General features: G+C 55.2%; 1 protein-coding gene across 6 annotated transcripts; it reads left to right on the top strand.

The window, feature by feature from the left end:
- Window positions 1-13,980: 13,980 nt before the first annotated feature.
- SLX9 (SLX9 ribosome biogenesis factor) lies at window positions 13,981-64,371 on the top strand. 6 transcript variants are annotated; one of them, XR_012493356.1, is made up of 8 exons: window positions 13,990-14,226; window positions 22,084-22,192; window positions 35,169-35,237; window positions 43,676-43,826; window positions 48,422-48,490; window positions 49,730-49,950; window positions 50,627-52,176; window positions 64,021-64,371. XR_012493356.1 is itself a non-coding variant. In XM_074323781.1 (6 exons), exons 1-6 carry the CDS (start codon window positions 14,089-14,091, stop codon window positions 49,851-49,853), a joined length of 657 nt encoding a protein of 218 aa, XP_074179882.1. In that variant the 5' UTR covers window positions 13,986-14,088; the 3' UTR covers window positions 49,854-50,001. The 6 variants fall into 6 exon arrangements, 4 of the variants coding, with proteins under 4 accessions (XP_074179916.1, XP_074179882.1, XP_074179801.1 ...); XR_012493355.1 differs by lacking the exons at window positions 50,627-52,176; window positions 64,021-64,371 and adding an exon at window positions 50,433-50,581; XM_074323781.1 differs by lacking the exons at window positions 50,627-52,176; window positions 64,021-64,371 and having other exon boundaries at window positions 13,986-14,226; window positions 48,425-48,490; window positions 49,730-50,001.
- The last annotated feature ends 1,554 nt before the right edge of the window (window positions 64,372-65,925 follow it).

Genomic DNA, 65,925 nt, shown 5'->3' with positions numbered 1-65,925 from the left:
AGAGAGCCACTCACCCACACGCCGAGGAGGTGGTTGTGCCCTGCAGGGAGCGGGGAACCACCGGGTAGGAGACCTGGCTGCAGACCCAGCACCCAGAGGGGAGAGTGCACCCACCAGAGAAGAAGCAAACTGGGGTGGGCATTGGGCATGAACTCTCATTCATGGAGACAAAAAGGAGCAGAAGGACAAAGCCTGGAGAGCCAATCAGAGTGGGATGAGGGATCAGCTCGGGGCACAAGGCCGTGGGGAGAGGGACACACATCTACACACGTGGATGCCCAACATCCATGTGACCACAGGTGTCCAGGGCGGAGAAGAGTGATGAGAGCGGAGATACGCAGACAACAGAAGAGATGTTTCGGACCGAGAGCAGGCCAGATGGAGCCTCTGCGTGGGGTTAGGCAGGAGGAAAATGGTCCTGTAGCTGGGTTCATGCTGATGCTTTCCCAGAACAAAGGATGGCAATGGAGTTATACATGGAGAGGGAGAGGAAAAGGGAGAGGGGAGGGGGAAGAGAGAGAGATGGAGGCAGAGAGAGGGAGAGAGGGAGGGGGAGAGAGAGATGGAGGAAGAAAGAGAGAGAGGGAGGGAGAGAGGGAGAGAGACAAAACACAGGTCACATACTAGATACAGAAATCTAAGAGCCACACCAACCAATCACATTCATGGACAGCATGACATTACTGTTACTTTTGTGGGTGTGACAAAGGTCTTATGATCATCTTAGAGTCCCCATCCTTTAGTTACATGTTCAAATAGGACACATGACTTGATGTCTCTGCTTTGCTTCCACACAGTTGGGTGGGGAGGGATGGCAGACAGTGCGCAGGGGTGCAAATAAGAGAAGTGGCCGTGAGTGATCATTGGCTGAAGACAATGTTGGGGCCACTTGGATTCTTTAAACTACTCTGTCTATTTTTGTATATACGTGAAATTTTCTGTAGTAAAAAAAAATTTTTTTAACTTTGAAAAGTAAAAAGTTGTTTAATGGGTATAAAGTTTCAGATTTGCAAGATGAAAAAGTTCTAGCGATTGGTTGTACAGCAATGTGAATATACTAATAATATTGAACGGTACACATAAAATGGTAAAGATGGCTACATTTATTTTATGAGTGTTTCATCACAATTAAAAAGAAAAAAGAGGTGTAAAAAATGCTGTCTATCAGGTGACCTGCTAAAAGAGATGCTGCAGCTGGGGGAGGAGCTTCAGGGACAAGATCTCATTCTGAAGAGGAGTCTGGGAATAACCCTCCCCACACACACACCACCACCCCTGTAGAAATTCCATTTGCAGTCACTTTCATGGAGTCCTTCTGGAACATCAGGACGTCACCTGCATTTCATCAGGTATAACTGGGGACGCCCTGCGCCGGCCTGACACTGAGCTGGAGGTTCAGAAGCCACAGAGCCTGAGCCCTCTAAACATTAGGGAGGGTTCCAGTCAGCAGGAACATAAGCAAAATGAGAGGGGTCCCCCAGAGTGACATCCAGGTGTAGGGGTGCAGGGGGCAGCCAGGGGAACTTAGAACTGAGGAAGAGATGCGAGAGGCAGGCTGTTTTCATTTCCTTGCTGTCCTGAACGCTGGCTGGGCACCCCCAGCCCCGCTTCCCATCCAGCCAGGTCCCTACAGCAGGAAGCCCGATAGCCGGGAAGGTGGGCTCCTTTGTGATGGTTTGAGGTAAGAAGTGTTTCTGATGTAGAATGTTTTCTTTGTGCCAGGATTGTGTCTCGTGAAACCAAAGAATGGAAACACAGACCAAGGAGAGGTGAGGATTTTTATCTTTTAAAAGAGGATAGTTTAGGGCCGGCCCAGTGGCTCAGGTGGTTGGAGCTCTGTGCTTCTAAGGCCAAAGGCTGCCGTTGGATTCCCACATGGGCCAGTGTGCTCTCAGCCACAAAGTTGCCGGTTCTATTCAAGGGATGGTGGGATGTGCCCCCTGCAACTAAGATTGAACACAGCATCTTGAGCTGAGCGGCTCAGTTGGTTGGAGTGTGGGCTCTCAACCACAAGGTTGCCGGTTCAACTCCCGCAAGGGATGGTAGGCTGCGCCCCCTGCAACTAACAATGGCAACTGGACCTGGAGCTGAGCTGCGCCCTCCACAACTATGATTGAAAGGACAACTTGACTTGGAAAAAATCTTGGAAGTACACACTGTTCCCCAATAAAGTCCTGTTCCCCTTCCCCCAATAAAATCTTAAAAAAAAAAAAAAAAGAGGATAGTTTATTGAAAGCAAAGGGTCAGAGCTCCCACATGGGAGGGGGTCCCGAATGGGGGTGCCCAGTGACTGAGGCAAAAGCTCTTACTTTTATACCTTCCCTTGCCTGCTTGGGGAAGGGGGCTGGAGCCTTCTAATGGAATTCATCTGTCAGGCTTGTCCTGCTTGCCCATCCTGAAGGGATTAACGAACCAACCCATCCCTAGCTATCAGATCTGCTCCTTTGTCGGCCAAAAGGGATTTATGAGATAATTTATTAACCTCAAGGCGCATTCTCATATCTTTGTCCTGGAGTGAAGGAGACATTCCAGAACCTGGATTTTCAGGATATGGCTGTCTTTTGCTTATTCCACCAGGAATATTTCCTGTCTGCCTAACAACATGTTAACTAAACTGTCTTATTTCCAGCATGGAAAATGTGAGGCAAGGGGATCCAGGCTCACTTGACAGAGATTCCCGGGTGGGGCTGCAGCATTTCAGCCTCACTGGGATGAAGGGTGGAGAGTCGGGGTGGGAGGCTGAGCAAGGCGGGAATACCTGGCCCAGCCATTATTAGAGGGGCCTGGGGTCCAGTCCCCCCCCCCCAGACATTCAGAGGAAGCACAGCCCAGCACTTATCACCCCAAAAGCAGGAAGCAACCTCACCCCAGGTGACATGAGGGTGTTCCCGTGGAGGCCAGGCTGCTGAGGGCTCTTTCCAGCTTTCAGCTTCTCCCTCTTATACCTTCACTCTCTGGCCTCTGCCAGCTGCCCCCAAGCTGGCCTGTAAACTCTCCCCCAACCCAACAACCTACCTTCTTCTGACCTTCCCCCATCTTTACTTTTTAAAAAACATTTGCTCCTACTTGTGACTTCCTCCTTCTGCAATGTTAATTCAGCTGTGGCTCCCTTTGTGGGAGGCAGGGGCTGGGAGGAGCTGTCAGAGGCAGCTGTGGGGGTGACAGGGGGGCGGCAGGCACACTCTCCTGGGGGTGGGGGAACAGAGCAGGAAACTGCCTGTCTGTGCTCAGTTCTTTCTCACCCCATCCCCTAGCAATCCACAGAAACAGGCAGAAAGCTGCCCAGCCTGGGTGATGGAGACCCCTAAGTGGAACCCAGGCCAGAGAGAACAGATGCCTGGGGTTCCCAGCCAGAAAGTCCTGAACACTGGCCCGAGCGCCCCAGGCCCTCCTCCCACTCAGCCCCACTCCACGCAGCTTCTTAGTTGCCTTCCTCTTTCAGGCTTCCTCCCTCCGAGGGAGGGAGCTGAAGAGGTGGCATTCCTGCTTCCCTGACACACCCACAGAGGGGAGGCCAGGGGCAGGGGTGGGGGTACGGGTAGGGGCCTGGCCTTTGACCTGAGCTGGGTCCCCCACCCTCATCAGAATGCAGAGGTTAACTGACAGGCTTGACCATGAGGAAAGTCACATTGAAAAGTGTGTTACAGACTGGGGACAGAAGACATGGCTTCAAGTTCAAAGGAGATTCGTAAGCAAAAAAGTTAAGCAAATATCAACTCTGGGGGAAAACCAGAAAGTTGTAGAAGGAAGATGTACTCAGAGTATGTGCTTTCTGCTTAGCAATGCAGAACACTCACACAGTAAATGAGGAGAGACCTGAGCAGAATCCAACCACCACACACGCTCTCTTGCTCGAGAGAGGAAAGGGGTGGGTGGGATGTGGGGAGCTGTGCCTCAGTTTCCAGAACAGGAGGTGGGAGCTGCCTTCCCACCCCTCTAGTCCATTCCCGCCATGCACCACGAAGGCCAGGCTGAGCTGTGGGGCCACCTAACCATCACCCAGGTCTTGGTCACTCCTCTCTCTCCTGGAACTTATCAAATTGCCATGTTCTGCTCAGTCAGTGGTCTCCACCAATGTGGACCATGGGCCATCTTTGGGGATGAGAGCCCTCCGAAGTCTGAGCAGGTTGGTCCTTTCAGACCCTGGGCTAAGGAACTAGGTTTCCACTGGTGCTTTCTAGGCCCCTCTCACCCCAGGGGCCTGGCTGGGGGGAGGCTCACGGTCGAGATGGATCTGGCACTTGGGGCCCAAGGGCACACTGAGGACACTGGGTCCCTCTCCTTCTCTGGACCTCAGTTTCCCTCATCCCTCATCCCACTCTGTGTTGTGCAAAGGGCCTGGCACACGGCAGGTGCCGAGAAATGAAAGACGTGAGTAATAAAAGAATGAGACGCAGTCCCATGATCACGAGCCTGTGGAAAAATCACAGCAGGTTTTTTGTTTTGAGGGGAAGGTCTATACGTGGACTTACAGAGAAATTTCTTCTCATTGAATTTTCTGCTTTACCTTTTAACTTTGAACCTGGGGGAGCACTCTAATTTTTCTGCTCTGGGTTCCTTGCCTATTGTAGATAGGAATCAAATTCTTCCCCCTTCCTTCTGGAAACAGTGCTGCTGAGACCCTGGCCTTCTCTGAGTGTGCAGAGCAGGAAGCAGGAAGGATGCTGCAGGGTGAGGCCAGGCCCCCTGGTGGGCAGCACGTGCCCTGCGCATCCCAGGAGAAGGTGGGTTTCTGGCAGATTGAGAGTTAGCAGGATTTTCTCACACGGCTCCCAGCCTCTGTGCCTGGCAAGATCTGCAGAGAACGCCCACTTCACCCTCCCTCCCACCTGGCCCGCTTGCCTCAGCCAAACCCAATCTACCAGGCTCATTCCTGAACACAGCTGTGGTGCTGTCCCCACCCACTCCCTGCTGCCCCCTCTGCCCCTCCTGAAGGGTGCAGCCCAAACGGCTGTCTTCCTGGGCCCAGAGGGTGGATGGGGCTGAGACCCTGTGCTGTGTGCTGGGTGGTCACCAGGAGGACATAATCCTTTCCACATTTCAGCAACAATGAAAACCCCAAGTTCAACAGGCTGCCTGACTCAGGGAAACAACCCACAGGTGCAGAGAGGGGCTGGCCCCATGCTCTGCCCAGATCCTGGGCACTGCTGGCATCTCGGGGCAACGGGATCAAAGGGGTTTTAACATTGAAAATAGTTTTCATTAGTTTCCAAATCGCTTACAATCGCTGCATATTAACTTCATGATAAGCAAACGATGTTACTATAAATCGAGTTAATCAGACACAAAACCAAACCAAAGGGACCCAAACCCCAGAACACCGCCCTGTGCAGAGCAGGGAGAGGGCTGCCGGGACAGAAAAGAAACGCAGCTGACGGATGGGCGGGGGCTCAGAGGCCGCCCCCGGAGCGCGGAGGCCAGATCACCTTCGGGGACAGTCCACGAGGGCTGCGCCCATCACGCCGCTTCGGACAGAGCGTGTTTGGGGAACTCGCAGCTTTCGCAACCTCCTTCCCAGGCCCCTACCCCGCTCCAACCACTTCCCCCAACCGCCCCCGCGACTCCCGACTCCCGGGTGAGTCCGACACCTCACTTCACCCCAAGAGTTTCCAAATTTGGAAACTCCACAGTCCCCAGTCGTTCGCGTGCGTCCGATTCCTGTCGCGTTCCTGGGTGCGAACATGGGGACCGGCCACCTGCCGCAGAGGCGCTCAGAGTGGGCGCCTGCCGCGCTATCCCAGGGGCCAAGGCGGCCACGTCTGCGCGGAATTTCTGGAAATTCGCCCAGTTACGGAGATGCTCAGACGACAAAAGACCCCGTAGAGACCCAAACCGGTCGTTTAAAACCTCAGACGTCCCTGAACCAAAGCCAAAGGCCGCAGTCACCGGGCGGAGGCGACCACAGCCCAGCGAGCCAGGCCCCACCCCCGGGCCCAGGGTCGCCAGGACCCAGACGCCTCCATCCCCCCGGGCAACTGAGAGGCACAGGCCACCGGCTTCCGTCGCGGGCATCTGCTCACCTGCTCCCCGACTGGGTCCGGGAGAAGCTTCCGGCGTGGCCTAGACGCCCCTCGCGGAACCAGGCCTGGGGCAAATCCGTGGGGCTGGGCGCCTGCCTCAGTCTCCCTACCCAGAGCGGGTGGATGGAGCCACTGCGCGCTGAGGTTCCCGCAGGTCTCAGCGGTACGCCTTGGAGCTGCCGCCTCCTTTCCACAGCCGATTCGTTCTGGAAGCGCGGGAGGGTCTCCCAGAGGAGAGGGGGTGCCGCTTCCCTCCCCGTGGTCCCTGGGGCAGGGAGCGTGCAGGAAGCGCTCGGGGAGAGTCTGGACGTCACCCCTGCCCGGCTCAGGCACCCGAAGGCCTGTGCGCTGCACGGTGTTCCACGCTGACACCCGACACCCAATCCTGATACCCGAAGTCCCCGCCTTTGCTCCTGACCTACACCCGGGTCCTGGAACCTGCTGAGCGCGTGCTGCCTCTAGATGCTCCTGCCATTTCACCTGTGGACCCTCAAAGATCCGGGAGGCATCCCCCTTGTGGAGACCGGGAAACTGGCTCAGAAGTTGCCCAGGTAAAATCCAAATATTTATAAACTGGTCATATGGGAAGAATTCTCACTTTTACTTAGGTAAGTTTGAAGCTGGCTTTCACTTCAATATGTGTTCTCATGGAATGTACTCCCCCAGCAGAAAAATTACCAGGGCTGTAAATCAGAAACCACACAGTACTGGTTAACCAACAAGACTGCATGGCTGCCACTTAACCTGCTGTGAGAAAGATGTGGCAGAATGGCATGTATCAATTTTCATCCCATTTCAAAAGTCAATATTTAAATAAAGGGTATCCAAAGCCAAGACTTCATGTTGAGTGATTCAATTTTTTTCTATAGCTGCGTGGCTGCATGTACATTGTGAGTGCTTTCCTCGCTATGCTTTCCCTGTGTGCCAATGAGCTTGCTTCCCAGTGTCCGTTGTTTCCAGTTATGCAAATGTCCCATCGTGGCATCATGGGGCTGTTACTTTAAACCCTGTTCAGAGCTGTTGAGTGAGGAAAGATGTAATTATCAGGTGAGTCCTGTGCACGATGTAAACGTGAGAACACACACACAACTTACTCTTTCAGTCTAGATCAAACTATATTTTCTTTGAAACATATTCGCCAGGAAGAACACTTCTTGTGTGTGCCACCAAATAAATTCAGAAAAAAAGAAAAAAATTCAGCTCCACAAAATTTGAAACGCTTTAATCAAAGTTACAAATTCCCCATATTTTCTCCAATTTCTTTCAATGTTTTTAAACATGGAAACAACTAGCCTGAAGGGGGAATAAAAGCTTATCACTTCAATTTGAAACATCTTATATAAGCCCGGCCAGAAAAATCAATGGGTTTGTTTGCATTTATGCTCTCAAATACCTAGATATTTTTTTTGGTCATACAGAGCTCACCTCAGATTTCTCCAGCGACAAGATATACCACGCACACTTAACCTTGGTGGAGTGCCTACTATGTGACTGGCTTTTAACACATGCTAGCTCAACCAATCCTCCCAGAGGAAGGCCTGAGAAAGTATGCGTTCATTACCCCATTTAAAAATAAGGAATAGAAAGCCAGAGAGGTTTTGACTTGACTAAAGGCATGCAGAGCTCTGATTCTAATCTAGTCTGTCTGACTGCAAAAGCACGTTTCTCTTTGGCTCTTCTCTATTATCAAATTTTTAAAAAATGGGCAGAGAAGGGTTTAATGGATTGTCCCCTTGTGTAAGCAAATACAATCTCATTTGAATTTCAGTCTCACCAAATAGTGTCCTAGGCACGTTTTCTTCTGTTTCTCCTAACTTGAGCTATTAAACAGGTGTTTGATTTCCAAGTGATCAATCAACAATAACCAATGACAGGCAGTACTGAGCAAGTTAAAATGAGCTCTCTGCAATTCAGCAGATAAAACTAACTGATCGATACAAGACACTCTACAGGGTATTCTCATATCAACTCCAGAAAGTAAATAACACATGTGGAGGAATGCACCTGAATATTCTGAAGTCTCCTTAGGTTGTTGAAGGTAAACAAATGGGTATCTGGCCAGTGTACTTGCTAAAACACGCCTCTGCATGGAAACTCTGTACTGGGAAAGCCGGATGTGAGGTTCCAGTTTACCTGCTGTGGACGATGTATGTGATTGAGGCAACAAGCCAGGGAGTGGCCGGAGGGGACTTCTTAAATGAGCTGGAAGTTGGCATGGGCTTGAGAGGTTAGCATCAGGGTAAGGCAGAGGCAAGGGTCCTTCAAGAAGAGATGATAGCTAAGTGAGGATCAAGGCCTGGGATAGACCCGCAGCTTTTTTTTTTTTTTTTTTTTTGTGGTGGGGGGGAAGGGGAACAGTGTGTACTTCCAGGCCTTTTTTCCAAGCTGTTGTCCTTTCAGTCTTAGTTGTGGAGGGCGCAGCTCAGCTCCAGGTCCAGTTGCCGTTGCTAGTTGCAGGGGGCACAGCCCACCATCCCTTGTGGGAGTCAAACCGGCAACCTTGTGGTTGAGAGCCCACGCTCCAACCAACTGAGCCATCCGGGAGCTCAGTGGCAGCTCAGCTCAAGGTGCCGTGTTTAATCTTAGTTGCAGGGGGCGCTGCCCACCATCCCTTGCGGGACTCGAGGAATCGAACTGGCAACCTTGTGGTTGAGAGCCCACTGGCCCATGTGGGAATCGACCCGGCAGCCTTCGGAGTTAGGAGCATGGAGCTCTAACCGCCTGAGCCACCGGGCTGGCCCGCAACTTTTAAATACACTTACCAAAACACCAAGGACATCAGGATGAAAGTCTCACTTCAAAGGTAATGGTTAAACGGAGTGGTTAAAGGGTGTGCCAGCCACACAGCTACGACCAGGGCTTGAAGATAAGTCTACTCACCGGCTCTCACAGTCACTGTGTTTCCACTCTAACAGTGGTTTCCATCCACTGTCTAACAGGGAGGCGGGACTCAGGAAACCTGTGGGGAGTCAGGGCAGGGGTGTTCAAACATGGCCGTCCTGCTTTTATCTCTTCTATATATTGGACTTCAGATAAGATTTATTGGAAGAAAAGAGTCTCTTTGTGTTAAAGAAACACTTCTCAAGGCTTTGTTAGTGATTGACACTGTTGAGTTCTGTGCTATGTGACACAGACATAAATATCAAAGGACAAAAAGCCTTTGCCCTCAACTAATGAACTTATTCATTCAACAGTATGGAGCGTGTGCCTGTGTGCCAGGTACTTAGCTATGCATCGGAGATTGAATGGTGAGCAAAAGCTGCAGGTTTGGCCTGGGGTTGGGGGGTGCTAAACCAGGACATTAATCAAAGAATGCCACAAAGAAATACAAAACCCAACTACGATATGTGGCATGAGGGAAAGTTGCAAGATGCAAGGAGAATGGATGAGCAGGAAACATCAACATAAGGTGTCACTGTGTTAGTAGAGGTGAAGTAACTATGTGAACCAACAACTATGACAGCTGTAAGTGCTCAGTACGTGAGCACAGGTTTATGGTAACAGATGAGGCTGTGATGGACTCTGCCAGAGGGGCAAGGACACCTCACAGTGAAGGTGACCTTGATGCTTCATCTAGGAAGGGGCCATAGGACACGTTCTCACAGGAAAAGGGGGGAAGGAAGGATACCTCGGACAGAGGCGTTGTATGTGCAAAAGGGTAGAATTTAAAACAACGACAAGTCGTCCTCAAGAATAGGGTAAAAGGTTGTTGTCCAGAAAAAAGAAATGGAGTTACAAACATACGCAAGGGCCAAATCAGACAAGGCCTTCCGCGCTATACTATCAGTTGAGCTCTAACCAGCAGAGCCTGCCATGGTGGTGATGTGGTTTCTGAAGGCTGTAGTCAGCAGTGTGACATGATCACACTGCATTCCAGAGGACTCACACAGGAAGCCTAGTAGAAGACAGTAGAAGACACAGGAAACAAGAACACTAGTGAGAAAGCGACCATCAGAAGCTGCTACGACTTACAAACAAAAGACAACTAGGACTGTGGATTTCTTAGGTTTCCTAGCACATGACATGCAAAAGGCGAGTGAAATGAATGAATTAAATGAATGGGAAATAATGTTGGCGTGCTAGTGTAGGGCAAGTATGCAAAGAATCACGAAAGACAAGAAAAATGTTATGACCTGATGCTATAGGAAATGGGAAGTCACTGAAAGTTTTTGATCGGAGGAGGAGGAGGAGGGGTTGTTCCCACCTTGCTCAAGTCACCTCCAAGCCAGTCCGGCTCCCCTGGGTCCCCGAATGGGCCTCCCCTCCAGAAATGAGGTCGGACTCAAGCAAAGCAGGGGTTGGGGGGAGGAGACGGTGGGGAGAAGGGCTGATAGAGCTCATTCCTGGGGCCCCGGAAGGCTCACTGGGAGCAGGGTTCAGGGGGCTGGGCGCTGCACTGGGAGGCTGGTGGCCAACCCCCGTGACCAGACCAGGAAGGAAGGCCTGACACTGGGCACACAGATACCTGCAGGATGAGGGCCTTAAACCAGGGCCACACAGGGCTGGAGCTCCAGGTTGTCACTGGCCGTCCTGGGAGAAGCAGCTCTGCTGCTCTGCTCGCAGGTCTCTTTCCGCTTCGACACACATCCTAGGGGTTTGGGAACCCGGAAAGCTGGGCCTGCCGCTTCACTAGGAAGTCCTGGCAGAGCGCCCCAGGACCTGGCAGAGAGCCACGCGTGGCGGAGGTGTTTGCACATATCGGAAGCCATCCTTCCACATCTGTGCGGGACCCCAGACCCGGGTGCGTGGATATCTTTCTGCAGCTCCTGAGTGACCATACCCTGTGGGGGCCGGAGGGCCTCTGTCGTGCAGGGTGTCATGCGGGGTCTCTGGTCCTGCTCCACACATAAGAACGCAGGACATGGTGAGGCCAAAAAGGAACACCCACGGAGCCATAGATAGGGGAGTCATACCACTATATTCTCACTGGCAGCTGGGTTGGAGACACAGGAAGCAGGAGCCACACGATCCACAACCCACCGTCCACTTCTCTCTGCCAACCAACCAACCTCACTTGCTAGCTGCAATCTGCCATGCTAACTGCAACCCGCGCTTGCTAGCTCAGCCACCATCTACTTGCTAGCCCCCATTTGCTGCTAGCGTAGCCACGGCAGTTATATTAGTGGCCAATGGCTCACTGGTTACAGCTGACGGCCAACTAGCCACAGCTGATGGCCACCAATCACAGTTGATGGCCATTTAGTACCTGAGCCAGCACCTTTCCATGTGAGGCCGAGAGCCTGGAAACTGCGCTCCTGGCGCTGTTCCCATAGGCTGGGAGTCCCGGACAAGTGCCTCACACTGGGATCCTCCGGCGTCTGCACCAGCCTTCTTCCCAGCAAAGCAGAGCAGGGAAGTGTGAGTCCTGGTTGGCCCATGAGCGCCCTCCGGTGACAAAACATTGAGTCAGAGAAAAAACAAAGAATTACCTCACGCTGCCCCAGCTGGGCCTGTGGGGGTGGAGGGACCACTGAGCCATGAGGTCCCATGGGGAGGCAGACAGCACAGGGGACAGACCGAAATGCGGATGAGAGACAGGAAGGGCAGAGCAGCTGAGGGAGAGGGTCTCCGGGGAGGTCAAAGCCAGGGGTTCCTTTCCAGGGAGATCATGGCCTGGGGACCCCTCTGGGGAGACAGGGGTGCTGCAAGCAGAGGGCGTGTCCATTCCGGCCCAGCGAGAGGGCAGGGAGTCCGGAAGGAGGCCAGGGCAGGAGCTTGGTGGAGTGGGATTTGGCTGGTGGGGCATGGGAGGGGCTGTTGGGGTGGATGTGCCAGGGAGCTAGGGGAGATGGCACCTCAGTTTTGGAGGAGCTACGTGGGGGACAGTTGCTTTTCCTGAGGGGGACTACCTTGCTGGGGCACTGGGGGTAGACGGGAACAAGAATTCCTTTCGAGATTCCCAGGAAACTTTCAGGAGGAGGAGAGAACCGGGGCTGCAGATGGAGGTCAGAGTAGCAGCGTGTGGCAGAGAGCGCCATGGACAGGGCACAGAGGGAATGAGAGGACAGGCAGAGAGAGAATGGGCCCGGGACTTTCCTAAAGTTGTGACAGATCCATTTTGGAGCAGTTGCACAGTCTTTTCCTTTTATTGAGACAGTATCGACTGCACAGAAAGGCAGAAATAACCCCTGGAACTGAGGCTGTCCCACAGGCCTCTGGAGCTGTCCAGGAGCCGACGTCACTGGCTGGAGCAGGCAGGGGACCGTGTCCTCTGGCCAGGAGCCCAGCCGGGGTCTCTCTGCCGCGACGGCTCAGGTAATGAGACTGGTTGGACGCTGAGGACACAGTGTGTGAAGATCAGCGGTGTCAGGCCAAGGAGCAGCTTCTGGGATGCTCCCTGGTATCCTTGCAGGGGGTGCCAGGGGGACAGTTCTCGATACTGGCTGAGTTTGTCTCTGTGCCTGTCTCTGTGTCCGGACTCTCTCTGCATGACTTTTATCAGCAGGGATTCCCTCTGTGTTCTGGTTGTGTCATGGCTCAGCTGTAGACCTGCGCTGCTTCCTCGGGTTGGACCAGGCTTCTCTCGTGTCTGACGACACAGCCTTAAAGAAGTCCTAGGTGCCACCGGATGGCTGGGGTCACAACTGGGCAGTGGGCACAGCCTTCTCCACACTTCGGAAAGCCCACCTGCTGGGCTGACGCCCTCTCCACCCAGAGGTCCAGTCAGTCCAGCTCCCAGTCAGTCAAGAGATTCAGCCACAGGAGGCTGGCTCTCCTTCAACCATCTGGTCTGGCAGGTGCTGGGCAGGTGCTGACAGGGGGAGGCTCCTACAGAGTGGGGTCCCCTGCCTGGGTGCTGCCTTCTGGAGTTCTTCCAGGGACATTTCTCTCTGGCCTCGCCTGGATCTACGCTCTGACATTGCCCGTGTGTTCCGGTGTCTCCAGGGGGCTTCATCATCTACAAACGTCCCTGTCCATGTTGGACATTCTGGAACTGGACAAGCCAGCTCCTGCAACCCTGAACAGACCTGGAACACCCCGAGTAGGGTATTGACTTGCTGCAGCGGTTGGGGGGGGCACACTCCAGGCTGAACACCCGTTTGTCCTTCCTGAGAAGTGGCACCAGCTCTGTGTGGGGCTGGCCGCTTCTCTCCGAGGCCCGCTTCCTGTGGGTTGCTTTCCGCTTGGCTCCTGGACAGGCTGAGTCCTGCGTGCTGGCACCCAGGGCCTCCCTGGGATGAGGGAGGGGGAGGTGTGTCCACTGTCCTGGCTGAGCCTGGACTCCTGTGGCCCCAACAGAACAATGTGCTCCTTGGGGTGGGAGTCACACTCACCCCAGCGCGTTTTCCCCAATGAGCCCCTCAGGGCTGGACACACGGGAGCCTGCGGGCAAACTGCGGTGATCAGAAGCGCAGGCCACTGAGGTGCTGGTTCTGCAGCTTCCCAGCAGGTGACCCGGCAGGGCAAGTCATCCCCCCCGCGTTGTTTCCCAATGAAACGGGCGAGTTACACCCAAATTCAAGGAATTGTTTTGAGGAGTAAATGAAATACTGTAAAAAATACATGGACACAAAGTAAAGGTTCAGTCACAGTTAATGAAACCAATGCACTCGCTCAGCCAGGGGTCGTTGGGAATCCGCTTAGGCTCAACCACACTGGGCCTCAGCTCCCCCCTTGTGGACGGGACACCACCTCTCATAACATGCAGCCCCCCCCCCCCCCCCAGTCCTCTGATTCTTTTCTCCCCCAGAGCCTGTATGAAAGACTCCAGTGTCATGTGCGAACACAATCGTGTGTTTTCAACAAGCTTGGTCCCATCCAGGGCCATGTTCATCGTCTCCCGAGTACAAGGAGGCTGCCTCGATTCCAGCAATTAGCCCGCACCCGGAACGGTTCCCGGGGCGGGGCCCGAAACACAGCCCCGCCCCTCTGCTGCTGTACTCGCCTGCGGCTCCGCCCCTGGGGCCCGCCGCTCCCGAGCGCCTGCGCAGCCTTCGCGGGAGGCTCCCGGAACCCGGCTACCTGGGCTCTAGTTTCTGCCCGGCCCGGAGAGCGCTGGACCGGCATCCGGCAGCCCCGACGCGTGTGCCCCGCTGCTTCCGGCCAGCGGCGGATCTCAGCCCAGAAGATGGGGAAAGTGAGGGGGCTGCGAACCCGCGTGCACCAGGCTGCCGTGAGGCCAGCGGGGGCCGCCGCGCCCCTCCCCGCGCCTGCAGCCCAGGCGGCGGCCCCTCCGCAGACCTCGGCCGGCGGAGTCAGGGGGAAGGTAAGTCAGGGTTCGCGGGCGGTCCCGGGCGGCTGCAGTGAGTGTGTATGGCCGGGGGGCGGCCGGAGTGGGGCGGGGTCGGCGGGGGTGGGGGCGGGGGCGGGACGCCGCGTGGGGCCGCCTCCGGGGTCCTCGTGGGCTCCCGGCCCCTCCTGTGGGCGACCCCGCCCCCCACCCCCGCCCGTGTTTTTGCACCGTCTGCCGCCTTCGCAGTCAGCGAGGGGTGGTGGCCGTGGGGCTCAGCTCACGTCGCGACGGCCGCGGAGGGGTTGACCTGCACCGCGCCTCTCGCTGGGCGCGAGACAACCTGACACCTCGCACCGCAACGTCCGTTAATGCCCCCGGATGTGCAGACGTTCCGTTTAGGGCTTAGGTGAGCTCCCGGGGAAGGAACGAGAGCCCCAGGTTTGCCGGAGAAGTGAAGAGCGAACGGAAAAGCCCTCTGCCACGTGGCAGCCGCCCCGCCCCGCCCCGCCCCGCTCCGCTTTGTCCGCTCTGGACGTGTCACGCGGGAGGGTGTCTTTGTGCTCGGCTCCGTGGGCTCCGCACGACGTCCTCGACGTTCATCCGGGCGCTGTCTCACACCAGTGTGAGTGTGTCGTTCCTTCTGTGGCAGAAGAGCCTTCTGCGCTGTGGATAGACCACCTTGCTCATCCGGCGCCTGACCCTTGAGCTGCCCTGGGAGCATTTGGTGGTGGAAGCCTTGAGCGGCGCGTGTAACCAAGGGCCAAGCGCAGGGGCATCAGACAAGACCTCGCTGGCCTGCGGGGACCGTGCCTCGTGCTGTGGATGCCCACGCCCGCAGCTGTGGTGACTGAGCACTTGGTACGTGCCGGGCGCTTTACGTCTTCCCAAAGCCCTAACCCTCATTGTGCATCTTCCCAAAGCCCTAACCCTCATTGTGCATCTTCCCAAAGCCCTAACCCTCATTGTGCAGGTGAAAAAGCTGAGACTTTAAATAAGTTACCGAGGACCCTCAGCTGCTGATGGAGCTTGAACCCAGGGTCTGGCTCCAGTGTTCTGGCTTTTATAAAAGTGATTGAGGTACAAGTAACACGCCATAAAATCCACCCATTCAAAGTGTAGGATTGACTGGGTTTTTTATTAATAGTGTATTTGCAGAGTTGTGTGACCATCACTACAAATTTCAGAACATTGCTGTCACCCCAGAAAATAACCCCGCTCTTATCAGTCATTCAAGTAACCACGTATCTACCTTCTGTTTCAATGGATTTGCCTGTTCTGGACATTACCTGTAGATGGAATAATTCAGTGTGTGGCCTTTTCTGTCTATGTTCTTGCACTCAGCATGTTTCTGTGGTTCTGCCCTGCAGCATTATTTTTGTAGCACTCATTTCTTTGTTGTCTTCATTCTTTTTATGGCTGAAAACCATTCCGTTGTGTGGGTATAGCATACACACCACACCACACCACACTTTGTGTATCCATTCATAAGCTGGTGGATGGGTGGTTTCATTCTAATTTTTGGCTGTTGTGAATAATGCTGCTGTGAACATTCATGTACACATTGTTCTGTGGAGTGGAATTGTGGCTGGTACGGAGCACTAGGTTTAACTTTTGGAGGAATTGCCTATTTCCCACAGTGGCTGCACCATTTTACATTGCCGTCCGCAGCACGTGAGGGTTCCAATGCCTTCACGTCCTCACCAACTCCTGTTATGGTCTGTCTTTCTGGTTAAGCCGTCCTAGTGGGTGTGAGGTGGTATTCCATTGTTTTGGTTTGCATTTCCCTAAGGGCTAATGATATGGAGTACCTTTCATGAGCTTGTTGGTTCTTTGGGTGTCTTCTTTAGAGAAATGTCTGTTCAGGTCCTTTGCCCTTTTAAAAATTGTATTGTTTGTCTTTTTGTTGAGTTTTAACAGTTCTTTATGTATCCCGGATGGTCAGCCCTTATCAGGTATATATGGTTTGCAAACATAGTTTTGAATTCTGTGGGTTGTCTTTTTACTTTCTTGATACTGTCCTTGGAAGCAAAGGTTTTCATTTCGATGAGGTCCAGTTTATCTTGTTTTCTTTTGCGTGTGCTTTTTGGTGCTGTGAAAAGCCAAGGTTTAGTTGAAAAGCACAGAGGGGCTTGAGCAGGGTTTGGTCGTGGAGAGAATCTTTGTGAGTGGATGTCCTTCAGGTTTGATGTAATGCTTAAGCTATACATCAGTATTTGGGTCTGAATTCCAGTGAAAGATAGAGTCTGTATAGCTCCATTCCCTGTCATCCCTTGTGCTGTATGTGGGCTGTGCCGATATGTCACAGCCCAAAATGAAGACGTTATAATTATTCTTCCCCCACCCTTCTTCTGTCCCCCGTCCCCGCCCCCCCCTGCCCCCCCCCGTTCAAGCTGTTGTTTCTTAGTCTAGTTATGTAGGGCGCAGCTCCTTGGTATTACATTTTTGTGGATTTGAATTACTCTGGTATTATTTGCTTTCAGTCTAAAAAACTTCCTAGTATTTCTTAGAAGGCAGATCTGTTGACAATGCATTCTCAGCTTTGGTCTATCTGGGACTGTAATTATTTTACCTTCATTTTTGTTTTTGTAAATTCCCGTCCCCCATTTCTTCTGCCTCCCCCCCCCACTCTGGTTCAAGCCATTGTTTCTCAGTCTAGTTGTGTAGGGCACAGCTCCCTGGCCCATGCTGGTATTATGAGCCTTGCGCTCCCCCGCTGCAACAGTCGGTCGCCAGTCGGCTGCTCACAGCAGCTCACTGCAGCTCTCGCTGGCTACTAGCCGTTCACAATGGCTGCTGGTCACCCATGGCAGCACACGGCAGCCCACGGCAGCACAGGGCGGCTCACGCCAACCTCCGGCTTCTCAGGGCAGCCCAGCTCCAGGGAGAGCTGTTGTTCACAGTCTTAGCTGTAGAGGGCGCAGCTCACTGGCCCATGTGGGAATCGAACTGGCGACCTTTGGGCTTAGGCGCACGGTGCTGCAACCACCTGAGCCACCGGGCCGCCGGGCCGCCCCATATTTTACCTTCATTTTTGAAAGATCGTTTTCTGGATTTAAGATTCCTGGTTGACTTCAGTCTTTCAACTTTGCATGTCATCCCACTCCTCGTCCCCATTGTTTCTGAGGAGGAGTCAGCTGTTAATCTTATTGGGGTTCCCTCGAGTGTGGAGTCATTTTCTTTTACTGCTTTCAAGGTTTTCTCTTTGCCTTGAAGCATTGGACTACTATGATGTGTCTCGATGCAGATCTCTTTGTGTTTATTCTGTTTGGAGCTTTTTGGTCCTACTTGGCGTACACTGAGTTTCTTGGATGTGTAGCTTAGTGTTTTCCATCAAATTTGGCAAGTTTTCAGCCATTACTTCTATGAATATTGATGAGGCAGAAAAAGAGTCAATAACAGTGAGCCCCAGGGGAACTGCCCAGGCCTGCATCGCCTCCGCAGGGACCGCCCAGACTCAGCCCCTAGGGATAAATTTTTCTGTCGAAACATCCTTAGAAAAAGGAGATCAAACCCCAAGCAGAAATACCTAGTTTTCAAAGCCTGTGCAGAGTGCTGAGGCCTGTCCTCAGCCTCATTGTAACACGATTAGAATAAAGTAAACATTATGGCTTGCCCCACCCCTCTGTGGGTTTTTCTGTATGCATTCTGGATGAGAACATGGGCAGAAAGAACCTAGTTATAGGGGTGGCCGGTTAGCTCAGCTGGTCAGAGCGCGGTGCTGTTAACAACAAGGTTGCTGGTTCCATCCCCATACAGGCCACTGTGAGCTGCGCCCTCCACAACTAGATTGAAACAACTACTTGACTCGGAGCTGATGGGTCCTGGAAAACACACTTAAAATAAATAAAAGTTAAGAAAAAAACACTAGTTATATAACCAACATATGTCAATTAGATGACCTCAGTATATACGTCAAATGTCCTGAGTTTAGACGTCACATCCTGTAAGGAAATTTGCCTACCCTTTCCTATATAAGAAAAAGCTAACCTAAAGTTAGGTGCCGCTGTCGACTGTGAGACTCTGCCCCTGGCAACCCCCCTGCCAGTGTTTCTCTCCTTACATCCCAGGGCAGCAGTCTTTAGGCACTGCCACGGACATTCCCTCTGCCCGGCCTTTCCTTGCTCTCCCACTTTTCTGAGTCTCGTGAAATCTTTCACATTCTGTGAACAACCACAGGTAATTCTGAGCCAGTACAAATATGTTTTTTCACCATATTCTCTCTCTCTCTCTCTCTCCCCCCTCCCCCCTCCCTGCCCCCCTCTCCCTCCCTCCCTCCCTCCCTCTCTCCTTCCGGTACTTCCGTTACATATGTTGGTGTGCTTAATGGCACTCGATGGTGCCATTCATTTTTCCATGTTGACCTTAAAAATAAAGCCATTATTTTACTGGCAAAAATGGGTTTATCAGAAATAGCAAATAATTGTAATTTGGAACACGCAAGCCATAGCAAAAGCTTCAGGCAAGTCCAGCAAAGGAGAGGACTTTATTTTATGGAGAAAAAGAAGGGAGTTAGAGGGGTTGTTCTGAAGGAAAGGCCATTGAGGAAAAGGGCGAGTTGCAGGAGGTGACATTTCCTCACTGGCCGAGATGCTGGGGTGGTATGTTTTTGAAGGAGATGCAGTGGCCATCGTTGGTGATTCTTTCCTGTGGAAGAGTCTTCTGTTGGGGGCTGTAATTGACCGTTTCTCCTGTAAGTGATGTCATGTGGGTACCGGGTATGATCCGCTCTGGCCTGGCCACTCCATTTCTGTGAGGTTTTCCTTTGTTAATTTTTACATCTGCAAGGCTGTTCTGTAAACTTATTTCTGTTCATTTTTCTGTCATGTTCTGTTCCTTTTTTCTTGTCTTCAGATGGCATCATCTCTGTCAATCTTTGTTTAACTTTACTGATTTCCTCTGCCAGCTCAAATCAAGTTTTGAACCTCTCCAGTGAAATTATTCATTTTGATCACTGTACTTTTTGGCCACGGAATTTTTTTATGTTTAACCGTTTCTCTCTGTTTCCTGATAGTCTCTCTTTGATGAGACTCTAGTGTCCCTTCCTGTAGTTCGGTAAACATGGTCTCTCTTAGTTTTGCAGCGACATCTACAATGGCTGCTTTGAAGTCTTGAGTAAGTCCGACGTGCACCCTCAGAAGCAGCTGCTACTGCTTACGTCATGCTTCCCTGTTTCTCTGCACGTGCCACCCTGCTGTTGTGGGAAATGGACATTGCGGGCAGTGCACTGGAGCACCCCGGGGGTGTTGGCCTGGGCAGCGTCCTACTTGTGTATTTGCCTGGCTCTGAACTGACCGCGTGGAGTCTACTGGACTCGCCCGCCAGCATGCGGCCACTGCCCTCCTTGCTCGTATCCTGGCATCCTTTTTTTGCTTGTTTTTATTTTTTTCCCTGGCTTCCTGGATCAGTACAAGTCACTTATTGGTCAGGTTGTGCATAAGCCCCCTTGGCCATAGGTTTTGGCCCTTTTCCTCTGGATACGTGTGAGGCCGGAGGCTGCCATCACCTTCAGGGCTTTCCATTTTTGACCCAGCGTCATCAGGGGCTGGCAGCGTGAGATTCCCTTTCATTGCTCAGAGCCTCTCGGCCACCAGACTGCCATGGACGGTCCTGGAGGTGCTCCTGGGCCCGACTGGTGACTGGTCCCTTAGCCAGTGCCCGGAGCTTGTGCATATGCCCCATGCCAGGGCCTCTCACCCTGCATTGTGTTTGCTGGGGGCATGCTTCCCGGGGTGCCCGTCCAGTGTTGGTGGTTCCTGAGGGGGTGCAGCCTGCCCCTTGGGGCTGACTGAGCCCCGTCCTGTGCAGGGTAGCTGGCTGCTGCTGGTACGTGGGGCCGGGAGCCCCGCTGTCTGCACAGAGCCCCAGTGTTCCCACACCCTCAGGCAGGGGCTTCCATTCTGTCCTGATGAAATCAGCCCCCCTCAGAGCCTGTCCCTCTCCTGGGCGGGACCTCTGCATCCACACTAGAGAAGGGGCAGGGACAACTGCGTCTCCCTGGTAACCTCTCTTTACAAGTGGAGCTGGGGTGGTGGCCCTGGTCTCCTTGGCTTGTGAGTAGCTGCCCCCGCAGAGCTGGGTAAGGTCGGTCAGGACCCAGCATCGTTGACCGACCTGCCTGGAATAGAGCTTCTGCCCAACAAGTGGGGGTGGTTGGGGCAGGGGCAGGGGGCCCTGGCTCTCTGGCGTCACCTTGGAATACAGTCTGTGCAGCTTGGTGGGGTTGGAACTTGCTGAAGTCTGCCCCCTGCCCCCCGCCTGCTGTGAAACCATAGCTGTGGACTGGGAGCTGGGGGAATAAAGCTCCTGGGGTACTTTCTGTAAAAAAAGGGGTGGGGTGGGGGGACAGGTCGTGGCTCATATGCCACAGATGGTTTCTGTTCTTGATGAGACTTACGATTTTCTCCAGTTCAAAGGTGGTTGGGGCGATGGTCTGCCACACCCCCCACTCTGCGCTTCTCTACATGGGTTTCCCCCCGAGCCCCAGCTTTTGTTCCCTCTGCTGGCCAGGTCAGGCGGAATTCCCACGACGGACAAAATCCTGCCGGACTGCAGGCTGCAGCTAAAATGATAATGCAACAACTCGCCATGAGTGCGAGTCAGCAGACAGTAAGCGTCAGGATTAGACGCCGTGAAGTCAGAAAATAGAATGACTGGCGAGAGACTACAGTCCGGACGCCTGAGCTATGGAAGGCGCGCAGGAACCGAACAGGAGAGAGGAACAGAAGGAAGCCTTACCAAGGCGAGGCCAGTTTGGCGGGCAGAGCATTATTTAGATAGGCATTCTGGAAGAAAAGTGTGGTGAACTTCAACGTGGAGCAGATGCTTAAACAGAGTTCCGCTTTCTAGTCGCGTAATGATGTTGTAGTCTGTGAAAGACACTCAGTGTGACGGCAACACCTTTTATACTGAGCGCCAAAATGTGTCCTAATCCGCTAGGAAGTAGCACTGCAGACAGGTCTAGGTGACAGACATGTGTGACCCGGGACCCCCTGCCGAGAGGTCTCAGCTGAGATGCCCTGCCCCCACCCCCGGTGAGTTTTCTGGGGTTGATTACTGACCGCCTTGGAAGTCCGGGGAGCCAGGCAGGCCTTCTCTGTCGGCCCCGGTGCACACACTGAACCTGGCACCTTCTTGGCGCTCAGGCTTGTTTCTGAGTCACCCCAGTGTTGCCCGTGGGTGTGTGACTCCCCCGGGGGTGGAGGCTGCGTCCTGGAGCTTGTGATGGGCAGAGTGACGAGGAGTGTGTGTGTTTTTTGTGGGGGGAGGGGGAGCAGGACTTTATTGGGGAACAGTGTGTACTTCCAGGACTTTTTTCCAAGTCAAGTTGTTGTCCTTTCAGTCTTAGCTGTGGAGGGCGCAGCTCAGCTCTAGGTCCAGTTGCCGTTGCTAGTTGCAGGGGGCGCAGCCCACCATCCCTTGCGGGAGTCAAACCGGCAACCTTGTGGTTGGGAGCCCACTGGCCCACGTGGGAATCAAACTGGCAGCCTTCGGAGTTAGGAGCATGGAGCTCCAACCGTCCGAGCCACTGGGCCGGCCCACGAGGAGTGTTTCTAAACCTTGACATGGGGATGAGTGCGGTGGGGAACACACTGCTAGGGTGGCAGACGGGGTGTGAGGGGGGAGAGTGCCGCAGAAAGAGGAAGAAGGGGCCATGTTTGGGAGGAAATCCTGAATCTGGCCTCGGGTGGTCCTTAGGCCCTGAGCCGGCAGCTCTGGCATCTGAGCCCCGAGTGGCCTCGGGCTCCCTTCTGGGGAGCCCAGGGAGTTTCCCTGGGTCCTCCCCTGTGGACAGGCCGGGCCAGTCCCTTGCTGAGGTGTCTCCCTGCCATGTGACAGCTCTGAGGAAGCCACAGAGCGAGGCTTATGTGGTCTGCTTTCTTTCCTTTTCAGGAGTGGGCTTTGGTGAACACTGACCTCTTTGCCAGGACCGAGATAGACCCCAGCACCTTGGTACAGAAGCTGGACCTGGACACGCGGGGCATCCCTTCCCTCAGGAGAGGTGAGTGCGCGAGGCCCACCTCACGGCTCGGCGTTTGCAGTGCTGCTGCCAGGCTGGCCTTTGCTCGCTCGTGCGCTCAGCCCAGAGCATGTCAGTTAACCTGCGCATTTGTAAGAGGTTTTTAGCAATGGAAAAACTTAAAGTTTTACTAAGATAGGAAGAATGGTATAAAGAAATCTCCCGTGCCCATCGCTCACCTTCAGTGCGTGCGCACACACACACACACACACACACACACACACACACTGCATTATTTTGAAGCAAACGGTGTTTCACTCATGAATTCTTTTTTTCCACTTTATTTCTTTCAGTTATAGTTGATATTCAGTATTATTTTATATTAATTTCAGGTGTACAGCCTAGTGGTTAGACACTTACATACGTTTTCTCCCCCCTTCTTCCCCCCCCCACTCCGGTTCAAGCCGCTGTCTCTCAGTCTAGTTGTGTAGGACACAGCTCCCTGGCCCAGGCTGGTGTTATGAGCCTTGCGCTCCCCCGGCTAAGGCAGTCGGTCGTCAGTTGGCCGTTCACAGCAGCTCACGGCAGCTCTCGCCGGCTGCTGGCTACTCACGCTGGCCACCCGCCGCTCCTGGCAGTACACTGCAGCTCACAGCAGCTCACACCTACCTCCGGCTGCTCACCACAGCCCAACTCCAGGGAGAACCATTGTTCACAATCTTAGCTGTAGAGGGCGCAGCTCACTGACCCATGTGGGAATTGAATCAGCGGCCTCAGTGTTAGGAGCACCGCGCTCCAACCATCTGAGCCACCAGGCCGGCCCCAATTTATTTTTTATTTTTTAAAATAAATTTTATTGGGGAATATTGGAGGACAGTGTGTTTCTCCAGGGCCCATCAGCTCCAAGTCATTGTCCTTCAATCTAGTTGTGGAGGGTGCAGCTCAGCTCCAAGTCCAGTTGCTGTTTTCAGTCTTTAGTTGCAGGGGCTCAGCCCACCATCCCATGTGGAAATTGAACCGGCAACCTTGTTGTTGAGAGCCTGCACTCTAACCAACTGAGCCATCTGGCCGCCCCTCTGGAAGTTCAGTGGCAGCTCGTTGTCTTCAATCTAGTTGTGAAGGGGGCAGCTCACTGGCCCATGTGGGAATCGAACCAGCAACCGTGTTGTTCAGGGCTTACACCCTAATCACCTGAGCCATCCAGCTGCCCTAGACACTTACATAATTTGAAGCGATCCCCCTGACTGGTCTAGTACCCACCTGGCACCACACATAGTTATTACTGTCTTATTGACTATATTCCTTGTGTTTTACTTTACATCCCCACGACTATGTTGTAACTACCAATGTGTACTATTTAATCCCTTTACCTTTTTCACCCTGCCCCCAACCCCCTCCCATCTAGTTACCATTAGTTTGTTCTTTGTATCTATGAGTCTGTTTATATTTTGTTGTTTATTTTGTTTAAATTTCACATGTAAGTGAGATCAGATGGTATTTGTCTTTGTCTGTCTGACTTATTTCACTTAGCACAATACCCTCGAGGTCTAACGTATTGATTCTTTTTTTAAAGATTTTGTTGGGGAAGGGGAACAGGACTTTATTAGGGAACAGTGTGTAATTCCAGGACTTTTCCAAGTCAAGTTGTTGTCCCTTCAATGTTAGTTGTGGAGGGCGCAGCTCAGCTCCAGGTCCAGGTCCAGTTGCTGTTGTTAGTTGCAGGGGGCACAGCCCACCATCCCTTGCAGGAGTCGAACCGGCAACCTTGTGGTTGAGAGGACGCGCTCCAACCGCCTGAGCCACCGGGCCAGCCCCTAATTCATGGATTCTTTAGTACATAGTGGTACCTCGATTTTCGAACATCTCTATTGACGAACATTTCGGTTTACAAACGCCATAAATTTTATGGATCTGTGGTATCATTAGATAGTAAAATTCATGCTAAATTTGCAGTTTTAGGGGTTGATTTTAAAGGTCTGGAATGGATTAATCCATTCTGCATTACTTTCTGTGGTGAAACTGTGCCTCGGTTTTCAAATGTTTCAGAACTCAAACGGTCTTCTGGAATGAATTACGTTTGAAAACCAAGGTACCCCTGTATATTTCTAAAGGCTCTTAAAAAGAAGCATACCTACAGTGCTACTGTCACACCTAAACAAATCAACGGTAATTTATCATCAAATTAACATACAATACAGAATTGTACACCTGAAATCTATGTAATTTTACTAACAATTGTCACCCCAATAAATTTAAAAAAAAAATTAAAAAAAAAATTAACACACAGTGTGCTCACCTCCTCACGATTGCCTCCAAGTTTCTTTGTAAAAATCAGGGCCCATGCAGAACAAGGCCCCTCAGAGCGGTGCAGCTGCTTCCGACCCACTTCCTCCTGTGTTTGTGATGTGGGGAGGCATTTGCCGACTGCACTCTCCCCTCTCCCCACCCCAGATTTTGCCGGTTGCCTTTTGATTCTTCAACAGGTTTCTCTGACCCAGCCCAGTTCTTGGCGGGAGCTTCGGCCTGGATGTGGAGTGAGCCCCAGGCCTGGGAAGGTGTATGAGCTCTGCTGTCCCAAGAGAAGCCTGGATACTGCCCGCGTGTGAGCTGGCATTTAAAAGAGGGCTGTGCCGCCCTGTTGGGAGTGCTCAGGCCCCGGGCAGGGCTGTCTGCGCCAGTCTCTTTGGAATATACTCTATGTTACCTGCACGTGGTTCCAGTGGTTTACTCCTACTGTACGTTTTCACCTGTCAAGTTGTAAGCAGCTGTCCTTTTTGGCTTACTGCTTTAATAGTCAGCCTTTGTTCCCAGGGTTCTCTAGTGAATTGATGTAAACACTTTTCTTAATTATTTTGTTGTTGGAAAATTAAGCAGCACCCAGGCTTTTAGCACCATTTTTCCAGGTTTCCATCTCCAGTTTGTAAACAGCTCTTAGCATTGTAAGATGTGATTGTTTCAGGCACCACTTACATCAGTCGTCTTCTGTGGGGTTGTGTTGTTACTTCCTTGCTGTGGCTCTTTGTTATGTCACTGGGGAGGTGGCTCTGAATCTCCTTGCCATTTCTGTGCATTGAAACCGCAAGGAGCAAACTGTTCCCCCCACCCTCTGAGGCTCTTGGCTAGCACCCTGCAATTCAGACCCACAAGAAACAGATCAGCAAGAGAAAAGCAGTGTATTAGTGCATGTAGTGCACGTCACGTGGCAGAAACGGGGTGGTGAGAACTTGGCCTCTTGCATCTTAGCAAAGAACAGTACACTTGGAGGCTTCCAGGGCACACACCATGGGCAGGTGGGCACACACCCTGGGCAGGAGGGCACGCAGGGACCAGTGGGGGCAGGTGCTGGCGCCAGCCTTCCTGCGCTGCCTGGGATGGATTCCTGGGAGTTCTCACTTCTCAGGAAGTTGCTTTGGTGACCAGCATGATCCAAGATCCAACATTTGTCTGCATGTCCAGTGAGTCTCGTACTGTTTGTCTGTTTGAGGCAGTTCCGATTGCCTCCCTCAACCTTGAATGAGCGCTTTACGTGTCATAGAGGTTAGCTCTTTGTCCTTTCCTACAAAAGTCCTCTGGGACCTTTTTCATATTGCTGAGGATGTTATTCCTGCAGAGAGCTGACAAATGCTGCTTCCGACAGTTTCCCACGGTGGCTCTTCCCGTCCCTCCGGCCGCCCGTCATCCCCGGCCTTGCTCTCCTTCCCGCCGCCCCTGCTGGTTGTGGGGCTGAGTTGCCTCTGGACATGGGACAGGCTGTGCCGTGGGCCAGGTCGGCATGCTGCCCCGCCTGCTGTTGGCGCATCCACCCAGGAACGAGAAGCCATCTGTGCTGCAGCCAGTGTCCCTGAAGGGACAGGACATAGTTGGCAGTCATGGGGCTTGTGTCAGAGCCCGGGTGCTGTGCTTTGTTGCTACTGGCTTCTGGGTATCTGTTTCACTTCCCAGGACCCTTAATTCCTCATGCATCAGGTGCGCGTGCCATCTGCCGGGCAGGTAGGTGTGCCACCTAGCCTGCCTGGGAGTCCTCCTGGGCTCCTTGAGCGTGCTGGCCAGTGGCACTCCCGTGTCAGTGAGGGCTGGCTCACTTTGTTCCCTGTCACTGACGGCCCCTGCGGGGAGGGTGGCAGGTCCCACTGCAGCGTCCAGCCCCTCCCTGGCTGAGCTCAGAGCAGTGAGGCCCCACCTGGGAATGGGAGGGACATCAGGGCCCCGCTCTGGCGCCATTTCCATGACCCACCTGCAAGGGACAGGTGCTGAGGCTGTGCACCCACCTCGGGGTGGCCCGGGCCAGCACCAGCGTCACTGGGCCCCATTGCAGACCTGCTCGCCCGTTGTCCCCGCCCTCCAGGGCCTTCTGATGCTCCCATGTTAGGACCCTGGCCCAGAGCCCTGTGGGTCCTGCCTGGCAGCTACGGGACCACAAAAGCCCCAGCGCCTCGTCTCCGTGCAACGACCCAGGAGCCTGTATGGGCCCTGGGTTCTGAGCTGTGCCCCACCAAGGCCTCCCTGGTCTCCTGGAGGCCCTGATGGCGCCCCGAGGTGGCCAGACACCCCTGAGTTCCCGGAGCAGGGTCTGTCTCAGCCTCTCCCTGCCCACGCCTTCCTCTTTTCCAGCACCTCTTCCTCCGCCCTGCCTCCTGATTGGCCAGTGCCTGGGTTCCACAAGGGGACAATGGGCCTCACAGTCCCCAGGCCCCAGGCAGGTGCAGGTCATATGGAAAGCGGCGTGCAGTTCCGTGACCTGCTGGGTGTGAAGATGTGAAGGCGGGCCGCCTGTCTGCCTCATGCACTGTCCTCCCGCACTCCTAACACAAATAGAGCTGCTGCCCTGCCCAGCAGCAGGGCTGCACCGGAGGGGGGCTGAGCCCGCTTCGGGGGGTGCCTGGCCTGCTCATGGACCCTTGGCCCGAGTGGACACATGTCCGCTGTGTGTCCCCCATGTGCCCCCTCTAGGGTGGGGGTGTGTGCTCCCCTCCCCCATGCAGATGTGTGCTCACACCCTGCCCGCATCCCTAGGTGTGAGGTGGCTGGTGTGAGCCTGTGAGTGCTCTGCTGCTGGCTTCTCCCCGGAGTTTGCACAGAGCCTTTGGAGCCCTGGCCTAGCGGCCCAGTCTGCCCCCTTTCCCTCCTGCCCCGCTCAGGCCCACCTTCTGATTCTAGGCAGGGGCTCCAAGCTTCCTGTGCGGTGCAGTGCTGGAGCCCCCCACCACACCCCAAGTCCTCTGGCAGACACCCCCACCCGCCCAGATCCCCTTGCAGATGACCGCACCCCTCCACCACCACCAGAGCTCAGCTTTGCCTTGAAGGTCAGGGCCCCTGGGCTCATGTCCTGTTCCCCTTACCCCCCACCCCCACGAAGCAGCTGTGTCGTCTCTTGGGGTGGGGACTTGGGGGCGTGTGGCGTGTTCTCCCTCCCTGCACAGGTCACCACCCGGCCCATTCTAGTTCTAGGCCTTCACTCCTTTATGCTGACAAGTCGCAGAAAACCAGTCTGTTCCCATACAAGCACGGGGGCGTGGGGAGGGTTAGTACTTGGTCCTGTGGCCTGGGCTGGACATGGCAGGTGCCTAGACTCTGAGCCCAGAGAGGTGGGCAGGGTGAGGCTCACCTAGAGGAGGGCAGGCCTGGTTAGGGAGGAGGGAGCAGGGGGCGGGAGGGAGCGCTGTCTGTATGGGCGCATGGAAGCGTGTGTGCCGGCTCTGTGATGGGACAGATTGGGGACATGGCGGTGGGGAGTGGACAAGGAGGCAGCAGGGAGGGAACTTGCTGGAGGGACGCCCGGAGCGCGTAGCTGCCCTCACTGTCTCTTCACTGAGCTGAAACCCCACCCCACAGGGAGAGCTCTGGGCCTTGGGCTCTGCCACCTCGGTGGCTCCATTTCCCCTCCTTGAGCGTCGTCTGTGCCTCTGGCTGACCTCCCACAGCGGTGCTTTCCTCTGGCCTGGTCCCAAGGAGGTGCAGGTGTGGGGCTGCCCAGCAGAGGGCAGGCAAGCTGCGCTCCGTGCAGGCCTGTCCGAAGGGAGAGGCCATCCTGTCCCAGAGTCCTGCCCCCAGAGGTCCTGCCCCCAGAGGTCCTGTCCCAGAGGCCCTGTCCCCAGAGGTTGTCCCAGGGGTCCTGTCCCAGGGGTCCTGCCCCCAGAGGTCCTGTCCCAGGGGTCCTGTCCCAGGGGTCCTGCCCCCAGAGGCCCTGTCCCAGAGGCCCCGTCCCCAGAGGTTGTCCCAGGGGTCCTGTCCCAGAGGTCCTGCCCCCAGAGGTCCTGTCCCAGAGGCCCTGTCCCCAGAGGTTGTCCCAGGGGTCCTGCCCCCAGAGGTCCTGTCCCAGAGGCCCTGTCCCCAGAGGTTGTCCCAGGGGTCCTGTCCCAGGGGTCCTGCCCCCAGAGGCCCTGTCCCAGAGGCCCTGTCCCCAGAGGTTGTCCCAGGCGTCCTGCTCCCAGAGGAGCTCCGAAGTCAGGGCTCTAGCAGACGGAACCGAGGGCTTTCAGGGTTGCTTAGGGTTTTCATAAAGCCCCCCTCAAAGACTGTTGCCCTTTCCTCAGCCTTGAAGTCTGGTAGGAAGCACTGCGCTGGCCCACGTCCCTTGCCTCCAGCTGTAAAAGGGGAATCGAAGAAGGGGGTGGCGTGCAGAGGGGATTACTGCTCCACAGGGCAGACCAGCTGGTGTGGGCCCCCTGAAGACAGCGGACGGGCATCCTGGGGTCTTGAGTGGTGGCATTTACCACGTTTGGGAGCCTGTTTCTTTGCTGTGTGCGTGCTGCCCGCTATTGGAGGCCACCGGCTGCTGGCTGTGAGCTCCTTGCCTGTCCCCTGGGCCCTGGCTGGCTGTTATGGGGAGTAGGTCCTTGGGGCCCCACTGCCTCCAGGGCCATCCTGGCCAGCGCGGCCTGAAGCCTGGTTTCCTGACTGCCTGCTGGAATGCAGGTATGGACTTCCGGCTGTGGGTCTGTAGCAGCCTGTGCTCACACACTGGGTTTCTGGGCCTGCAGTGACCTGGGGGCTACGGGAGGGGCCCCATTGCGGGCTGTTCTACCTGGTCTGCGTGGATCTTGGTCTTTAACAAACAGGAAGGGAAGGGAAGGGCAACGAGGCAACCCCTGGAGGAACCTGCCTGGGCTCGGGGGGAAGGGCTGGGGCAGTGTGAGCGCTGTGGGGCTGGACGGGGCGGGAGGGGGGTCCCTGCCTCCTCCTTGGTGGAGTGGGGCCTGGTTCTGCCCTGTCTGTGTCGACTTGGGGAGGTCAGTGTGGGTGCACCCTGTCCTGTGCATGAATCCCCCTCTTCCACTTTGGGACAGGATGCAGCCATGTCGTGTCCCACTATGTGTTTCCCAGCTCTGGGCACTGGTATGCAGGAGGCCTTGGCCCCTGGTGCGTGGGCACCTGTGAGGACATATGTGCGCACGCTGGGCTGGGCTGTGCTGAGGGACGTGCCGGTGGTCGGGCCTGAAGGGCAAGGAGCTGGCCACCCAGCAGTACCCAGAGTGGTCTGAGCTCGCGCTGAGCCTGTCCCTGCTGTTGGAAACCTGGGAAGGTGATGGAGATGGGCCTGGGGGGCGCAGATAGGACTCACTCCCATCGTGCTGGGGCAGGACCGTGTGCCCAGACGGGAGCACTGGAGGCCAGGCCCTGCACCCACAGGGACCGCTGTGTCCCCCGGGCCCACCTCTGGAGGAAGATAGCCTTCCCACAACCCTCTCCAGCCGCAGAAGCTGCACCGTGGCTGGACCACGGTGTCTGTGTTAGAAGCCGGCCCTGGGGTTTAGACTGTGTGCTTCTAATGTGCTCAGTGCTCTGGGGCCCCTGCGCTCATCCTAGGAGAGGTGTCTCATCAGCGAAAGCTGCCTTAGCAGTCAGGCTCGAGGTGTGTTTTGGGGACAGGTTGATGTGGGCCATGGGCTCTGTGAGGTGCCAGGTGTCTCCAGGACGTGTCTCTGACTAGTGCAGTGTGTCCCCAGTGTTTTGTATCTTTGGGTTTTTAACTGGCCCCCTAATCACACAGGTGCAGTTAAATAATGAGGAGCCTGGCAAAGAGCAAACGAAGGGACCCAGTCCCTGCAGCTGCCCGCTCGGTGGGGCCACCAGCCTGTGGTCCTGCTGTGTTCTGGTTGCTCCAGCTGCCTGGTGCTCGCTCCCCTCCCCTCCAGTGTCCCCGAGGGGAGCTGCACCCTCTGTGCCCGTGTCACACCACCATCTCCTTGTTAGGAAGCTGGAGCGTGGCCCGTGTGCCAGTGAAAACTCAGGGCAGGGCCTCGGTGCAGCACGCGTCCTGGCGCATGGGGCGTGCCCTGGCCTCACTTCCCCACACACGGTCTTGGCCACGCTCAGCACACAGTGGCCTCATTCCTTTTCAAGGTGTCCAGGTTTCTTGGAGGACGAGACTAGCACATCGGGGAATGGCTGTGTCCACACAGCTTTGTGGACCCGAGGAAGTGTGTCTGCAGATGAAACCAGAGCAGTGGCATTGCTGAGTCAAAGCGCACATTGAACATGCCGGTGGGCAGGTCAGTTTGCCTTCTTAGACGCTGCCCGTGGGAGCTCCTGCCCACTCAGCCCGCACGAGTCTGCCTCGGCTGTGCCTGGGGGGCACAGAGCGGCCCATGCCGTGTGAGGCTGGGCAGCGGGCTCTGCTGTGTGAAGTGTGCTCTTCCTTAGAACCAGCATCCGTTAGCCTGTTTCTCCATCCGCTGTCCACTTGTGCCCTTTTCCTCGTTTTCTCCTAGGCTTTTCTTACTGGTTTGGAAAAGCTGTTTACATAGGAAGGACCTCTTTTGTTATCTGCACACTTGCCCCCCTTTGGTAGTGCCTTTTGAGTTAGTTTGTGTAATTTTTTTTCCCTGCAAGGATTTTAAATTTGTATGTAGTCACATCTGTTTTCTTTGTTTTGTAACTCTTCTCTGTTTTTTGTAGTACTTCTGTGGCTTTATTTTTTCTTTATGTATTTCATGCGTTGGGACCTTATTTTGATGTAAGAGGGAGGTGAACAAGTCCTGCTTTGCTTCTCCCCAGATGTGTGTTTTAGGTTGCATTTACCAAGAAGCTGTGAAGAGACCGTGATTATCGCATGACGGCTTGTGAGCAACGTTGCATTTTGTGGCTCAGGCCACAGCAGCCTGCATCTGCTGCTGTTCCGTAGCCTGCAGTTTCCTCCGCTGCCTGTGCCCAGGTCCTTTCACACAGCTTCTGATGTCGTTTACAGAAAAGCCGATTGCGTGTTGGTTTTCCTTACAGTTCCACTAGGACATAGTCACGTGGTCTCCCATTAATCATAGCCCCCCGAAACGCAACGCCCGCAAAACCATTTCCTGTCCTCTGACTGTCCTGCACTGGCGAAAGTCATGGTGACTTGATGAGGACTGGGAGAGGGGCTAGGCCGCCTGGGAGGGGTGGCACTGGGGCCGGCAGATGGGTTTGCTTGTTTGGACTTGGTCTTCATTCTGTTTTTTGAGGCTCCTTCCTGAGAACGGAGAGCACGACACGCTGGTCCTGGTTGCACTCCCATTTTATGGGTGAGAAGACTGAGGCTCAGCTGGGTCAGATAGCTGCCCAGGCAGTATCTGTATGTAGTCAGAGCTGCAGAGCCCCTCACTTTGCTACACACAGTGGCATCTCGCCTCTGGCTTTTCCTGACAAAGCAACCTGTGCCTGAGTCTGTTCCAGTCCATGCCTCTGGGTGCTAGGTACCATTTTGACCCACGCCTGAGGTTACTGCTGGCGCCCGGAGGCCGTGGAGGTGCCTTAGGCTGGGCCCGAGGGTGGGGGCCGTTGCCAAGGCCTGGAGGCTGACAAGGTGGGTGTCCTGGCTGTGTGTGAGGCGGGTTCCTGCAGGGTGTGTGGACCAGTGCTCACTGCCCGAGGCCTGTGCTGGCACGGCCTCTGCTTAGGGCTCAGCCACCTGTCCCCTGCCTCCGTCTCATTCCACACTGTGGCTTCTGGAACCTTTCAGACACCCTGGGGCACCTGGCCACCTGTGCCTGGTTGGGGGCAGTGCCTGCTTGCCCCCCAGGGCCCAGGACTTCCCCAAGCTCAGCCCTGTAGCCCAGCCACCTGCGGTCCCCATACTCCTGGAGGGCTGGAACCTTCCTCACCGTCTGCTGTGTCGCGGCACGGCGTGTCTGGGTCCTGTCCCCATGCCGTGGAGATGGGTGCTGGACAGCGGTCACGGCACAGGCGTCCTGCCTGTGTGCTCAGGTACAGGGTGTCACGATTTGGGCCACCACCACTGCTCAGAGACGTTTTCTTTTGAAATTAACTCAGAATTATAGACAGTTGCAGGATAGTGTGGAGAAACCTTCCTGAGCCCTTAAGAGCTGCCCACGCACGTCTCATCACTGTGCCTCCCTCAGAGGCCGCCCTGCGCCTTCTCCTGGGGGACGTGTGGGTCAGCCCCGTCTTGTCACTGGCCCCCACTGCTCGGTCTCACACCCCAGACAGATGTCCCTCACTCTTACGGGCACCATTCATGGTCAGACACTGTGGAGCCACGGGGACACATCACTCCCCACCCCCAGGCCTCTGACACCCACACATGCTGCACAGATGCCCTCCTGCCCTGCACCTGGCTGCCCCTCCGGATGCTGTGCCCAGCTGGGGGGCGAGGTGCAGTGTGGGCTGGGGGCGGGGGTGTCTGTCGCTCCGAGCAGCTGGAGGAGCAGCCGATCCCCACCGCCTACGCTGAGCCCTGGGCCCTGTTCACGCTCTCACTCCCCCTCGCCCCCCCCCATCCTCAGCAGCGACTGAGGAACGGGAGTGCTGCCCCTTCCTGGTGGTGGGGGCTGGGAGTCGGGGGTGAGGAGCACAGTAGGTCAGCTGCAGGGTGTCTGGAAGTGTGACCAGGAGACTCAGCACGACGACCTCCGTCTTGGACAAAGGGTGACATTCCCTGCCGTCACGGGCTCCAGGGTTTACACGAGTTCCTGGCGCACAGGGTCACCACATGGGTGGCAGGACTTGGTTCTCAGATGCCGTGGCTCTGCTGCGGCACCAGGAGAAGGTACGAGAACTCAGGATGAGTGAGGCGTGGGCATCCATGTAGTGACCTGGGCTGGAGTCACCTTACCTCTGGGGACCGCTAAGGACAGGAAGTGGGGCCGCCTGGAGGCAGACACGCTGCCAGCCGCCTCCAGCGTCTCTGTCTCCCACTCATGTCTTCCCACCTCTGTGCCCGTGTGCCACAGCCCTGACGTGGGCACACAGCAGTCGGGCTGTGTGGTCTTCATGCTCCCAGGCCTGGCAGCACCCGCTCCCGCCCCGGGCCCGGGCCGCATGCGCGCTGGCCGCAGGCAGCTTCCCCACTGGCTGCTCCAGCCTGTGCCCGGGAGCCCAGTGCCGCCTGATGCACCAGCTGGCACTGCCCGAGCCTCCTCAGGCCGCACCACGGCTTCTGTCGACACAGGGTGGCTCTTGGTCCGGCTGGGAGTCAGGTCTGGCAGCGTTGGGCGGTGGCTCATGCCCAGGGCACGGCACCCCGTGGCCTCTCGGCCCTCCCACCCCGAGTGTGCCAGGTGGGGACCAGGATCCTGTGCCTCGCCTCCCCTCTGCCTGCCGCGGAGGCCCCCGGCTGTGGGCCCACCTGTCGTCCTCTGTTCCAGGCCTGGTCCACAGCAGTTCCCCTCAACGCGGCCCCTCTGAGCCTCGCTTTTCTCATCTGCGAAGTGGGACTTGTCATGGGCTCACTGACAGAGAGGTGCCCAATGCTCGCCCAGGTCCGTGCTGGGCGAGTGTCACAGGTGTGGCCTCTTCCTCCCAGGGGATCGGTGAGGGACTTTGGCCTGGTCACTTGCATGGCTGCATTTCCTCATGGGGACTGGGCAGACGAGGGTCACAGGTGGCCTGCTTACAGGGAAGGGGACCCGGGCCTGGCTGATGGCGGGAAGCGCAGTGCTCCGTGTTACTCAGGAGAAGGCGGGTGTGTTGGCTCAAACAGCCGGAACAAGTACCACAGACCAGGGGCTCAAACAGCAGACATTCATTCTCTCCGATTTCTGGAGGCCGGAGGCCGAGATCCACGTGTCCCAGGGCTGTTCCGGCTGAGGCCGCTCCTGGGTGTGCAGACGGCGTCTGCTCCATGTCCTCACATTCTCGTCCCTGTGTTTCTGTGTCCTGATCGCTTCCTTTTATGAGGACACCTGTCATGTTGGATCAGGGCCCACCCCAGAGACCTCATTTGATCTCAATGACCTCATGAAAGACCCTCCCCTAATACTGTCACATCCTGAGGTGCTGCGATTAGGGCTTCAACGACGAACTTGGGGGACAGACTTGAGCCCACCCTAGTGGACAGGGGAGGACAGGCTTATGAGGAGGGAGGCCACAGACCTGGGTTCGTGACATCACCAGGACATCAGACTGACCAGTGCTGGGCGGACAGGACAGGAGCCGAGTGGGAGCAGGGCGGGCAGTGGGAGGGTCCACTGGGTGGCCTGTGCTTCGATGACACAGGTGTTCTGGGGACAAAGGAGAAGGTATGTGTTGTGCTCCACCCCCTCACGCTGGCAGGTGAGGCTGGGGACACGTCCCCACTCGGGAAGGTGAGGGTGAACAGAGGGCTCCGGAAGAAGGCACGTGTGGAGAGTGGGTTTTCTTAGTACCTGATGGATCGATGACAGGTGTGGGACCCCTGGGTGCTCAGATTGGGCTCACCTGAGTGAGTCCCCTTGGCTTCGGGCAGCGCCGCCTCAGACATCCCAAGCAGTCGGGGACTGTGAGGCCAGGTCCTGGGCTCAGCAGAAGGGGACCCTTGGTGCCATGGGGCGCCCGCCCAGTTCTCGCGTGCTCAAGAGTTGTGTGGCAGTCCCTTGGCTGTGCTCCTGAAGGTCATCCTGGGGTCGTGGGGGGGAGGGAGCGTGGGTGAGGGCCAGCCTTGCCTCAGAGGGCAGCTGTGCTTAGGGCGCCCTCCTGACCTGTGACATGCACCATGGTGTCCCCAGCTCTGTTCCTGGCTCCGTGGGAGGGGAGCTTCAGGTGTTGTCTGTGGGGAAGGGGACGCTTCAGTCACCCACGTGCGCTGTGTCCTGTGCTCTGTCCTCAGGTGCTGAGATGAAGGCTGTTTTGCCCAAGAAGGAGAAACGGAAGCTGAGACACGAGAGGTGGTTGCAGAGTGAGTGCCTCCCTGTGTCCTGGGCGGCACAGGCTCCCTTCTGGGGCCCCCGGCCAACCCGCTCCTTGGTGGGGCCACCACGGTGGCTGGTGGGTGTTCTGGGGACATGGGTGGCCTGGCCGCATGCCGGGGATGGCCTGCGATGGGCCAGCAGATGGCCCGCAGGGGGTGGTCCTGTCACCCGGTATGAGCTTCTGCAAAGTCTTGACTGACTCCTCCCTAGGAAATGGTCCCCAGAAGTCATTGCCCTCAGCACCTTGTGTGTAAAACAATTATTTTTGGCCCCACGATGCATTTGTAATTAGAAGGGCTACGTGCTGGTTGCGAGCACTGAAGGACACGGAGCTATGTGAAGGGTGAGTGTCCCACACGGGTCTGGGCGACGGTGCCGTGTGTGCAAGGACGTGGGGCCTGTGGGGTCACGCGGCCTTCTCCCTGCACCCCTGTGAGGGTGGGTTTGCTCATGCGCTACCAGCCACGCGCCTCGCAGCAGGCCTGGGGCCACTCCCACTGGTTTTCTTTTGGAAAACAGTTACTTTTCATGATGCTGAATATTTGCTGATGTTTTTCTAAAGATTTTCTTGTGAAGATTATTTTGTGATACTTTTCTTACTCTCATGTTTGTAGTGTGATCCTGCTGACTTTAAATTAACTTGGGGTACAGTCGGCCTCTGTGTCCGTGGGTTCCGCATCCGAGGTCAGCAACCTCGATGGGAGATACAGTCACACACCACTTAAGGACGGTGTCCTGGGGGAGGGCACCCTGGGCGGGACAGCCTGGGCCACCCTGGGCCGCAGGGCACCTTGGTGCACAAAACCAAGTCCGTCCGGTCGGGCACGGAGATGGAAACCTGAGATGCTGAGGCTACGGCCGCGTGACACGGCCCCTGTGTAACAGACTTCAGGTGGAGAGAGGGCAGCCTAAAAGTGGCTGCGCAGGCCAGTGACATGTCGTCCGTCATCTCACTGTGTGGATGTGCCATGCTGTCACACGACTGGCAACGTGGTAGGTTATTTAGCACTACGATGTCACCAGGCGATGGGACTCTTCCTGCTCCATTGTCATCTTAGGGGACCACCGTGGTGTGTTTGGCCCACCGTTGACCAAGTCTTCGTTATGTCCTAAACAACCCAGTGTAACGACTGCTGGTACAGTATTTATCGCGTATCAGGTGTCATCAGTAACCTGGAGGTGATTTCAAGTACTCGGGAGGGTGTGTGTGGGTTACCTGCCAGCAGTGTCCCGTTAAATAGAAGGACGTGAGTGTCTGAGGACTTCCGTCCCTTCGGCAGGCCCTGGAGCCCGTGCCCCGCGGATACCGAGGGACGACTGTCCTTTCTTGTTTGTGTTTTCACACGGTTAAAGTATGATGTGTGTTATTTTCTCCTTAAAGGCTTTAAAGAAAGTACACATTTTTAATTTGTTCATTTCTTTACAATTATTTATTTTTCCATCACACTTTGGATATTTCTTCAGGAACTGATCCATTCCTCATTTTGTTTGTCACGGTCAGTGCCGTGGAGTTGTGCAGATGGTCTTTGCAGAGGGGGTTACAGTTCTTTGGTGACGTTTAAGTTTTCTTCCACGGTGGTTGGTCTTTGTTTTACTATTGGAGTCAGTCGTGGCCACTCATATTTTCCCATAAAATCGTCTAATTGAATCTCAATGTTTTCAGGAAAGGGTTGTTGGTTTCCCCTTATTAAGTATCCTGTTTATCACCTTTACTGGTATTTACCTTCTTTAATTTTTGATTAGTTTTTTATCTCTTCCATTCCAAGGATTAATTCTTGTATTTACTTGTCAATTCTGTTGTTTTCTTTTCTAAAATAGTTTCTGTTATTTTAGTACCCTGTTCTTGCTTTCCTTAGGATTGTTTGAGTGGCTTAGCCATTTATTTTTATATGTTTTGTTTAGGAGTGAAGGGCTTTAAATCACCCTCTGAATATATCTTTAGCTACCATTTCCCAAGTTGATTTTACTTAATATTTTATTATGAGAAATTTTGTACAAGAAAGTAGGGATTTTATAGTGGACACCGTTATCCCCCCCGCCTAGATTTGACAATGGACACTTCTTTGTCACATACTGTTCACGTGTCCGTCCCTTCTTTCTGTCCACCCACCAACCCACATGTTGTCTTCAGAGTAAGTTGCAGATATCAGTACACTTTCTCCCAGAGAGTTCTGCTAGAGTTCAGTATTTGTTAATGATTCTTTTTATTTTTATTTTGAGGTAAAATTTACATGCAATGAAATGCAAATCTTAAGCGTGACAAATGCATACACCCGTGCAACCAAAATCCCTTTCAGGATACAGAACCTTACTGTCCCCAGCTGCCCCGTGACTGCCCAGAGGGAGCCACTGTGTGGTCTCTGTGGGTCCCTTGAAGGTCACTGCTCTGGATGGCATGGGAATGCAGTCACATAGGATGTGCTCTCCTGGTTTTTGAAATCCGTTGTGCTGCCTGTGGCCGGGGCAGTGCCCTTCTGTTGCTGAGAAGCACTTCTTTATATGGACATAGCGTGTGGTGCCCACTTTCCTGCTGGCGGACACCTGGCCTTTTCTCTTAGCCACTCTGACTAAGGCTGCTGTGAACATTCTTTACAAGTCTTTTTGTGGACGTATGTTTTCATTTCTCTTGGGTAAATACTTGGGAATGGAACGCTGGGTCATAGGGTGCTCGTATGTTTAGTTTTACAAGCAGCTACCAGACGTTTCTCTAATGTGGTTATACATTTGCACCCCACACCGACGTCGGCGCTCTGGCCGCAGCCTGGCTTATGGCAGTGGAGTGGCTCTGTGGGGCTGATGCTCACGGCCACGGCCTGCCGCCTTCACGTCTGCCGCTGCCCGCTCGTGCGTCCTCTGATGCGCGGTGCGGAGAGGCCCTTTCCCGTCTCGTTACTGAGCTCCAAGCGGTCTCGACCTGCGCACCAGTCCTGGGGCAGGTGTGTGTGGCTGATCATTTTCTCCCACGTGGTTACTTGCCTGTGCATTTTTGTAACGATTTTTTTTTTCTTTGATGACTGGAAGTTAAATTTTGAGGAGTTTTCTTAACATGTCTCTCTCTCTCTCTGTCTCTGTCTCTCTCTCTCTCTCCCTGAAATTTTTGGCCAGTTTCAAGTTATGAAGATGCCATTATGGTCTTCCAAAAACTATACTGTTGGCTTTTATGAGTTTCTGATCCCTCTTGAATTGCTGTCTGTCTGTGGGGTGAGGTACTGGTTAAATTCTCCTGGGTTTTTCTTTTTTTTCAGTGTGGCTATTCAGTTGTTCCAGCACTGTTACGAAGACTTGTTTCCTCATTCGCTTGCTTTGGTGTCTTTGTGCCAAGTCACATGGCCTCCTACTGCTTGTGGAACCTCAGCAAATACCAGGCAGTCGGTCTGCATGGCGGTCACTTCAGAATAAGTCGTGACTCAGTTCTTCTGTTTTAAGATTGCTTCAGGCAGTCCAGCTCCTTGGCACTTCCGTGTAAATTTTACCACCGGCCTGTGAATTTCTTAAAAGCCATCACCACCACCAAAAATCTAGTTGGGATTATGATTGGGATTTCTGTAAGGTTAATTTTGGGAGAATTGCCATTTTAACAATGTTGACTCTTTAAGTCCATGGACTTGGTATATCTCTCCAGTTATTTAGATTTTCTTTAGTTTCTGTCATCTGTGTGTAGGTAGAGTCTGACATGGGTTTTTTTGATAAGCTCATTACTATTTTTCAGTTTTTAAGCTGTTACAAGTGGAATCCTCAAGAGCTTCATTTTCCAATTTTCTGCTAGAATGTAAAAGTATATTTTTAAATATTAGTTTTGTATCTCTGACCTTGCTAAGATCATGTGTTAGCTCTGGCAGTTATTCTGTAGCTCCCTTAGAATTGTTTACATAAATTCTGGAACCATTTAAAATAGAGCCAGTTTTATATGTTCCACCCAAACTCACGTTTTCAAGTCTCCTCATCTTGCTTCAGTGGCTCCAGCCTTGGGCGCAGTGTTGAGAGAAGACCGGAGAATTGCTCCTGGTCTTGGGGAGCGGGGTGGGGGTCATGCTAGTGTCCTGCAAGCTGCTTAGTTCAGGAGGGGACCCCAGGCCACAGTGGTGCATGCAGAGGCCCGCCTTACAATGGACTTGCCTGCAATTTTCTGTAGATTAGCAAACACGGGCTGGGAAGTAAGGGGGGGATGACAGGGACGCTTCTCTTGTCATCTGTCTTCTGAATTGTTGTGGGACATGGGTGGGCTTTCAGGGAGCTGGCACCAGCCCTCCTGGGCACCATATAGAAACGCAGGTTTCAGCCCATAAACGTTTCCCCGCGTACAGCATAGCCCGGGGTTGGTTTTGGCGGCCTGATTTGCATATGAAATACTCTCTAGTTGCACCTCAAGCTAGTTTTAAATTAAACCACTTAGGGTGAATGAGCCCCCCCGCCAGGCCGCTGGAGGTGCCCCCCTAATTGTCATTGCTCTAGGCCCCAGTTGATAGAAGGGACTTTTCCCCGTTTGCTCACCAGAGGACTGGCTGTGAAGGCCTGCTCCTCGTGGGACAGACGGCAGCCTGTGGGTCAGTCCAGGGCGGGCACCCTCAAATGGGTTTCCTGCAGAGAAGTTAATGAAGGGATTATGCCCAGATGAGGTCCAGAGGCGTGGAGGGGGCCAGTGGAGGTGCTCAGGAAACCGGGACCAGCCTGGCCTGCAGGAGTCACCCTCCCAGAAGAAGGTTTACCAGGGTCTGGGCCTCAGAGCACAGCCAGGAGGCAGGGACCGGGGCAGTCAGTGCCTGAGCTCTCCCTCCTGCCTCCCTGCACTGCTGTCTCTGGCTAGAGGGGAAGGGCGTGGGCTGTGTGGGGCACAGGGCTGAGGAGTGGAGGAGCGGGGGCCAGCGGAGAGGGCACTGAGAACGCCCCTGGGCCGAGCCCATCGGCACGGAAGTGACACCCCTGAAATGCATGGTTCTCACCATTGTCGGCATGCCCTCCGCCGGCTGGGATCCAACTCTGAGGGCAGAGTCATGTTTTAATTGCAAATATAATAAGTTATCCCACAGACACTCACTAGCAGACTCCCCTCCAGCTTTCTGTTCAGGAGCGAGCGCTGGCGGGTGGTGTGACATTAGCCTAGCAGACCTCGCTCTTCACTTGTGTGTGTGCTGAGGGGGGCTTTATGATGCATGGTGTGTGTGCGTTTTCCCGTGGCTTCCACACGCCTTTCCACACGCAGCCGCCCCCGCTGCCAGCCTTCACTCCGCTCCCTCCCATTCACCTGTGTCCCCAGCACCCAGAGCGGGAGGCAGGTCCATGAGGCATTGCCAGACAGACTGCCCACCTCGGTGGGCCCAGCACCGCCCCCCTGGCTGCCCTCACCCAGCTGTCCGCCAGGGTCTGGCACTTGCCCCCTGGGGTCCCCAGACTGCTCGCACTTGGTATCTGCTGGTCTGACAGGTGACAAATGGCATCCAGCGTTGTCATTTTCCTTGATTTGCAGTGGAATTGAGCTGCTCTCCCTGTGTTTTTTTGGCCTTTGATTTCTCTTTATGTTTGACTTGTCATGTTTAATTCTGGGGTGATTAATTTTTAGGAATCGTAGAGGGAGGGATCCACCCTTCTCCCAGGAGGGCCTGTCAGCAGTCGGTTTAAGGTGCCTCTTCCAGTCCTTGCCTCCTGCAAGTTCCCCTCGCATGTGGGTCTGTTTGCATTTCTGTTCTTTCATAATTTGCTTTTAATATCCAGTAGGCTAACTCTCTTGTTGCATGTTTTTTTCCAAAAATATTTTGGTTATTCTTACCCATTTGGTCTTAAAAATAAGATTTGGAACAACTCTGCAGGTTTGGTGAAAGTCCTGTTGAAATTTGACTGAGGCTGTGTCACACTTGTAGGTTGGGTAGGCGAAGCTGGCTCCTGTGGGCTGTCACGACAGCTGGTTGTCCCCAGGCGGAGCTGGCTCCTGTGGGCTGTCACAACAGCTGGTTGTCCCCAGGCGGAGCTGGCTCCTGTGGGCTGTCACAACAGCTGGTTGTCCCCAGGCGGAGCTGGCTCCTGTGGGCTGTCACAACAGCTGGTCGTCCCCAGGCGGAGCTGGCTCCTGGGGGCTGCCACGACAGCTGTGTGTCCCTAGGCAGAGGCCTTCTCTTCCACCACCCTGGGCGCTGAGCCGCCGGCTGTGACAGCTTAGGCTGCAGTCGTCCTTTTCCCATTTTGCCTCATAATGGAGTGTGGTGGCGTTTCAGCACACGTGTGACATTCTGCAGGCTCCTGATCAGATCGGGGACGTTCTGCTGTTCGGTTTTATTGTGAGTGGACAGTGAGTTCTGTCGGGTTCTTCCTGGCACTTCCCGTGACTGTGCCTTGCCCTCTGAGTGACCACTGCAGCAGGCCGCCTGGCAGACGTGCCCAGCGTGAACCATCCTTGCATGCCTCAGACACCCCGTTGGACACCACGCGTTAATTTAAAATGCTCTGACTTGGATTTGTTTAGTGTTTGCTGGTCATCCTGGGGGCCACAGGACTCTGCTTTGCTGTCCTTTGTCCCGTGAGGCGGTGGTACTGGGTCTGCCAGTCTAACCTGTGAGGGAATGGCGGCTTTGGAGCTCACCCCTCCCAGTTCTTCCCTAGCCCAGGCCCCCAGCCCAGGGCCCCATCCCAGGCCCCCAGCCCAGGCCCCCAGCCCGAAGCTCCTATCCCGAGGCCCCCTGCCCAGACCCCCAGCCTGAGGCTCCCAGCCCGAGTCCCCCCAGCACCGGCCCCCCAGCCCAGGCCCCCAGCCCTTCCCACCCAGGGTGCTTGAACTCTGGGAAGAGGTGCTTGGTGTGATGAGGTGCTGAGCAAACTGTTTACCCCCGTTCTGACAGGATGGGAAGTCCCGATTTGTCATCTCACAAATGCCCCCGGGCTCACAAAAAACCCCCGGGCTCTGAGGGATGGCGTGGGCTCGGGAAGAAGGGCGGTCTGTCCCCCAGACTCAGCTCTCTGGGGCCAGGGGAACAACCTTGCTACATGGCCTCTGGGCCACTCCTAACGGGACCGTGGTAGGGACCAGGTGTGTGTCCTGCCTTGGGCCCAGTCAGGGTGGGCCTTTCCGAGCTTGCTCTGGGCCACGCTGCCCCGGCCACAGGCTGGGAGAGGAAAGGAGCTGCCCCCGCTGGCCTCTGGGAAGCCTGCCAGGCGCTTCTCCTGCTAGATGATGAATACGGTCAGTTTCTGGAAATTCTCCTCTTCTGAAAGTGCTTGTCAGGGTCCCCACGTGCTTTCACCTTTCACACACTTCCTAGGGCCCCACGCACGCTCTCTGTGCTAATCGGGGGCTGTCCTGAGTCTGTCCTCGTGTGGGGCTTCCCATCCAGGCCCCCAGTTCCTCTCAGCCCCGTTCCGTTCCTGGTGGTCACCAGGGCCCTTCTGGGTGCTGTGCTGTCATCACCTCCTGCCCCCGCCCTGCAGGCTGACAGGCGTCCACGACCTCTGAAGTGCCAAGCTGCAGTCGCCACCCCACACAAGGGGACAGCCGTCGGCCCCACGTGGGCATTGTCGCTCTGGAGGGGCCGGCTGGGAGTCCACCCGGCCGTTTGTCAGGAAGGCAGTTTTAGTGCCCTGTTTAGATGTGATTCAGTCTGCACCTCGTTATTTATAGCCCAATAGACCTTGCAGGGTTTGAGGGTGAGATGGTCTTCTCACCCCACATCTGTCACTGTCCTCATTGTGGAGCGTTCTCAGTACCGAGCCTCTTTCTAGAGGAAACGACGCAGAGCAGGTTAAGCGTGAGCGCTGCTCAGTCGCGCTGCAGCCTCCGGCCGCCTGTGGGCGTCGCCTCTGGCGGTGTTTGAGCCACTGGCCTGCCGCGGCTCCCTGGGCGAGGGAGGGCCTCTGTCCGAGATCTGCACACAAACCCCGAGCCCCACTGTGGAAGTCACGCGTTCATGTTTTATTAGCAGTTTTGAAATGAATACCTTTTAAAATGTGAATCAAAACGTAAGCTGTGGTTGTCCAGAGCACAGGCCACTGCCCCCACTACCGCCTCACCCCCCGGCACTTCCAGGCCCCCTTCCCTTCTGTGACACCCCCACAGCTTTGGCCCCTCTGACCTGGTGCATGGTCAGGAATCAGGCTCCCGTCTCCTCCCCCGCTGTCACCTCCTGTCACCTCCTCCTGCGGGGACTCTCCCAGCAGAGGAGGAGGTGATGCCCCCACCCACCTGTGTGACTGCAGCTCCCCCAGCCCCCACATGGCCCGGCCGCCAGGCCCCAGTCCCTTTTCAGGAGGACAAGTCTCCATGCCTGCGGCTCCAGTCTCATCATCAAGCCTGTAATAAAAAGCCGACTTTGTGATCAGGCAGAAAATAGCTCGGAGCCGGCCCTCCTCCCGGCTTCCAGGCAGCTTGTAGGTGCCAGCAGGACAGAAAAGAGCGGCCTGCCCACCCGCGAGGCAGCCCCCTAACCCTGTGCCCCTTCCTCAGAAATCGAAGCCATAAAGCTGGCCGAGCAGAAGCGCCAGGCGGAGCGGAGGCGGCGGGCCACCGTGGTTGTGGGGGATCTGCAGCCCCTGCGGGATGCCCTCCCCGAGCTGCTGGAGCTGGAGGCTGGCGCCCGGCGGCCGCACGCCAGAAGGTGAGTGTCCGTTTTCAGCTGCCTGGAGAGCGACAGGGCTGCGACAGCCGGGACAGGGCTGGCTGCTTGGCGCTGCAGCCGTTGCCTGTTTCCAGAGCCGAGGAGGGGCGGGCGGGCCAGGGCCAGCGAGCACTTCAGCCGGTCCTGACACAGGAGAGACCCAGGCTCCCTGGCCGGAGCCTCAGGAGAGCAGGCAGTGGCTCTCCAGGGGACGAGTGGCCTGGCCGGCACAGAAGCGCCAGGTGCCGCACCGCCGGCTTGCTGCGAGGGCGCTGCCACGTGGCAGCTGCTCCCAGCGCCACCCCTGGATGCTGTCCCCTCCCTCCCGGAACCACACGTTCTTTGGGGCTCTTTCTGCTCCCTATGACGCAGTGCTGGAGGAAGCCCGGCCTGGCCTCCGGAGGCGGCTGGTCAGCAGGGGCTTGGGAAAGACTCGAGGACGTTTCTGGCTGCGTCGCCTGCCCTTCATGGTTTACTGTCGTCTCTCGTTTTGCTGTTGAAAACAGTTCTCTCCCACTGACTTTCCTCTGAGGAGAGAGAGCCTGGGTCCCATCTTTTCACAGCCGGGGTGTCGGAGACTTGCTCAGGCCACCACTGCAGAGCCAGATGGTCCCAGGTCGGTTCCTAAAGCGGGGACACCCAGGACATTGGGGCCAGATGAGGGGGGCACTGGAGCTGAGCCTGAGATGCAGCTTCCATCCGGTTCTGGAACAAAAATGTGACTGGTCAGGTGTTCTTCCTGCTTCCGGTTCCTCATCTGAGAATGTGCTGGGGCCCGAGGGGAGATGGCGCCTGAACTGCTGAGCTTACTGGGGCTCAGCCAGAGGCTGGCCCTCAGCCACTGAGCCCGCGTCTGACGGGGTCACCGTCCCCACTCAGTGCATCGGCTGTTTGTTTGATTAAACGTGCTTTTAGAATAGTTACGGATTCACAGGGAAGTGGCGGAGGCAGTTCCCATGGCCTCACACTCAGTTTCTCCGAGTAACGCCTTAGGTCATTGTGGTACCTGTGTCATAGTTAAGGGTCCAGTACTGACACGTAAGTAACAAATGTGAGTGAGAATCGACTGACACTCCTAGTGTATTTAGATGTCCTCAACTTACTGTCCTTGTTCTGTCAGCATCCCATCCAGGACACTACATGACATTTGGTCGCCATGTCCCCTTAGGGCTCCTTTGGGCTGTGACAGTTTCTCAGACTTCCCCCCCCCGCCATCTCCTATGTCCCATCCTCCCCCCCCCCACTCTGGTTCAAGCTGTTGTTTCTCAGTCTAGTTGTGTAGGACACGGCTTCCTGGTCCAGGCTGGTGTTATGAGCCTTGTGCTCCCCCGGCTGAGGCAGTCGCTCTCCAGTTGTTGGTCAGCCGCTCACAATGGATCACGGCAGCTCTCTGCGGCTGCCGGCCACTCACACTGGCCGCTCCTGGCAGCACAGCAGCCCGTGGCAGCTCATGCCGACCTCTGGCTGCTCACGGCAGCCCAGCTCCAGGGAGAGCATTGTTCACAATCTTAGCTGTAGAGGGCGCAGCTCACAACAACCATCAAACCCGCAACCTCGCCTTGGGAGCACGGTGCTCCAACCACCTGAGCCACCAGGCCTGCCCTACAGTTTCTGAGACTCTTCTTAGTGGCCTTGGTGACCTTGACCGTGATGAGGAGGGCTGGTCAGGCATTTTGTAGGATGGCCCTCCCCTGGGGTCAGCATGATAACTTCTCGTGATTGGACTGGGGACACAGGTTGTCAGGAGGGAGGCCACAGAGGTCACGTGCGTTCCCATCACACATCAAGGCTCCGTCTCATCACCATGACCGTCCTTGGTGCTGACCGTGGCCCCGGCGGAGAGGAGTCTGTCCAGCCCCTCCACTCCACACCACTCTTCCCCCCCGTCTTCTGTGGCCGGAGGTCGCCGTGCACAGCCCACACCTAGGGGGACGGTGTGCCCCTCTCGGAGGACGGGGCGGCCACAGAAGGCACATGGAGCGTCTGCACGGGAGTTTCCTCTTCTCCCCACGGACTCGTCAGTCGTTTATTCACGTCTGTGTGATGCGTGTATGTTGATTTTAGACTCGGGGCTGGAATCCACCATGACCTGCTGAGGCTGGACCCGCTTCAGCTCTGGCCGCTGGGAGCTCTTCCACGGGCTCCTGGCTCCCACACACCCTGAGTGGGTGCCGCGTTTTGGTTTGGAGCCCTTCCTTCCTCGCGGGCAATCGGGGCTCATCGTGGGCATTTCCTGCGTTCAGTGTTTCTCCAGGGAGATGGGCTCCTATTGGGAGTGGTGTAAGAAACCACGACATGCGCTGCAGGAGAGGCGGCGTTTCAGGGTGCTCTCTGCCGACAAGTCAAGGAGATACACACGGTGCACACTGACCCAGGCATGTCCTGCCAAGTCAGGACAGGTTACAAGACCATCCTCGCTTTGAACACCAGCTGCAAGTCGGGGGCTCCCAAACCACGCTTAGGCTTGATAATTTTCTGGAAGGTTGCCACACTCAGGGTTATGGTTTATTAGGGCGGAACGATACAGATTAAACACGGCCGGGGAGACATGCACAGGCCAGGGCCCAGGAGAGTTCTAGACTTGGAGCTTCTAGCCGACCTCTCCCCTTGGATTCAGCACCCGTGGGTGACAGTGTGCGGGGATCTTGCTGAGCAGGGATGCTCAGTGCGCTGGTGACGGGCAGACGGGCAGGCTTTGGTTCGGTCCTTCAGTGCAGTCTTGTTTCCTGCTGAGCCTCCTGCTGACTCGCCCCGTGGAGCCCCTTCCCCATTTCACGAGGCGGCGGTCCCCATACTGCCACCTCTAGGAGCCCCTGGAGCAGGCCCCGCCTGTTTCTCACAGGAAACATGTGGCCCTCTTTCTGGCTTTCTGCAGGGCAGCACTTAGAGCCAGGGAGGAAGTTGTGCCGTGCAGGAGGGTTCATGCCACGGGGGTCTTTTAAAGCACGCACATCGGACAAGTGGCACAGCTCACTAGCGTGTCTGTCACCACCGCCCCTCCAGAGGTGTCCTGAAATCGGTTGGAGACATGTGGTGTGCGGACAGCTTTGTAGTCTTGGGCCCAGACCCCGAGTGCCAGGCCTGGGTCCCCACCACCACTGAGCAAGGCCTGGGGCTGCCCCGAGTCAGTTCCAGATCGGGATGAGGCCGTGCAGGGTGGTGGCGGGAGGGCCTGAGCTCTGCGCTGGCGGCAGCCCTTCCAGGGTGTTTCCCACGCTCCACTGGGGAGCGCTGCTTGGCATGGCCTAGCGACTGGACACTCACAGGGCTCCCGAGGCAGTGACGCCGCCAGCCGGTCTTGTGTGTCCGTCAGTGATGAGACAGGGAAGTCGCTCTTCTGTGGGCACAGAGCGTCCACACAGTGTCTCCTTTCTGAGGAGCAGGGGTGGGGGTCTGACTTCACATCACAGTGGCCGGTGGAGAGCTGGCCACAAACAGCACCAGAGGGACGCACCCCCCACACACCTGGTGGACCACTGCCCCCCCACACACCTGAGGGCCCACCAGGCTGTGGGTTCAGGTGAGAGTCTGTGCCCGGTGTTTGGTGTTTCTGACACCCGTGGTGTTTGGGGCCCTTGTCCCCAGGTAGGGCATGCCACATGGGCTTGGCCACCTCAGGGTGGGCTGGGCAAGGCTGGGAGGCACTCGGTGCTCACTTGCGTCCAGGACTGCAGGCCAGGCTGACGGGAGCCGTCAGGAAAGCGCTGGCCTGCTTGACAGTCGGGGAGGCTCTCCCCAGGTTCATCCCAGGTCAGCCACCTGCTGCTGGCGGGGCTGGGGTCCTCTTTCAGCCCGAGCATGTCTGCGGGTCCCTGGGCAGCAGGCTGTGGGCTCTGTGAGCTGCATGTCCACCATCCACCCGACTTGGCCCTGCGGCCAGAACCAGGCCAGACGCTCTGAGGCAGTCAGTCCAGCCCGGGGCTCTCCAGCCGGGAGATAGGCCCAAGCCCAGACCTGCCTGGGCAGTGGGGGTGGACGGGTGGCTCTGGCGTGTCAACGCCCCAGCGCCTGCCACTGGGTCGCAGGCGAGTCACCGGCCTGGCGTTATACAGTGTCCTTAATTCGTGGGAAGCCCGTCTGTCGTTCCCCTTGTAATAACGGGGGCTGGGGGTCCACGGCTGTGGCCCCCGCGGGAGGCCGGGCTGGACCCTGTTCTGACTTCACCTGCTGGGGGCGCCGGCCGGAGGAAGGGAGTCCTGAGCCCAGTTCTGCAAGCGTGGGCCCCGGGAGGGCTGTGGGTGGTGGGCAAGGGGCTCGTGCCCAGGGGGGCACGGGTGGGGTCATTGTGGGAGGAGCAGAGCGCAGTGTCCTGGAGGGACAGTCGGGACCACCTCAGGCTGAGCCAGGGTGAAGGGAAAGGCCTGGCTGGGACAGACTGCCTTGCATGCCTATTTTAAAAGAAGCACGAATTAAAGATAAGGCCTCCTGGTGTTCTCTCCCGCCCCATGGGTCCCTCTGCCCGAGAGGCCACCTGCCCTCCCAGAGTCATGCTGGTCTTGTGCGATCCGAGAGACCTCTGTGGGTCCCGACCTCAGAGCGCGTTTTCGGACGTTACGGGTAAAGCGTGAGCGTCCTGACACCGTCTCTGTCCACAGCAGGGTGAGCAGCGTGCCCCGGCCGGCCGAGCTGAGCCGCATGAGCGCCGCACAGAGGCGCCAGCTCCTGTGAGTACCGCCCTGTCACCAGTGAGGCTTGGCGCTCCCCCACTCCACCCCACCCCCCTCGGGCCAGCTCTGGGGCACAGCCTGTGTCCAGTGAGGCCAGGAAGCCGCTTCCTTGGGGCGGTGAGGGGAACCGCTGCCGCCAGCTGTGTGGGACTGCCCTCAGGCCCAGGTCCTCGTCAGGGCCCCCACCTTTTGGCTGTCACCTGGCGTGGACAGTCAGTCATGCAGTGGGCTTCAGGTTGTCCCCGGTAATAGGGAAGTGGGGGCCCAGTGTGGCCTGGCCTTGCCCACGGTCACATGCATGCAGGCAGAGCCCGGGCTGGGCCTCCACCCCACCCCACCCCGAGGCCAGGCTGTCCTGCCACACGAGCCCACATGGGCCCATCCCGGAGCTGTGGCAGGTTTCAGGAGCAGAGGTGTCATCCCAAGGGGCCCCTGGCAGGGGCACCCGTGGCCATGGCTGGGCTTCAGTGCCTGGTTAGCCTCAGCCAGCCCCAGTGCTTCCAGAAGGCGGCATGACCGTGCCCACTCCCAATGGCTGGCCGGCTATAGAGACAGCTGTGCAGAGAACAGTGGCCAGCACCAGGACTCGGGGCCCCCAGCTGGAGGAAGGGTGCACCTCCCGTCTCCATTGGGGCCGCCCACACCTGCTGCCTGGTCTACATGGTGCCCCTTTGTGAGCAGAGCCACTGGGCTGTAGGGCGCAGAGCTCTTGGCCCCTCTGTCCAGGCTGTTTGGGCAGCCCTGGGGGAGGGCGCCTGTTACCCCAGGCCGTGCGTCTACGGCCGTGTGTCTGCAAGACTCGTGCAGGCTGCTGCCTCCCCACGTTTGGCAGGCTCTTGCCTTTGATAAGCTGGGGACGGGGGCTGGAGTGCCAGCACCCCTCAACCCTGCGGTGGCACAGTGTGACCATGAGGAGGCCCCAGGGCAGCCTCTCCCCTCTTGCCTGAAGCCCTCAGGCCCGCTCAGATCCCCTGCCAGGACCCAGCAAGGGTGCGTGCCCTTCTCCACTCCAGAAGCTTGGGGCAGTTTCACAGGCCGGGCTGCCTGTCTCAGGCCCCACTCCTCGCCCAGCCCTTTGCCGGTACCCCTCCCTGTGGTGACCCCGGGCCTGTTCTGTCCACTCCAGGGTCCAGCTGAGGTGCCGGGGGTGGGGTGGCCAAGCCAAGGTGGGTCCTGGGTGCTGAATGCTTCCTGCCAGGGGTCTGGGGTCTGCTGACTTTTAACCTTGACTTTCAGCGAGGAAGAAAGGACCCGCTTTCAGGAGCTGCTGGCCAGTCCAATCTACAGAGCCAGTCCCCTGCTGGCCATTGGGCAGCAGCTGGCGCAGCGGATGCAGCTGGATGGTGGCGGCCTGCTCTAAGTGGCCTGGGTGCCGTGAGCGCCCAGGATGCACACGAGGTGCCAGAGGGCCGGCTGCCTGCCACGTCCCCGAGCCCGGACTCTTCACTTGTTGGCTGGTGGGTGGCACAGAGCCCTGTGAGGGTAAATAAACACCGTGTGAGCTCGCAGTGCTGCGCGCTTGCTTGTGCCCCGGCCGTCCATGGGGCAGGGTGCCTGTTAGGAGCCCCGGGCAGGGGGTTGAGCAGCAGGAAAGTGAACTTAAACCCTCGATCTGAAGATGGGGGGTGGGTGCCTTTCCCAGGCCCCCGGGAGTGGGAGTGTGCAGGCCGTTGTCCTGCGGCTCAGAGGCCGGGGCCCCCAGCAGAGGCTCTGGGCCTGGTGAGGGCTCCACACTGACCACTCATCAGTGTCGGGGACGGGCCTGGACACCCAGCACTTGTTCATGGGGCATCGCATCAGTGCGTCCAGGTGTGGGGCCCTCCGGGCTGCCGTGGTGTGAGCCCCCCGTGCCCCGAGGCTGTCCAGGAGTGGGTGGCTGAGCGGGATTGGAGCCTGAGCTCCCTGCCCTCACTGGGCACCTGGTACCTTCCCTGGGCAGGGACAGATGCGGCGTCTACACACGGACACGGCGCAGGAACTGGGAAGGGACAGGTGGGACCATGGAGGCTGCAGGTCCATTCGCAGAGGAGCTGACCTCTGGCCGTGGGGACTGGGCCATGGCCAGAGGTCAGCACAGCGGTCCAGCCAGCACCACCAGTGCCTGTGTGACATAGGCTGTCACCCTCAGCACAGATGGAGTCTCCGTAGGAGAGAAGCAGTTTACAAAGAAGAGTTTGTGACAAGCCCATTTCTGCAGTAAGACAGGCACCGGAGAAGATGGCAGGATGTGCCCGGAGCGGGTGCCAGCTGCCCCGGCTGCCTCCATCAGGTGCGCTGTAGCGGCCGAGTTCCTGGTACTGGCTGCACATCGACTGTGTGTTTTAAGAGAAAAACCTCTCCTCAGGTCCTCCATGCCTCCAGTCTGACCGTGGCTGGGTGTGGCTCGGCCCCTCTTCTCATGGCTGCTCCGTCGGGGCTGTCACTTCTGCCCGGGAGCCAGGACCTTCCCACAGGGGCCTGCGGTCAGCACCAACTGTGTTGCAGAGGGTGGCCCTGTGGGAGAGGGACAGATGGGGAGGCCATGGGAGGAGGAAGGACTGATGGCCTTGTCACGAGGAGGCACCCCACTGATGGGGACCTCAGAACCCGCCCCAAGAAAATGACCTGAGAAGCTGAAAATGTGGGGATGTCACCCCAGGGCAGAGAACCTGGGCCCAGTGCTAGCTGCTGCTCAGACAAGCTGGGGTTACGACTGGCGAACGCAGGGCTGAGGCGGGCAGCACGTCCCAGAGCCGACCCTGTAGTAACAGGATGTCTTGCTGAGGCCACAGCCCACAGGCACGTTGGAGACGCCACGTGAGCGGGGAGGGAAGTGCTGCGGAGGTCTCCACCCTGGCGTGCATGCTGCCTCACCTCTGGCATGAGCACAGGTCTTGACCAGAAGTTACGCTCTAACCCTGGAGGCCTCGGTAGGCTGAGCACAGGCACACAGCACAGGAAGGCCTCTTCTTGGGCCGGGCCAGAGGCCAGGGGCTCCACACACTGGTTCTTGTCTTTGAGCAGGACGGGGCTGCCTGCCGGCTCTGTCCTCAGGCTCACCTCAGAAGGTGTCCTGGTGGGGAGGCCGAGGGACGGTGACCTCCCCAGCAAACTTCCTGAAGACCCCTGCCGTGGTCCCATGGCCCACCGGGGTCTGCCTCTCCCTAAGCAGCCCCTGCCCTGCTTGGGGCCCTGGTTGCCGTGTCCGCAGTCCACTCTCCTGGTAGCATGTGTGTCCGTTACCGGTGGCCGTGACACTGCTGTGTGACAAACTCCACATGCTCATGGCCGGGCAGCCCCCCGCCCTCTGTCTGGGCCAGGCCCGATCGTCTCGGCTGTCTCAGCCCCTGACTGTTTCCTGGGTAATGTCACCCCATGTGGGGACACTAAGAACAAAAGGAGAACGGAAGTCTGCTCAGTGTTCGCCTGCTCCCTCAGCGCTCTGGTCCCGCCTCTTCAACTTCTGCAGTTTGCCGGGAACCCTGGCGTCCCGTGGCCCATGCGTGCATCACCCTTCCCCTGCCTCCGTCGTCACGTGAGGACACCAGTCGTTGGCTTTGGGCCACCGTCCTCCAGTCTTAACTAATTCCACCTGCAAAGACCCGCTTTAAGGACGGTGACACCCTGAGGCTCCAGGTTCCCGAGGGTGGTGCAGACTACTTGGTCTGGGATGGGCCGGCACCAGGAGGGTTAGAAGCTCCCAGGTGAGTGCAAGGCATGTCCAGAGCCAACCAGCACTGAGAAGTGGGGCGGGAAGACCAGAGCCCGGTGCCGGGAAGAGGTGGGGCTGGGCTATGGCCAAGCCGGGCACTGGGAGTGGGGCACTGACAGCTGGAGGAGGGGCCTGGAAGGTGTGGACCGCAGAGGGCTTGGGGGGGGGGGCGTTGGGCGGCTCCTGTGATGCTGCACGTGTGGGAGCCTCCCACACCTCGGGCACCTCAGCCTGAGTCCGCTGCCAGGGCCCTGCAGCTCGGTGTGCGTCCCCAGCCCCCAGCAGGTCTGCTCCTGGCCTGCACTGCGTTCCTGGTTCCCGTTCGTTCTACCACTCCTTCCTTTCCCATGAGGGTGGGAGCTCCCACGGGCGGGTTGGCTTCACGCTGCTGTGGCGTGTCGGCTGTACCAGGACGGGGTGGGGTGATGGGTTGACGGCGTGAGCCAGGCCAGGCCAGGCTGAGGAGGGCCGGCCTCGTGTGCAGTGTGCCGGGCAGAAGCCCCAGCAAACCCCACTCCCTTTCCCTGCTGGTCCCAGGCCGCAGCCCCCCTGGAGGTGGGGTTCAGGGCGGAGTTAGAGGTGCAGGGGCCCCGGGGTCCTCTGTGAGGGGCGCAGTCACTGCCTGCTTAGAGGCGGAGCCCTGGCTGGTGTGGGTCCCACCCTCGGACGCCTGGGTGACTGGAGCTTCCTGTGACAGGGTCGCAGCCACCAGGCCCTGAGACCACCACGCCCTCACCCCTCACGGGACTCAGACTCCATTTGTGCCGCGCGCTGGGCATCATCACATTTGTCTTGGATACAGAGGGAGGGTGGCGCCCGGCAGAGTCCTGTGCCATCTGAAGCCAAGTGCTGCTGACAGGTGCCGGGTTCCCTGACTATATGTTGTTGTGTAACTAACAGCAGCCGTGTGTTTCTGGAATGTTCCTCGTGCAGGCAGCCTGGGCTGAGGCCATTGTGCTGAGATGTGGGGCCCGTCCCTCCATGCCTCCATGGGTTCTTAGTGGCCATGGCCGGGTTTTCCAGGTGTGTGCTTCCAGGATGTGGGACAGCTGGCTGGCTCCGGGAGACGCAGGGTGCCCCATTCCCGGGGCAGCTGGTCCCCTCTCCTGGACCTGAGGCAGAGGGTCTGTGTGGAGAAAGAACTTCTTTTTGAGTCAAAGAGACTCAACGAAACTGTTTGTCTTCTAAAGATGTTCAAAGAATGTAGATGAAAATGATAATTATGTCTTTCTTAAGAATAGAGAAATTCTCATTGTAAGATTCTTGGTGCAGAATCAGCGATTACTTGTGTTTCTGGATCTGTTTCTTCTGGTGCCAGAGGCACCTGGGCCATGGGGTCTCCCGATGGGCCTGGAGCTTGTCCCTACCTGCGCCTGATGAGGCCCTGGCCAGACCTTGTCTCTGGAGGGGGACGCCCCCGAGAGAGGCAGAGTGGTGGCCGGCACTGCGGGCCGCCGGGGGCTTTTCCTGAGGACATCCTCAGAGCCTCCTGCTGCCCCGTGACCTCCGCCCTGCGTCAGGCCAGCCCCTGAGAGGCCCAGCACAGCACTGGGTGCCCCAGAGGACGGCCCCGGACAGGGCAGCCTCCTGATGTTTGGCGTCTGGGCTCCAGCACACGGCGGTCACTCCCGCTCCGCGTCTCCTGGGCTGGGGAGCAGATTCTAATTACAGAGCGATGTTTAATTAGGGAGCCCGCACCCGTCAGCCCTCTGGCTGCAGGGCTCCTGTGGGACGGGCAGCCCTCCTTGTTCCTCCTGCAGGTGCCCTGGCCTGGCACGCCGGTGTCCCCACCGCACCCCACGGGCCACTGTGCCCTCGTCCTCTGGCCCACCCCTGGCAGGACCCCCTCCAGTTCTGTCTCATTCGTTGCACCCTGGGGTGGGGGCAGTGGGGAGCGGGCCTCTGACTGGGCCTCAGTGGCTCCAGGATCACATACTGTCTCTGCCTGTGTCTTGTCCGACGAGAAGACATTTTATGGCCAAAAGGGGTGACAGCCCAGTTCCCCCTCCCTGGCCTGGGGAGGGTTCGTATGTGGGCTCCACTTGGCAGTCTCCAGACCGTGTCCGTGTGTCAGCCAGGGCTGCTCCGGGCCAGGGTACCTGACCACGGGTCCCCCAGAAAGCAGACCCTTCACCCATAAGGACACCTTATTTGTCCAAAAATAGTCCTTTGCTCCTCAAATTCAAAATACAGCCTCAGTGGTATTTTTCAGCTCTTTATCATAAAAATATTGGGCACATGGAAGTGAGTTTAGGGCCGTCCCACGTGTACGCCGCCAGCTGCAGCCCCAGCCCCGCCCAGGAGACCCAGGGATTGTACCGTGTCGCCTGCGAGTGCTCCCACGGGCGCTCAGAGGGTGACTGCAAACCCAGCACCAGCGCGGACATTGAACGGCAATGTGTCCACCCGCGTTCCACCCCCACGTCGTGTCTGTCCCATTTGCTGGGCGATTTGTTGGTGTCACTTAACCGCATCTGGTCACATGGAGCATCTGCTGCCTCTGACCACCGTCCGTCAGGTGCACAGCAGCTCACTCACCTCGTTGGAGTTTTAGGAGTTGCTTCTGAAACGCTGATTTTGTCCTGTAATGATGTGAAGTGTGACATGGCACTAAAGTGTCAGGCCTGCCACCTCACCTGTGAACCTGTCAATAGGTGCTGGGCGGCTTGGGGGGAAGGTTTGTCCTGTTCCGGGGGTTTGCGTATAAGCGTTGTGCCTGTAGGGGGTGCCTGGCTTTGCCCTGAGCGCTGGGGGATACCAGAGAAGCAGGGTCCACCCTGTGCCCTGCCTGGGGTCCAGGCCAGTCACGTGGGCCCTGCGTCCTTGGTTTGTGTAGATGAGGAAAAGTAACTCCACAGCTGGATGAGAGACTTGGGTTGGTGATGTCCCCCCTCTCCTGCTGCCCAGGGCTACCTCACATCCTTACACCAGCTCAGTGGGAATCCTGGGGCATTTGGGGGGCCATGCAGCCTAAACCCCAGATAGGAATGATTGGAGAGAGTGGTCCTGGGAATAAATGCGGGAGAACGTGGGGGCGAGGGAGGGAAGGGACAGCATCCTGGGAAGGGTGGCTCCTGTGGGGCTATGCCAACGGCTGCCGTGAGGGGATCAGAGGACCCGAGGTGGCCACATGGCCGCCCCTCTCCTGCTCCTGCACTCAGAGACCCCGGCTCAGACAAGGGCTGTGTTCCGTGATGCTGACCCACGGCCCTGGGGAGCACATAAGCTGTGGTGTGTGTGTGCACGTGTGTGTCTGCACACGGATTCCCAGGCACGTGGTCATGTGCGGTCCCATATGTGCATGTGTTTATATGCCTGTGTGCCTGTGCATGTGTGTGTGCATGTGTTTATGTGTGTGTACGTGTTTCTATGCATGTGTGTGTGTACGTGTGCACGTGTGCTTTCAGGACGAGCTCACATATCCACTCGGTACAAGGCAGCGTTTGCGTTCAGCGGGGCCTCGTCAGATGGGAGGAGACCGTCATTCCTAACGCTGGAGCACGTCCATCAAGGAGAGATGTTGAATTTTGTGGAATTCCTCTTGGCTCCTGTTGAGAAAGTCTTGTGTTCTGTTATTTTTCCTGCTGGGGGGTGAACGATGTGATTAATTTTCCACGTGCCATGAGGCTTGGCATCCTTGGGCCCGTGGCAGTCTGCACCCTCCACTTCCCTGGGGTCAGGCACAGCGATGGACTTGACCTGCCCACAGATGTACATGGACGTGACACAGGACACTTTGGGGAAGCCCCCAGTCAGCACATGATGCTCTGAGCTCACGTGGTGACCGGCAGTGCTGCAGCCTGGTCCTGGCAGGAGGACCCCACGGAGCAGAGCACCTGCCCACTCACAGTGGGCTGTGTGGGCAGGACGCCCCCCGGCTGTGGGAGCCGTGGGCCGGGAGGTTAGTTACAGCAGCACGGCCCCGCCCGTGCTGATGGACACCCGTCCTCGGGCCCCACTGAGAGGATGGAGGAGTAGAAACACGTCAGGAGAAGTGCCGTCAGCAAGTCAGGCCAGAACGATTGAGAAACGAGGACTTTCTGCAAGAAATGGCAAGTCAGGCTTGCCTCCAGGGAGTAACAGCAAAAGAGCCTGCCACTGAGGTTTCTGCCCTGATGTGGCACACGCTGTCCCCTGCTGTCCCCTGGGAAGGCAGCTCACAGACAGGTGCCTGCGTGCAGGTGCCACGTGCAGGGGCATGGGGCAGACACCAAACACTGCTGCATGGGTGACGTGGCCTCTGCCATGCCCGGTGTAGCCAGAGGTGCCCCTCTCGGGCACACAACGCCAGTGGACAACGCGGGAGAGACACGGGTGCTCTCTACAGTGGCTCTGTGGACCCAGAGGAAGTACCACTGCTTGACAGCCGAGCTGGAAGAGACGAGTGCCGAAGATGCCACCCAGTGAGGCTTCTGGGCGGCGGCCAGAGGCGCACTTGGAGGAAACTTACATCTTAAATGTTTACATTATACACAAGAGAGAATAAATAATACGTGAGCCAAGGATTCGGCTCCAGACTGTACAGAAGATGAATGAGATAGAGCCCGAGCCCAGGAAGGGGGAGGAGTCCGTGAGAAGAAGACGAAGGCAGCGGCAGGCCTGGCGAACAGGGAAACAGTGCAGTTTGGATCTTAACGTCCCCTGGTAGTTGCTTGTGCGGGAATCCAGTGACCTTGTCTTTGTGACCCGGGTGGCTGTCAGGAAAGTGTGTCATCCCTGCCCCGCCAGGACCAGCCTGGGGCCCGATGACCACAGGCTGCCAGCCGGGCAGTCCCTCTGTGCCTCACCCAGCCCTCGTACATGGGGACCGTGACAGGCTCTGCAGATGTCCCTAGTTACACAGCATGGACTTGCTGCCATCTGCATGCCCGAGGAGCCCCAGTGGGACTATGGGCCAGGGAAGTGCCACGTGCACTGTCATCCAGGGCCAGCTGGGGCGGTGGCCCGAGGTTGCCTGCCACAGTCATGCCAGGGCGAGTCCTGGGACCCCGCCTCCTCTGTCCTGTCCAGGAGGGCTGAGCACAGGATCTGTTGTGCAGGGGCCTCAGGAGTGCACAGGCCACACAGCAGCCGCTAAGACACGGCCCCAGCCCTGAAGGGAAGTGTCCTCTCCCCGCCCCCAACACTGAGAATGGCACTTGCTCAGCTAAGCACACCCTTCTGCTGGAGAAAGCGGGGACTCTGGAGTGTCACTGTAACATGGCTGGGGCCCCACGTCGCACCTGGGGCTCCTCTCCCAGCTGGACAGACGGCCTCAGTACAGCCACCTACATGCAGCTCTAGGGCCTCGAGCAGAAAGACAAACAGCTGCCCGGGGCGAAAGGAAAGTTGTTTAGATGAAATTAAAACAGGCTGTCGTCCATCCAGCAGCTCTGGGCAGAGCTCAGCCTTGTGACAACACTGGTTCTGTGTCCGCCACGTGTACCTAGAGAAGCATGATTGTGACCTCAGCCTAGGGATGTCACGTTCCATGAGCCTTGTGAGTATTTGTGCTGTCATTCAGGACACAACTCCATGTGCCCTGAGTTCCAAAGGCCGCTGCAGAGTCGCCGCTGACCGTGGGGCCAAAAGGGGGTGACATGCAGTCAGGACCATCACCCACGGTGGTGGTAAGTGGGCGCCAGGCTCTGGGCTGAGGGCTGTGCTCATGTTATCTCCTGGAAACCTCCCAGCCCCACAGAGGCGGTGCCATTCCTGCTCGTGTCACAGATGAGGAAACAGGCCCAGGGAGGCCGGGTGTCCTCACCCAGCGAGTGCAGCCTGAGGCCCAGGTCACCAGCTCACAAGAGCCAGCCGCGAGCCAACTTGGCCCTGGTCTTGGCCTGTGTCCCCAAGGTTGTGGGCTGTGGTGTGGAGGGCTCGGGGCACGTGGGAACAGGAGGAAAGAGTGTTTGGGGGCAGCTGTCACGTATGGCAGGTCAGTGATGGAGGTGTAGCCTGCATTCCTGCACGTTGGAGACAGTTCCCATTTGACTTCCATTTATGAGGCTCCATTAACCACTTACATTTCTGCCCAATTATTTATTAGCCCGTTTCCACAAGTGCCCTGTGGTGCTCAGACTGGGGGCATGTGCATATGGGGACGTGTGTGTGCACCTGTGTACATGTGTGTGCACACATGCATACGTGTGCCCTTGTGTGCATGTGTACGTGCACAGATGGGACGCTCTTCCTGAACTTGAACTCCTGGCCCAAGGCGTCCACTTGCTTGAGGGGTGATAGCCCACAGAGGGAGCTTCTGCAGCAGGTTGGTGGGGGAAGCCTGGTGCGTCCTTCCTGAGAGGATCCCCGTTTCTTCCGTCTCCCTGTTCAGAGCCAGGCCTCAACCTGGAGGACAGAGCTCAGTGGCAGCTCCCTTCTGCCTCCGGCTGGGGCGCCCACAGCCTCTGCCGGGCAGGCCAGGGCACAGCCTGTCTGATCAGATGGTGTTTCCGAGAGCCAGTTGACACATTTTCTGGGAAGCAGCAGGAACAGCTCGTCTCCCAGGAGAAGGAAAACAAAAAGCTGCTGGCAGCCACCTGGGTGACAGGCCCAGGCTCAGCAGCTGGCACATGGGAGGGCAGCCTGCAGACCCGGGGCTGCTGCCTGGGAACCAAGGGCCTAACCCCCTGGCCAGGCCCAGAAACAGGTGGGCTGGCGCCTGGCTCAGCTCTGGGCTCCACCAGCCTGTCCCCTGGGGCCAGAGGAAGGCAGGGCAGGGATCCGAGATGACACGTGGAAATAGGTGTCTGGGGGCAGGGCTGGGGCAGGGCTGGGCCATGCGATGCACCCAGAGGGCCTGCAGGTTCTGGTGGGGACCCTTTTAATTATACTGACTGTCTTTTAAAAAAATCACCTCTTGAGGAATTTTTTTAAATTGGGGTATAATTTACCAATCTTACAATTCACCGTAAAGTGTACAGTTAGGTGTCATTTAGTAGCTTCACATAGTTGTGCAACCATCACCGCCATCTCCTTCCAGGATTTTTTCATCGCCTCAAACAAACCCTGTACCTATCAGCAATCCCTCCCCATCGCCCCTAAACCACGAACCTACCCCCGTCTCCATGGACTTCTCAATTCTGGACGTTTCAAATGAATGGAGTCGTACAGTGTATGATCTGTTGTGTGTAGCTCCTCTCACTTAGCAGGCAGCTTTCAGGCTCGTCATGTAGCATGTGTCAGTGCATTCCTTTTCATGGCTGGTAACAGTCCATTGTAGATAGACCACATTTTGTTTGTCCATTTATCAATTGATGGTATTGACTGTAAACAAATAGATATCTCTCCAGCAAAATGGGTTTATTTGGGAAAGATAAAGAATTCAAACTTAAGACATGTGATCTAATGGTGAACCATGCGAAGCCCCAAGAACAAAGGAGAGGGACTTTGTTTATAGAGGAAAGAGGGAGTTTCGAAGGGCCTTTGTAATCAAAGAGTCCATTGGAGGAAACTGGGAGTCCATCTGAAGTGTAGTGGCTTTTCATTGGCTGAGTGGTTGCCGGGCAAGGAGATGGGCCTCTTGCCCCATGAAGTAACAGAAGAGGAACTTCCTGTAGGGGATGGAGAGCAGGTCTCTTCCTGTTCGGGGTAGTTGATGAGGATGGTAGGGCGTGAGCCCCTCCTACAGCTCCTACCAGCACCAGTTTACATGAGATTTCTGATTATTAATCCACGATGGACATTTGTGTGGTTTTCACCTTTTCATTATTATGAGTAATTCTGCAACAGACATTCGTGTTCGAGGTTTTGTGTGGACGTATGTTGTCATTCTCTTGGGCATATGCCTTGGAGTGGAATTGTTGGGTCACATGGTAACTATGTGTAACTATGTGCGGTTACAAAGAGAAAAGGACATTTACACCGTTTTTCCTACATATTTCCCCCTAGGGTTACCTCTCTTGGCACTCTTCCTTGTTTCATGTTGATGCCAGTTACCGTGTAGTGTCCTTTCAACCTAAAGGCCTCTCTTTAGTGTTTCTTGCAGAGAAGGTTTGCTAGTGATGAGTTCTCAGATTTTGTTTATTTTTGTTCATTTTGTTAAAGTTTTTATATATTTTGATATTTAAAATATAAATAAAATGACTATTATTTTGTAATTTATTTTTCATAATTTATTTTTCGTTTTTCAAGGACAGCATCAGGTATATAGAATTCTTGGTTGACAATCTTTATCTTTCAGCTGTCTTCTGGCCTCTATGGTTTCTGATGAGAAATCAGTGTTTGATCACATTCAGGATCCCTTGTATGTGACAAGTCACTTCCTTCTTGCTACTTTAAGATCTCTCTCTGTCTTTGACTTTTCACAGTTTGATTACAATGTGCCCAGGTGTGGATCAATTTGAGTTTATCCTTCTTGGAGTTTGTTGAGCTTCTGCGATGTGTAGATTCATATTTTTCATCAAATCTGGGGAGTTTTTGGCCCTTATGTTTTCAAATATTCTCTCTGCTCTTTTTTCTCTCTATTTCTGGGATCCCATTTTGTGTATTTTGGTGTGCTTGATTTTATTCCACAGCTCTGCTCATTTTTCTTCATTCTGTTCCTCAAACTGGATAGGCCAACCTATTTTGAAGTTTGCTGATTCTTTCTTCTGCATGCTCAGATCTGCTAGTGAGCCCCCAGTGAATTTCTTCACATCAGTTATTGTACTTTCTAACTCTAGACTTTCTTTGTGGTTCTTTTTATAACTTCTAACTCTTTGTTGCTCTTCCCTATTTGGTGATACATCGTTCTCATACTGTCTCTTAGTTCTTTACACATAGTTTCCTTCACTTCTTTGAACACATTTCAAATCGCTGATTAAAGTCTTTGGTTAGTAAGTTTAATGTCTGTGCTGCCCCAGGGACAGTTTCTATTGATTAATTTTTTTCTTGTATATGGGACATACGTCCTTGTTTCTTTGCATATCTCTATTTTTAAAAAACTGGACGCTGTAAGTGTCACAATGTGGCAACTCTTGGAAATCAGATTCTCTCCCCTCTTCAAGGTTTATTGTTATTGCTATTTGTTATTTTGTTGTTTAGTGATTTTCTGAACTAATACTATGATTATTTGTCATGCGTGGTCACTGAAGGCTTTCCTCCATTAGCTAGTGGGCAGCTAGTGGTCGCACAGAGATTTCCTTAAGTTCCTGGGACCAATAAGTCTCAGTCTTTGCACCTTCAACAGTCAGCTGGGCAGTTGACAACTGACAACTCTGCATTAGCTCTCGCTTTCTGCCTAGAGATTATCCAGAGTTGAGAGCTCAGGGTCTCCAGGTCTTTGCTGAGCATGTGCCTTCAAGGTTCCCAGAAGATGTAGGAACTTCCCAATCTCCCTGTAGATATCTCAGTCCCCAGCTTTTCCTTTAAAGCTTGTTTGTTAGCCTATTTTTTGCCCCAACTGTTATCCACAGCTTCAGGCAGCTGCACTATTGAACTGTTGCCTCGGATTTTTAAAAAACAAATGCTCTTGGGGAAATGGAAATTCCTACTGGGTAGCTGAGTCAAGGCAGATGAAGACAGACTTGTAAGTGGGGTCTCCAGGGACTATCACACAAGTCAGATAATGACAATATCCTGGGGGTGGGGCTTTAAGGGGGCACCACCACCATTCTGCCCCCTCCAGTGGCTGCCAGGCTGTCAGTCTTCAAGGCTACTGTGCAGATGGGGTTGGCAGATGGGAGTGGGGCATGTTAAAAGCCACAAAGCTCGCTATTCTTACCAAGAATCTGCTGTTTTTCTTGGATAAACATTTCTCATTTCAAGTCTGGTTAATTTCCAGAGCTGTGGAAAAGTTGATTCTGCCCAGTTTTTCCAGTGTTCTCATTGCTTTTATGGATTAGAGCCTCTTCGGATGTTCTTATTCTGCCGTTTTACTTATGCCATTATTTAGAATTTTAAAAACAGCTTTACAAATGTAAAATTGACACAGTAAACTACACATATTTAAAGTGCACAATTTGACAAGTTTTGATATATGTATATACCTATGAAACCATCACCACAATCAAAATAATGCTATATCCATTACCCCCCACCTCTCCCTGTGCCCTCTGTGACCCTTCCCTGTGCCCTCTGCGCCGCCCGCCATCTCCAGGCAACTGCTGACCTGCTCTCTGTCACTGTGGGTTAGTGTGTTTTCTGCAATCTCACATAAGTGGACTCATTCTGCCTCCCAGCATCGTTACTTTGCGATCCATCTATGTTGCTGTGTGAATTGAGGTTTCATTTCTTTTTATTGGTGATTAGAATTCCATTAGATGGATGTACCACAGTTTCTTTATCCATTGCCGTGTTGGTGGACATTTGGGTTGCTTCTAGTTTTTGGCTATTATAAATAAAATTGCTATGGACATTTATGTACAGGTCTGTGTGTGGATGTGTGCTTTCATTTCTCTTGGGAAGTAAAATGGCTGGATCATATGGGAGGTATATGTTTAACTTTTTAAGAAACTGTCAAACTGTTTTCAAAAGATGTTGTCCATTCCACCAGCAGTATATCACTTCACATCCTCACCAACACTTGAGACTGTCAGTTCTTTCATTTTTAGCCATTCTAATAGGTGGGTAGTAGTATCTCATTATGGTTTTAAGTTCCCTTATGACTAATGATGTCAAGCATTGTGTGTGTGTGTGTGTGTGTCTGTGTGTGTGTGTGTCTGTGTGTGTGTGTCTGTGTGTGTGTGTGTTCTAATTTACTATTTGTATATCTTCTTTGATGAATTTTCTGTTTAAATCTTTGCCCATTTTTAAAGGGGGTTATTAGTTTTCTTACTATTGAGTGTTGAGAGTTCTTTATATATTCTGGATACAAGTCTTATCAGAAGTACAGTTCCCAAATATTTTCTTCTAGTTTGTGTTGTGTCTGTTCATTCTCTTAGCAGTGACTTTTGAAGAGAAGTTTTAAATTTTGATGAAATCTAGTTTATCAGTTTGTTTTTTTATGGGTCATCCTTTTGATGTTGAATTGAAGAAATCTTTGCCTAATCCAAAGTCACAAAGATTTCCTCCTATGTTTTCTTCTAGCAGCTTTATAGTTTCAGGTTTTACATTTAGATCTGTGATCTATTTTGAGTTGATTTTTGTGTATGGTGCAGAGTGTAGATAAATGTTTATTTTTCCCCATATGGCTAGCCAGTTGTTCCTACACCATTTGTTAAAAAGACACTCCTTTCTCCACTGAACTGACTTTGCATTTTTGTCAAAATCCAATTGTCCATATGTGTGTGGGTCTATTTCTGGACTTTAGTATATAAACACCCTCTTTTGGTTACTGTTTTTATAAAGTCTTGAAGTCAGGTAGTGTAAGTCTTCTGACTTTGTTCTTCCCTTTCAAACTTGTTCTGGCTAGTATAGGTCCTCTGCATTTCCTTATGGATTCTAGAATAAGTTTATCAAATCCTACCCAGAAAGGGCGGTGGGTAGTAGCTTCTGGGACGTTGATTGGCATTTTGTTGAATCTATACATCAGTTTGGAGAGAATTTGTATCTTAAGAGCATTGAGTCTTCCAAACCATGAAGGCAGAAAAGCTTTCCATTTCTTTAGGTTCTCTTTAAAATTTTTCAGCAGTTTTGTTGTTTTATGTATACAAGTCTTTCACATCTTTTGTCTGATTTATCCTTAAATATTGTGTTTTTAATTTAATTATAAATTATAAATTCTTTTCATTTTAATTTTCAGTTGTTCATTGCTAGTGTAGAGAAATTGGTCCTGCAATCTGTTCAACCCATTCAATAGCTAGTAGTTTTTTTTGTAGATTCCATTAAATTTTTGGCATAGGCGAATTTGTCATCTGCAAATAAAGGTATTTACTTTTTCTTTTCCAATCATGGTACGTTTCCTTGTCTTTTCTCATTCCTACTGCCCTGGCTGCAGCCCTGAATGGAAGTGGTGAGAGCATGACCTCGGGCGAGAAGAGTTCAGTCTCACCAGTAAGTATGATGTCAGCTGTAGATAGTTTTTAAATGCCCTTTATCAAGTGGAGGTAGTGCCCTTCCCTTTCTGGTTTGCTGCGAGTTTTTGTCAGGGTGGATGTTGGATTTTGTCAAGTAATTTCTCTGAGTCTACTGAGATTGTTTTCTTTTAGTTTGTTAATATGGTGAATTCTATTGATTGAATTTGAATGTTAAATCAACCCTGAATTCTTGGGCTAAACTCCACTTGGTGATGTATTTTTTCTACCTATTGTTGAATTCAATTTAATAAACGTTTGTTTAGACTTTTTCACCTATGGTTCTGAGAGAGATTTGTCTGTATTTTCTTCTTGTACCATCTCGGCTGATTTTGGTGCCAGGATAACGCTGGTCCCATTGAATACTTGGGAATAATAATTCTTTTCAAGTCGGTGAACACATTTCTGTGCACTTTCTGCTAATTCTTCATTAGGCCATATGTAGGCCAGGAGCAGAAACCTTATCTTAAAAGGTTGTCTTGATCCTGTCTCGCTTTATCTCCTAGGGGCCTGTGAACAGCGGGCCTGGGGGCCTGGGCGGGCCAGGGCAGTCTGGACAGCGACCTGGGGCCAGGGTGTGGAGCTGGAGGGCTGGGTCATACCCTGAAACCCATTGTCATTGAAGGGGGATCAGCCTCGTTTACACCCTCCTATAAAATCCCACACCCCTCTTTGCTCCGGGAGGTTATGGTCTTCTCCCTCTGCTCTCGCCCCGCCCTCCCGCCCTCAGACACTCCAAATAAATTCTAACAGACCAACCTTGGTCTCCCACAACTCATTCCTCTGGCCGTGCCTAACATTCTTCCTTAACTGTCTGGTAGAATCACCTAGTGCAGCCACTTAGACCTGGAGTTTTCTTCGTGGGAAGGTTTTTAATTAGAAATTGAATTTGCTGACCCACCCTCTGCTGTATACTCAGGGAAACCCTGCATCTCCCTGAATGCTACTCGCTTCTCTCTGCGTCTCCATCCTGCAAACTCTTATCTGCCTTGGTCTCCTCGGATTCTCAGCGTCCTCAACTCAGGATGCCCACTGGGGCCCACCTGGGTCCCCTCCCTGCGTGGTGGCCTGGAAACTCTAGGCAGCCAGCTGGGGACCCACCTCGTCTGTTCCCCCCTCACAGGCTTCGTGGCTCTTTGTCGCCAGATGTCCAGCGCCTTAAAACCCCTGGTTTCATACATTTTGTCTTTGTAGGTTTTTTGGGTTGTTTGGGCAGGAAAGTAAATCCATTTCCTGTCACCCAATCTCTGCCGGAAGTGGAAGTCCACCATCTTTCTTCCTTTGACTGGAAAGTAATACATGTTTATTGTAGGAAATCTAGAAAATGCAGAGGTGTGTGAAGAAAAAAGTAGGAATCACAGCTAATCTCAGTGGTAGCCAATCTGTTTGGTGTTCTTTTTTTTTTTTTTTTTAAATTTATTGGGGTGACAATTAGTAAAATTACATAGATTTCAGGTGTACAATTCTGTATTACATCAGCTATAAATCCCATTGTGTGTTCACCACCCAGAGTCAGTTCTCCTTCCATCACCATATATTTGATCCCCCTTACCCTCATCTCCCACCCCCCACCCCCCTTACCCTCTGTGTTTGGTGTTCTTAATAGTACATTTTCTGGTCCAGCTGCACCCCGCCCAGCAGAGGGGCGCCTCACTGCCCCCTGCCAGCACCGTCAGCCGCACCTCGCTCCTGCCCGGGGCCCGGGTCCAGAGTGTCTGGGAGAACAGCTGTCCTGCTAGGCCCAGCAGTGACAGCTGGGCTGCTGCCACCCTCCGGCCCACGGTCCCCAGGGCAGCAGGTGCCTTGACTGAATCTCGGGGGATGGACGT

This window comes from Rhinolophus sinicus, linkage group LG01 (genome assembly GCF_036562045.2).
Source record: "Rhinolophus sinicus isolate RSC01 linkage group LG01, ASM3656204v1, whole genome shotgun sequence".
Taxonomy (NCBI): domain Eukaryota; kingdom Metazoa; phylum Chordata; class Mammalia; order Chiroptera; family Rhinolophidae; genus Rhinolophus; species Rhinolophus sinicus.
Note: the sequence above shows the minus strand (reverse complement) of the source record. Positions and strands in the feature narration are given on the sequence as shown.

Coding starts and splice junctions, on each gene's coding strand:
- SLX9 (XM_074323700.1), top strand. CDS start 14,089: ATGGGGAAAGTGAGGGGGCTGCGAACCCGCGTGCACCAGGCTGCCGTG. Junction 14,227..22,083: donor CCGGCGGAGTCAGGGGGAAG/GTAAGTCAGGGT, acceptor TTTCCTTTTCAG/GAGTGGGCTTTGGTGAACAC. Junction 35,238..43,675: donor ACACGAGAGGTGGTTGCAGA/GTGAGTGCCTCC, acceptor CCCCTTCCTCAG/AAATCGAAGCCATAAAGCTG.